Source organism: Gobius niger (genome assembly GCF_951799975.1).
Source record: "Gobius niger genome assembly, chromosome: 2".
Lineage (NCBI taxonomy): Eukaryota > Metazoa > Chordata > Actinopteri > Gobiiformes > Gobiidae > Gobius > Gobius niger.
Window position 1 is genome coordinate 15,149,968 of NC_136853.1, and position 72,089 is coordinate 15,222,056.

A 72,089-nucleotide genomic window follows, 5' to 3' on the forward strand; every position below is an offset into this window, starting at 1 on the left:
GTCCTCAAACTGACTATCACTTGGTCTATCAGATTGTGTTTGTTCCTGTGCAGGATGATGTATTCCACAGGTTTAGATGGAAGTAAATATGAGATCCTATAACGCAAACGATCCCGTAAAAAAAAAAGAGGAGGTGGGTGGTTCCATTAACAAACAAATTATGTCAAATTCATCTCAAAGTTTATGGCCCCCCGCTTCATCTCTTTGTCCCAGATGTCAAATCCAAACACCCACTCACACTGAATTGCATTAATTTTAGTGGGAATCACTAACAATATATCACATAACTTTCTTCGGGGAAGAAAAACACAAGTACAGTTCAATGGCATCTGAGGCTGATTTGTGACTCTGACATCTACATGTTTTGGCCTCATTTCAAACAAAAACTGCTTGCACATCCTCAGAATACTCGCCTGCTTTTGCCAGTCCACCATCAATAAAGCGCCTGTAACCCTTTGACCTGCAGAACACTTGAGACAGACACCAGGCCTATACTTGTCAAAAATAGATACGGTTTCTTATTTTTCTCTCTGTACCTCGCCGCGATCTCGACTCTAAATGCGGCTCGACATAGAAACCGATAAGGGCTACTGTTACCTAAAAAGAATCAGGCGTCTCTACAAGGGTCAAAACGAGAAAACATCCTTCAGGCAATGCAGATGAGAGCCGTCTTCCAGGACCTGACACTCATCCTGCCTGGAGTGATGCGAAAAGCTCTCGCTGTAGGCGTGGGAGTTTGAGTGCAAAATGATGTAGCCTAATGTTTTCTATACATTTCCACAAGTGGTTCAAGGTCAAATGTTACACTCTAATGGATGTTTGAGAATTTAATGATCATGGGTGAATGATTATTTCTTCGGCACGTCGAAGGATTCAGTAGGAAGGGGTTGCTCTATCCATAACAACAGAATGATTTTGTCAGGGAAAAAGGAATGATGTGTTGCATGTAATAGTGGTTAAGTGGCCAGCATCAATCAAGTAAATAAATGGTGCAGAGCCCATTAATAAATACCCACTGTGTAAACATGGTGAAGAGATTATATCATTGGCAGCAGCAAAGAGGCATTAGAAAGATCATCAGACATGGAGAATATGTTCAGAATAACGCAAAGTCCAGTTCAGAGTGGGGTATGGTTTACTGTCCATGGAAGGAGGGGAGAGAGGGGAAAGGGGCGTCATTAAGCAGCCTAACTGTGCAAGCGTACAGGCCGTTAGCCGGTCTGGATTTGCTGGCGCTGGACCTGCACCTTCTACCTGAGGGCAGCAGGTGGAACAGGTGATGGGCTGGATGATGCTGGTCCCACAGGATGTGGTGCACTCTCTTCACACAGCGCGTGTCATAGAAGGTACTGATCTCGGGGAGAGTCGCCCCGATGATTATCCCCACTGTTTTTACAACCCGCTGGAGTGTCTGCTGATGGGCCTTAGTGCAGCTGGAGCACCACACTAAGAAACACTGCTGAAGGCACAGTTGTAGAAGTTCACCATTAGCTGTTTTAGGATCCGGGCGCTCCTCAGAATTTGAAATGTGACGCCCTCTCTACCAGCTTGTTGCCCGATAGAGTGGAGGGTGATTGAGTCTCCTTTTGCGGGAGACCACAATGATCTCCTTGCTCTTCTTGATGTGCAAAAACAGGATATTGCTGACACATGAGGCTAGATGTTGCACTTCAGCCCGGTATTCCACCTCATTGTTGTTGTTGATGAGCCCGAGCACTGTGGCGTCGTCGGCAAATTTAAAAATGAAATTGGAAGGAAGAGAGGCAGAGCAGTCGTAGTGTGAATAGAGTACAGAGCAAGGGGCTAAGCACGCACCCCTGGGAAGCCCGCTATTGACGGAAAGGGTGGAGGCCATATGTTTGCCTACTCTAACACTCTGTCTTCGATTTGTCAAAAGGTCGACAATCCAATCACTTGACTGACTCTTCATGCGCTCTGGCGACGTGACGTTTACACATTATTCTATGAGAGCAGTCTAACCAAATGCCTTCAGTATGTACTGTGGACACAGATGCATAAAGATGGTCAAGGTACAAGTTCCCGCACTGACTTATTGCTTTCCAATGCCAGCAGTGGCTGAGTGTTTGTTCTGTAAATCAAAAGGCAGAAGACGTGTTGTTCATAGGCTGGCACCTGGCGCTGTCCATTGTGCTGATGCCATGTTTGCCTCGTGGCCCAGCGACATATGGGCTGTTCGCCAATTTGCTGAACTTAACTTGTGCCCAAAGTAGTTGAGGATGATGGTTAATGTCACAGACTGGACAGCCAAAAGGATGCCCTGTCCAGCAAAGAGGAATCTTATTCTGACGAGGCAAATTGGATAAACTTGCCTCGAGGTACTCTCTCCTCTGCCCCTCTCTCTCTGCCTGCTGCGAAGTAAAGCTTTCCTCTCCATTTACCGCTACAAAGTGCATTTCTCATCCGCTTTACTGTATTTAACCATGAGAGAAATGACCACCGCGAAACATCACGGAAGCGCTCGTGGGAGTGTGTGTTGCCACATTGACAGAGCTCTGGTCATGTGAAGTCCGCTAATACGTTAATCGAACAGCTGATTGTTGTCATGTTGCTGATGGTGCGATCTTTGGAGCGACAGCATGTGAATGCAGACTGAACTAACACTGAAGTACTTACAGCTGAAAGTAATTCAGCCTCAGCCTACAAAATGCTACATGCAGTGGGAACCAGATGTTTACATACAATTTAGACTCATTCACATTTTTTTTCTCACTGTCTGACATTAAACCAGAATTAACTTTTACTTTTTAAGGTCAATTAGAATTTTAAAAATTATTTCTATTTGCTAAATTCCAGAAGAATGAGATAGTATTTTTGACACTGTTTTAAATGACTTTTTACAAAGCCAAAGGTTTACACACATTTCATTAATATTTGGTAGAATTGCCTTTAAACTGCATAACTTGGGTCAAACGCTTCTGCATTTCCTTCCACAAGCTTCTCACAATAGTCGTCAGGAATTTTGGTCCATTCCTCCAAACAGAACTGGTATAACTGAGCCACATTTAGGTCACCTTGTGTGCACATGCCTTTTCAGCTCTGCCCATACATTTTGAACTGGATTGAGATCAGGACTTTGTGATGGTCACTTCAAAACATTGACTTTGTTTTCCTTAAGCCACTTTGTAACCAGTTTGGCAGTTTGCTTTGGGTCATTGTCCATTTGGAAGACTCATCTGCGCCCAAGCTTTAACTTCCTGGCTGATGTCTTGATATGTTGCTCCAATATTTCCACATCGTGTTTTTTCTTCATGATGTCATCTATTTTGCTTACTCTTGCAGCAAAACAGCCCCACAGCATGATGCTGCCACCCTCGTATTTCACAGTTGGGATGGTGTTCTCAGGCTTGCAAGATTTTTTCCTCTACGTAAACGTGACGATGGTCATTATGGACCAACAATTTCATTTTTTGGGGGTCAGACCACAGGGTATGTCTCCACATATTTAATCCATGTGTGCATTTGCAAACTCCAATCTGGCTTTGTGATGTTTCTTTTGGAGTAAGAGCTGTGGATAAAGGGCCTGTCACAATTGTCGCATGGGCACTCTGCGATAGTTTGTGGCCTCAAAAAAAGGTCGTGCGAACACTCTCTTTTGGCGGACAGGCATCTGCAGCAGGCCACTACAGAATAGTTTTTATTGCCATTGTTTGTAAACAGGTTCACGAACTAGGATTTTTTCTTGGTGAGACGTGCAACATTAAACATAAAAACAGATAACACAGAGTTTAGATAAAAAATAAGCTATACACTTATAAGGCTTTAGGGGCATGCATAAGATTATTAAAATATATAAGATATAAAAATAAGGTAGACGACAACAATTGACATAGAGCAATGGGATTGGATTTACATATGGTGTATAAAGTGATAAAGTGATATAAAGTGATACAGTGGGTCTAAGTGCGGACACACCACATAGTGCAATAGAGCAGATTACAGTCTGTACTGAGTAATTAGGTCTCTTTATCGTTCATGAGTCTGACGGCAGTGGGGAGCTTTGTCTTGATAGACCGTAGCCTCCTGCCTAAGGTGAGAGGGGTGAATAGTCCGTGTCCAGAGTGAGAAGGGTCAGCCGTGATCCGACCCACAAGCCTCCGTGTCCTGGAGGTGAACAGGACTTGGAGAGATGGGAGCTTGCAGCCCCTCTTACACCCTCTCAGCAGCACGCACAATGCGCTGCAGTTGGTGCTTGTCCCGGTCTGTAGAAACTTGATCAGTTTAACGGACTGGTGACTGGAGGTGCAGCAGTTCGTGTACAGGGAGGTGCAGCCCTGAGGAGTTCCAGTGTTTGTAGTCTGAGTGTCCGAGACGATCTTTCCCAGCCGCACGTGCTGTCTCCGGTCCGTCAGGAAGTCAGTGATCCACCTGCAGTTGGAGTCGGGCATGCTGAGCTGGTAGAGCTAGTCTCGTAGCTGTCCAGGGTGGATGGTGTTGAAGGCAGAGCTGAAGTCCACAAACTGGATCCTGGCATAGGTTCCTGGGGAGTCCAGATGCTCCAGGATGAAGTGGAGGGCCAGATTGACTGCATCGTCCATAGACCTGTCGTTCATGGTGGGTGTGATGATGGGGGGAGCAGGGGCGGATGGAGCGTCTTTGGAGGTGTGAGGGGCTGATGGGCATTCGTGGCGGAATGGTGAAAGATAAATCGTCTCAGACACGCAGATGAGAGACTGGTGAGCGCCACTATCTAGTTAGGTTCTGACGGGTCCCGCAATCAATGTCTGTGGCCCGTGAAACGCCCGCTCACCAGCCGCTCACCATTCACGTTCTTCTTCGCACCACTTATATTTGGACACTACCCAAATCAGCCGCATGCAGTCGCAGCCCGTAGTCTATTGTGACTGTGATTTCTCAAGTCTACTTTGTGATCTTTGCGGCCGATGGCAATTTCACTTTTGGCGCAGAGCAAATGGGGGACCAAATCTCTGCGGTCAACGTGCCAATTGTGACAGGCCCTTAAGGTCAAACTCTTACCAGTTTCAGCATCTTCACCAGGTCTTTTGCATTTGTTCTTGGGTTGATATTCACATTTCAGACGACAGCATGTTCATACAGATCTGAAATGAACATGCTGTGGTCTGATAATCACATTTCAGACGACAGCATGTTCATACAGATCTGAAATGAACATGCTGTGGTCTGATAATCACATTTCAGACCACAGCATGTTCATTTCCGACCTGTCATTTCCATCATTGTTAGAACCAGTGAAAGTGGCACCTTCGAGTGTCTGTAAATTGCACCCAAGGACGAACCTGACTTGTGCTTCCAAGGTCATGACATCATCATCTGGGCCTTCCCAAATTGTCTAAAGGTAAAGTAATCTTAGTGTATGTAAACTTCTGTCTTGTAAAAAGCAACAAAAAATGTATGTCTCTCATTCTTCTGGCATTTATCAAATATAAATCATTTTTGAAATTCTAAATGACCTAAAAAAAAAAATACTCTCCCAGCAGATCGGAAGGAAATGGGAAACTTAACAAGGATGATGAAGTATACCATGCCCTTCATAGACATTAACCAATTACTCTGGCAGGAAAGGTATTAGGCATAAAGAAAACCATATCACTGAGCAACAGATTTACCTGTTGTAAATGGGAGCTAAAAGGAACAAACTTTGACTCATTCATTGTCATTTTCATTCACAAAGTGTGCTGGGTCTACTAAAAAAAAGTAAAGCTCTGCAATAGACCTGGGGCACTTCAGCGCTGCTGTGTCATTGTGTTTACCCAAGGACAACAGTGCTCTGTGTGGCTCAACTGCAGCCAAACTTTAAATGAAAGTGAGATGAGAGCACTTCTGCCGTAACTGCCTTCTCTGTTGTTTGCTCTGTCAGATTGATTGTCAGACGTTATCATTTAGCTTAGGACATAAATGTAGTCTGTAAATATAGACCTCTCTTTGGGCATGAAGGTCCTCTGACAGTGACTGCTCAAGAAATAAATGTCCTAAACAATTTGTATGGTAGACAATTACGGTGACAGTAAGAGGAAGTTTCTTTTTGTAAATGCTCCATTTACCAACAGCCAGGTGGATGTTTTTCAACTGCACTCTGGTCACGCACATTTTCTAGTTGTATGGATGGAAATCAAACTAATATCAGAGGGATAAAAAGTGAAGTGGCTAGCAACAGGCAGTCCTAAAATTTCTCTGAAGCATTTTCTTCTAAAGGTTGTGCCATTTCTCTGAAGTAAAAACCACGCTGAGCTCAGTCCAAAAGTAATAACAATAACAGTTGACATTTTATTGACAGTTTGGATTAGAAAGTCCTTTTTCAATAAAGTCATCTTAATACAAACGGGAAAGCAAATTAGAAGGCCACGCACTAGCGCTAAAGAGCACAGTGAAAAATTAAAATAGCTTCGGGTGGAGCTTTATGAATTGCTGCAAAGAAAAACAGTTGGAGGTGGAAGAATTAACCCAGTGAAAGATTATGAAATCAATACACGCCTTCATAGAAGGACACAACACTAAGTCTTGGCAGCCTTTTCTCATGCTGCTATGTATGATCATTTGTTTTCTTTTTTTAATGTTCAGAGCTAAGAGAGACTTTTGATGTAAAAGTGGGTTTCATGATTGGCCTTTCATCAGTCGTAGATTCTGAGTAAATCAAACACTGTTGACGTGTGAGTAGAAATCCAAAGTTTCTTCAGGAGGTTGGAGGCTGAAAGGTCTTTGAGGTGGCTAGCATGGCTCGCACTTTGGCCATCAGATCCTGAAAAAAAGATGGGATACAAAACAATTAATTAAATGAACGGAACTCCATGCTACCATATCCGCACAAATAAACATTGTCCATAGTGGAAAATTAGGACAACCTTATAAAGAAGAAAAGAGCTATCCTAAGCGGCTCTGTGGAATTTCTTATTCTGACAACTTCATTTTAAAACTAAAGATTCAACAACATATTTATGAAGCAAAGCGCAGAGTCTGCTGTTTAGTAAGAATGGGGCAAATCAATTGGATAAAGTGGTACAATTCAGACAAGCGACCCCTTTAATGTGGAAGAGCTCCTGCTGGTCCCATTGGGAATCAAGTGTCCCGTCTACAGCATTGTGCATTTTCACAAGTCACATTCTGGGCTGAACTCTATTCTTTGGCCTTTTTCAGTGCAATGTGATTGGTTCTATCGGTCCCAAAGCAGCCTCTGGGCGGAACGTCCAACTGATAAGCTCACAAAAGCAAAGTGTGCTTAAACAGAATGAAATGGGTGTGTGAGCACTGCGTCTGAATGAGAGCAAATCTTCTGCCCATCTGGAAAGTGTTCTTTCTGGGGAAGGCAAAGATAAGCCGAGGTAAACACCATTACAAACTATTTAGGGTAGAGTCTTTCATTGTAATAGCCTCATCGCTGATTTAAAACAATTTTTGGAAGAAGAAATTATTAGTCTCATTTGTAGCACTTGGAATGCATCAATCACAGTCAAGATAATCAACGGCCCGGTAAATGTGTTTTTTTTCATCAATTGATAGCATCACAGTATGGAGAGCTACAGTATACAGAGCTTTAGTCTGAGGATACAATATTTACATCTCATACGAAGATGAATATTAATCATAAAGTTGAAACTACAGAGCAGCACTTTTTTGCTTCCTTCCTGGTTCAGGTAAGAAGTGTAGATTTTGCTGACCAGGGGGCGAATGCTTGCATAGCTGAATAGCAAATGCTCATTTGCATCTAGGGAGTGATTCATATTGGTGTGAACAAATAGCCCGGACCCTTGAGCTCTGACAGATGAGACAAATTAACAGTCTGAATCACAAAGGGAAGGGCCTGCCACATCACATCATTCATGAGGCATTTTCACCAAAGTCTTATGTGGCAGCTTGGTCTGCAACTAACCACTATTTTGGTAATCGATTAATCTACCGATTATTTTTTACGATTAATCGACTAATCGCTTGGCTGTGAAAGGTGCATAGAAATTGTATTTTTTTTTTAAATTTCGACCACATAAAGCTAAAGTGGCGCCGCTTGAGGACATGTTGACGGAGTAAACTGGAAGTGAACATTTGTAGGAGACTCTTTGACTCTCCAAGTGACAGCATATTCCTGCTCTTTCCCATTTTTTTCAGGCCAACTATTTGCTGTATGACTGAATTAGTGCTTTTGTAATGAATCTAGTGTTAGCTAGTAATTAATGTAGTAGTAATAATTGATACACTGGCCTCCCCAATACTGTGTTTTTAATCAGTGGCTCTCTGCAGTTGCTTTTAGGTTCAGGGCATCAAATTAATGATATTTCATCCTCCACAGGAGTCGTCTGTGTACAAACCGTTTGTCAGATCATAACATAACATTATGTGCTCCATGTGAGGCTTTACGTAGCTCTGTGGGAGAGAGAGAGATAAAGGCCACGATCCTCAACCCCCCACTTCACTGCTTGTTTACTACCTGCTTTAAAACATTGATTATGATATTCGCTTTGCAATGTTGTGCAGCTGAACAAAGAAAGTTTCAACCCTCACGTTCTGACAGTCTCCCACCTGTTTCAGAAGCTCCTGCTCTCTCACCTCGGTCTGTTGTTCTACACCACTACGCTACACCAGTGCCATTTATTGGCGGGTCTCTTATAATATAAATAAGAAACCATCATGCGGGCCAACCAAAATGACCTTGTGGGCCACATTTGGCCCTCAGGCCGAATGTCTGAGACCCCTAAGCTACTTTAAACAGGTAAGTGAGTTTTAGTTAGACTGACCTCTTCCTTCCTCATATTCATATCCCATCATATCATATTCCACGCGATGTTCTTTCTGCTCATTCCCATGATGTCCATGCATAGGTGAGCAGAAACATGTGTCCCACACCATGCACATTGTTTCTTTTTTTGCCCCGGGTGTGGTAGATGTACATGTAATGTTCAATTGCGAATAGAAAACCAATCCACTCGGACTTATGCCGGTGTGCAGCAGAGACTTCAGTTTGCAAGATTGTGCAAACCAATATATTGCGTACGTTGGAAAACTATTAAGGTATCACTTAATGTTACACTACCTTGATACATTGTACCCAACTAAATTTAGTACAATGTAATGTGCTTTGTAACAATGTGTAACAACTTGTACCTGGATGTACCATGGATAAGATACACAATGGAATAATATGTATTTGTAGTTTGTACGTACATAATGTACATGGGGTTGGAGTCACACTTTTTCCCACAACCAGACCGACTGTGCGGCCGGGAAGGGGGAGGGAGAAGGGTTATGGGGGAGTGGGGCATGAACAGCGGGCCGATCCATGCCACAGCAGGCGGCTTTAGCTCTTTCTCTCTCGAGACGTGAACATTGTTTAGCTCACGATGGGGTGAATAACGTTTTCACCTGTGAGAGGCTAAGGCTTAAGGAAGAACACAAGGCAGCGCGATGTAAACGAGGAAATGAATATGAGCGTCATCAGAGCAGTCACCCCCTCTTGCGACGCCCTCTCCCTGGTGGCGAAGGCGCAAAGTATTACTCCGCCAAATCCACCAGAAGCCTAAGCACCCCGTGCACCAAGTACAAGATCTGGCCATGTATCTTTCTGCCAATTATTAAATTCTTCTTCTAGGCTTTGCAAAACAGTGGATATAAATAAAATAAAATGTTTATTTTACACCTACCTAATATGAAGACCTCTGTAGAGCAAACAGTTGTGTATTTTGATTGCTTTCTATTATTAGCAGCGCTACATCAGAACTCTGCAGCTCTCCTATTTGTTTTCCTCATTAGGCCCGAGCCCCATCAGGCCTAGCAAAGGGCCTCTTAAAATCGTATACCAGCACTGCCTATTGGATGTCGGCCATTTTGGATGAAAGCCTGCAAAGCGGAATCTGCCATTAATTTTTTTTTGTTTTACACTTCACAAAATCTATAGCCTCCTAGGGTGTTTATCGGAACAAGCTTATTTTGGGGATAATCTTGAGAAGTGGAACTTCAAAAGTTAAAAATCAAATTCAAATGTATTTATGAATTTAATATAAAGTCAATCACACCCATGCCATATTTTTCAAGATGTTGCCGTAGCGATGACCAGAACGTCATAATTTATTCTGAAGGAAAAATGTTAAAATTGCACAATTCTTGCGCTTTTTCTATCTCCTCCCAGGGCATTTATATGAATGAGCAAAACCTGGTGAAAATGATCGAGAGAAGTGTGGAATCAAAATTACTTGAATAAACAAGTAAATACTGATATTTTAACATACTGAAATGTATTAATTTGCACAGAGGGATACAGATTCATACAAATGTTCCTCTGTATACGGTCAACTAGCATTGTTAAAAAAAACACCTTTTTACTTTGTCAGGCAGCGACAGGGCACAAAAAGAATCATTCAATCAAAAACTCAATCACTGCAATTTGCTGTAATAATACATTCCAAAATCCCCAAAATGAGACCCTTGAAAAAAAACAAAGCAAGCCAGTAATACCATAATTTAAGATTGAGAAGGCGAAATGCCCCCTTGCTTTGGGCAGGGCGGTCGGCGATGGCTGGATAAAGCTTTGTGGCTATATTTACCAGTACATTTGTCTTTTGACTAATGTTAAAATGGACAGGAAAATGATATCTCTACTGTGGCTGAAATATGTCACAGTCATTGTGACCTGCTACTTATACCGACTGTATCTCAGGAAGTACCAGATACATTTAAAGTCTATTTGGCCTTTCTCCAAACTTGAAAAAGGCAAACATTAGCCACTTTAATTATTTACAAAGCTAATTTACTGATGCGCTACTGCTTTGATTACACCTGTCTGAATCATAGCCTTTAAATGTTTAACCAGGATATTTAGAGAGCTGCTGTGTACCAGCGTGTTTTATTTTTCTTCTTTAAGATTTAATATATTTTAATTCAATATGTCAGCTTTCATAAAGATATTTCCCAATGGACCGCAAAACTTTACACTTTATGAGCAACAAATAAACACAATCTTAAACATTTCTTAGACAACACATAAAGTGCACCAAGGTTATGTCTGAAAGCTTCACTCAAGACTGTACTATATCTATCAAACACCAACAAATGGACATGGCATGTTGGATAAACAAACACCAACAGCCAATCTGGGAGAAGAGAGGGAAGCGTATAAGGCTCACAGGAAATACGAAACTTAAGTAGATGAGGTACAGCAGAAACATGTGTTTTTAGATACGCAAGCAAATCATAGTTTATCCACCAGCTCATGTTCCTCAGTGTTGGGAAAGAAATGCATTTATTGTGATGTGTTTTCAGAGCAGCAATTTAAAAATGCATATCTCAATCTCAAACACAGGCGTGGGAGGGAAATGGTTTGGTCGAGTATCAAGCTGTAGCATCCACAGGTTACAGTGGCCATTCAAACCACATTGAACTCCTTTAGCTTTAGTCCTTGTGTTTTTTTCGACTCAAAAGCAACGGTTTCAATTTAAAACGCTTCTACTTCACAGCTTTAGCTCCCAAATGTGTGTTCAACAGCCAAACTATTAACCTTCTACTCTAAACTGCTTCAGACATTTCTCACAATCACCCATGTGCACTGGGATGGATCAGTGCCCATACCATAGATTTTACAGGTATTGGCATCGCGAGAACCGAAACGATCACCGCACCAGTGCTTCGCCATTTTATTCACACCCCGTGGTATCAGTATCAGCAAGTATCAGTACTGGATCTGAATCAGAACGACACTAACACGCTCAATGCCCTTATGCAAAACAAAAACAGTGAAGCTCCAATGTTAACACTGTAATGGGTATGAGGCGGAAAAACGGACTGATATTTGTATTAGTTCAAATAAACTCATTATATAATATTTGGATAAGATTACATAAATAAAAAGACAGTCACTCTGCTGCTATCAGTTATTTTTGGGCACGGGGGAAAAAAGATTAAAAACTGAAAAGGCTGCATCAAACAAAACAACACAAACACGTGGAGGAAAACAAAGAAAGCTGTACTCATTTGAAGGAATTTGTGTCCTCTCTTCACATTTAAAAAAAGATCTTAAACATTTACCCAGCATTTAGATTTAAATGCGTAACGTGTATAATATATTTGATTAGTTCAGAAGTGGGCACAAATTAACTACTGACAGGAGCAGCGGGAAAACTGCATTCCCGCGCTTTCCAGAGCTTAATGAAAAGCCCAAAGGAATGGTCTGTCAAGTGCAATTTCCTGATTTTCAAAATGGACTGACAGGCTCAAACTTACCAATGGGGAGCCACATATATGTTTAAACGGACACTTTTCAAACAGAAGGCTGATGTATGCCTTGAATGTGTATTTTCCAAAAACGTATAACTATCATGTCAGATCACTGGGAGATTTCCATCCATCGTCACAAAAAACTGCCATTTGGAAGCTCTCGGGAAGAAACTCATAATCCCCCCCCCTCTCCAACGAACTTTACACTTTGAACAATGCAGTCACACAGGCACTGTTCCCCTGGCAACCGCCCGATTCGTCACTCCAGAGAATGCGTCTCCGCTGCTCTAGAGTCCAGTGGCGCCGTACTTTACTCAGCCGGTGCTTTGCATTGCACTCGGTGATCTATGGCCCTGACGCTGCTGCTGCTGCTCAGCCGGAGAAAAGAATTTCATGAAACTCTCTACATTGTGTTCTTGAGCTAATCTGAAGGCCACATGAGGTTTGGAGGTCTGTTGCGATTGACTCTTTGGGAAGTTGGCAGTTGATTACTTCTCAATAAAAAAAAAAATCCAATTCCATTTTTGCCCTCTCTTTTTAAAAGCTGGTGTATTTCATTAATTATATCTAGAGATGCACCAATCCAGCTTTTTTTTGCTTCTGATACCAATACTGGGGTTTGAGTATCTGCCAATATTTACCGATACCAAGAGACTTTGTATTGTATTGTCCTTAGTCTTGTGTTTTATGTGTTGGTGCAAAGATGAATTTCTACTTTGGTATTCAATTCATTCTTATTAGTGGCTTTCTCTGAGTGAAAAATGTAATAAACTCTTCTCTCAATTTTAAAAGGGACTAGACAGAGTTTAAAAATGTTTAAATTATGTATTTTCCTCCCCCTACAACATGCTCCCTAATGTGTAGAATGAGCCCACAACTGCCTCTAAAATCCTGCACTGTCGCTCAAAAAGTAGTTAATTCGGGTCCGCAGTGCCGTCATGCATGAGTTTAAAGGGATGTTTCAGGATTTTTGACATAGGGCCTCATTTCCTAGTTATCCAGAGTGTTGCTGATTTTTTTTTTTGTAATTCATGCAGTTCTTATATTTGAAGAGGTATGTGACTCTAGGCTTGTGCTAGGCTAGCGCATTTCTATGGTATCAGCTAGCCTGCATTAAAAGTCTGACGCGCTCCACAGTGCACCTGAGGAAAATCACTTATAACACCAGACTAACCATATAAATGTCTGTGTCGATAGAATAATTTTTGGAATATAACTGACCTTGCATCACATGAATGATCGCATTTTGAGGGACTATTTTCTAGCAGATCACTCCGCCGCTGCGTAGCTTATACAACCACAAAGCTGATGCTGCTCAAATATAAGGTATTTTAAATGCAAAATGGTTCAAATTACTCCATCGACACAGACATTTATATCACTATACTGGAGTTATAAGTGATTTGCTTCAGGTGCACTGTGGAGCGGGTCACACTGTTTTTAATGCAGGCTAGCTGACACCATAGAAATGCGCTAGCCTTGCATTAGCCTAGCACCACGAAACTCATCAAATATAAGAACTGCTTGAACTACAAAAAAAATATCTCCAGAAATCAGCAACACTCTGGACAACTAGGAAATAAAGCCCCTATGTCAAAAATCCTGAAAAATCCCTTTAATATAGAAGCTGCAATAACATGTAAGACCTGAGGTGCCAGTAGTGAGTATAAAATGACCAACTTGCATCTAGTCCCTTTGTGATCAATCAAGTCCTTTCATTGTCATGATGTTTCAGATCAATTATTAATTATATCTATAGGATAAACATTTAACAAGGATCACTGGACTTTTATACACTAAATATCCTGGGGTATATGACAGACTTTAGGCTACATTAATATAAACAACTCACATGAAGTGATCTGATCATTACAAGTATATTAGATCAGTTATTTCTTAAACTCAAATACAAACACTTGGCTTCAGCAGTGGTCGATTGTATTTTATTAGGCTACTTTAGGTATTTTTATCATAGTTTCTGACCCAGCCTTGATAAGTTTTCATCATTAGCATGCTCCCGCTAGCTTTAGCATACTATTGCTAACCGCGGCATTTTGCGCAGCGATCAAAAATACGTTTGCAGAAGTTAAAACTAACTCAGAGTGAATTCACCTGGGTCTTAGCTTTACAATGATACACAGCATCCCCATATTCACTTTACGTGAAGAAAACTGTGTTTTTAACGCGCTGAGAGCCAAAACTGGTATCGATATCGTATTTTTGCCAGCATCGGCTCCGATATCTAACACCAGTTTTGCATCGGTGCATCCCTAATAAGATCCTTAACTGCCTCGTCTCTTTTGAATTAACACTGCTCCTGAATGACCAAACCAAGTTCTTTAGACGCAAACTTTAAAAGGTAAACTGAGCGCTTTCCTCCAAAATAGGAGTGCGCTCAGAATTTTTAGTTAGTAGTATATTGCTTTTAGGGAGAGGAGCAAAGAAGAATACCTGAGTTATTTTGGACTGCACAGACGATACTATGGATGAGGACACAGCTTTGTCTTTCTCCTGAGAGCCGTCCCTGTCGAGAGAAGAGGGAGACAAAGTATAAGCAAGAGAACAACACAACAGAGCTAACTGCAGAGAGGCATGCAGTATTTATGAGGTTCAGAAATGCTCAAAGCCGGACAGGCATTGAAAACAACAGGCACGGGAGAGTCGAGAAGAAACAGAGGAAACATAAGAGAAGCCTGTAAAAGGTAAAAATCTATGCCCCCCCAAACAACTGTAGCCTTAAAATATAAACTGCATACACTCAAGTGGGGATATGAAAATTGCGGATACTAAAATAAAATAAAAAAACGGCCTTTTCGGGTTGTTCCACGGCTCATTTTCATTTAAAATGCATTTTCAAATCACCAACTTTTTGTAGTTCATCCTTGATCGTGGATCCAACTCTGCAAATCAACACTATTTGCAGAGGCGAGCGCAGAGTTTATAGTTGCCAGAAGAAAGACTTTAAAACTGTGTGTGTGTTGGCTCTGTGCTGCTAACTTGACATTTACAAAGGGATCGCTACAACACAGGCTCAGAGACGACTTCATTAAATCCAACAGGTGGCATTTCATTCATGACCATTACATGACCACAACTTCTTACCTTTTGGTTATGCTAAAATACCACACTGCCTAACGAAGATCGACCCACATTCGTCTTGTGTTGCTCTGAGACTAATTGCCTCCACCAAAGGAGAAGGCCGCGAGAGTGATAAACACACTTGAGGTAGTAGCATTAACGCTATTTGAAAGAACAAAACAAAACAGTAAATCCAAGTGGCGTAATATCGCTTCCATTTCGCGGCGATGAAAACCAAATTGACTTGATTTTCTTTCCCAAAATTGACACTATCCCTTGGTGGAAGTAACAAATAAACAGGACTGTTTGGTTTCCTCTTCTGTGGCTCTGAGATACATGACCGTCAGGAAACAAAGGGCTGCAAATGTGTCTGATTGCAGATTAGAATGCACAGCCCCTGATTGCATTAACCACAGCCCTCGAGCGCTAAATGGCTAATATTACAAGTTTGAACTGCCAAACTCACAGCAAAAGCTACTTAGTGCACACAGCATCAGAGTTCAGAAATATGATCATCCTCACTGGACGGATTACTTTTGAGTTTTTTTTTTTTTTGTCTAATGAAGAAACAGAAATGGTAATGAACCTCATCAAGAGGAGGGTTATTTAAAAATTGAAAATGCAAATCAAACTATTTGCAAAAACTAAAAATGACTAAAATCAGGTAAGTAAGAAGAGTTTTCTCTAAGTAATACTCTTGGGTGAGTTGATTAGCCCTTTCATCCATCCATCCATTTTCTTCCACTTGTCCGTTTCCGGGTCGTGGGGGCAGCTGTTGGAGCTGCCCAGATCACATTGCACCAGCCCCTTATGGCTCCTCCTGCAGGTGGTGGGTCCACAGAAGGACGGCCTCACAATTCAAACCGGGCCTGTTGGTCTCTCATAAGGGGCTTCTGAACCGCTCTTTGTCTGACCCGTCACCTCGGACCTGTTTGCCATGGGAGACACTACCAGGGGCACAAAGCCCCCCTCAACAGAGCCCCCAGGATCATTCGGGTGCTCAAACCTCTCCACCACGTTAAGGTGGCGGTTCCAGGAGGGGAGCCCTTACATATTAAAAACAATTTTTCATTTACACTTAGATATAAACTAATCTATGATACAAAGTATAAGATAATTGTCAGTTTTCATATTGGTTTGACCCATATTGTTTTTAAGGAAAGGCAGTGCAGCACAGTAAAAAGAACTGAACAGTATTTCAGTATTATTTTAAAAGAACACGTATTTTTAATGATTAGCGGAAATTTTTTTAAATAAGTGGCTGCACCTTAGAGTTTAGTGGGTACGTTTAGCAGAAATGAAGGCTCAAGGGGGACGCGAGACAAAAAGGTTGGGAACCACTGGTATTGAAAGAGAAAATGTACAATCCCGCCGTAAATTAAAAAAAAAAAGAAAATCGATCTGTTTTTGAGAGAAATGTATTTTGATCTTTTTGTGTGGGATGCTGGTACTCTATGTCTCATCAACCTCCGTCATTGTTTAGCCCCATATTTCGCAATGTGGGTCACGCTGATGAACAACAACCAGAAAAAGCGATTTGATTTTGGGGTTGCTTAGGCGGATGATGTTGTAGCTTATCAAACATTTAAGTAAGAAGTAGAAAAATAACATTTGCGTTGTTGATGTTTGTGATCAAAAGACGCGTTGCATCAATGTGTCATAAGTGCTCCGCGTCTGCATCACTACACCTTATCCTTCTACGTCACCAGTTTGCTGCAGCTTTTTTTTTTCTTTAATTGATCACAAACAACCTCTGCTCTCTCTACTCTGTGAACAGCAAATATTGAAACAGAGCATCTATGATTGATGTGCTTTTTTTTTGCCAGACTTCTCACTGTTCCTTGCGTTTTTTTTTCCAAAGCTCTAGAGTAGGCACTTGTGTAACTTCGCAGCAGCTCAGTAGTGGGATCAACTATGGCCTCACAACAACAAAGAAGGTCCAGGTTTTGAGTAACCGGCTCGGGCAGGACCCCTCTGTGTGGAGTTTGTGCGTTCCTTCGAGTCAGCGTAGTCTGGTTTCCTCTACCTCTAAAACATGCATGAGGTTTACCCATAGTGACTCAGGGCTCCGTCTGATCTCTGAATAAAGCACTTTAACCATCACGTTTGTACAGCCAAGCAAAGTATGAGGGATGTTTACCGAGACTGTGCAAAGCTGGAGGCGGGACTAGCAGCCGGTGACGCTCCTCTGGATGATGAGAAGGGCGACAGGGATGAACCAGCAGCCTGTACAAGTCCTGATAATGTCAACGAGCTCTGGGTTATTTCAGGCGGAGATCTGAGAAGGAAAAAAAAAAGATTTCATATTTCACTTGTCGACAATGGTCTGCAGTACCAACTTTAATATGTATTGTTAAGGTCTTATGAGTAACTCAGGAGACCAGAGCACAGGCTTTCGCGATGAAGAACAAATAAAAGCAGATCAAACACCTGAATTATTGTGGTCAAAATTCAACAACACCCTGTTTTTCAGAACGCCTTTTGGAGCGTGGACTTGTACCTTGTTGACATCTCCAAACACTGATTATGGAGATGAAATGCAAAAATCCTACGATCTTTTAACTCAGGGCCAATCAGTATTCTCTGAGGTCGAACAAACAGTGGGCGGTGTGTTTGGTGTTTACCTGGATCTGGAGTGTCCCCGGGGTGCTGCCGAGCTGCTGCTGCGATGAAAACGCTCACGGTCGTCGTACCTCCGCTCTGATGACGTCCCCCGCCGGCTTCTCCTCCCTGGGGAAAACGAGCGCGATCTGGACACAAACCGCACGGCACATGACAAAGAGTGAGATGATCAATTAAAGATAAAGGACAAAAAGTTGAAAAAGAAGAGTGGCGAAAGCATTGGAGGAATTTGATCAAACTGGTAAAGCAGGGCTGGGAAACAGATTTAATCAATCAATTACTTTATTAATTATTTTCCGAGGTGTTTTTAAATCAAGATTCAGTTCATGGAGCAAATTTTGAACACATCTTGTAGCATTAACATTTGAGAAAAGACCATTGCAGAAAATGTTTGTGGAGATCCTGCTCTTAACTACAGGTATAAAGTGCATATGACAGGTTTTAAAGACTTTTTTTTTTACAAGGAAAACATCAGTTGCAAGTTCATCATTTGCATAATTCTCATTTTATTTCAGTGAAGCAGCAAAAGTTTGACTCATTTCCCACTGACTTAACATGGTTGGCACGGTAACAGTTTAAAATTGTTCACCTTCTTCTATGTCCCTTCCTGTCAGTGTCCAATAAGGAAGTGAAACTATAAACGTCAGAAAAATGTAAAGAAAACTAAAGAAAGCCGGGCACAATCTTTAGCAAAATCTTAAATATAATCGTGTTAACTATGTTTTAGCAAAAAATTCATCTTATGTGTCACATTAGGGCTGCTCGATTATTGAAAAAATAATAATCACGATTATTTTTGTCATAATTGAAATCACGATTATTGAAACAATTATTTGTTGCATTTAAAAAAAACTCTTTATTTTATTTATATATTTATTAATCAAAAAACTATGCTGAATATTTTCTGCTTTCTGAACAGTCATAAAAGTACAAATGATTTCAAGTTTCACACCTGCTCCCTGCTGGCCAGCCCTCACACCTGCGCAAGTAAACTGAGCAGCGCGGCCTGATGACATCATCACACAGCACTGTTTGTTTTTATGTCAGGCAAAAGCATGAGCCATGGCTCGTGAAATGTGAAGGGAAAATAATCCCAGCGCCATGAAATAATGAAAATTATTCAGATTATGCTAATTTTGTAATCGTTTAGAGCAATAATCAAAATTGTAATAGAATTTAGATAAATTGCACAATAGCGTTGCTATTAATTTTTTTGAGAATGACTAGACTCGCAAATCTAAACTCAATAGCAAACCAAGGAAAAAGAAAAAATATATAATTTGTAGAGATGCACTGATCCAGCTTTTTTGCTACCAATACCGATACTGGGGTTTGAGTATCTGCTGATACCCGATATTTACCAAGACCACTTTCTTAAAAATGGCTTTCTCTGAGAAAATAACACAACATTTCATAAACAACTCACATGAAGTGATTTGATCATTCCAAATATGTTAGATCAGTAATTTCTTCTACAATTTCTTCTACATACACGGACGTCTGGTCTTTGTCCGTGCGCTCGGAGGCGTAATTATACGAGGAGCACAACGTCCGCGCAGTAACTCCTAAAGACTTCCCCCGCTCACTTCCGTCAATAACCTTTAGGAGTTACTGCGCGGACGTTGTGCTCTTCGTATCATTACGCCTCACAATATAGTACCCCTTTTTATCTGCTTATAAAATCGACATGTTACATTTCTGTGTAAATATACTTTGCATGAAAACACTTCACGTAACTTTATTTAAATAGGGAACACGTGGAAGAGCTTGGTAGCTTCTATCGTGAGCTTTTTTGGAGCTATATGACATGTGGGAGAGGCTGCGTATGTGCTCCGTTTGCGTGACAGAGCGCACGGACAAAGACCAGACGGGGATATATTAACTCGGCTAAGGTTAGGTAAGAACATATCTCACTATGTAAAAACGGTGGCCTATTCCTTTAAAGGGGGGGTATTATGCAAAATCGACTAAAAACAAACACCAACTCAGCGATTGAATTCTCTTGGTTCCTAGTTTTCCAATGATATGCAGCATGCCCATGTTCACTTAGATTTAGGTGGTAAAAGTTATGTTTTTAAGGCGTTGAGAGCCAAAACTGATATGATATGTGTAGCCGATACCTGATATCGTATTTTTTCAGTATCGGCTCCCATATCAGATACCAGTATCGGATCGATGCATCCCAAATTTTACCCACATTGGCCAATCCTTAGCCTTGCAATACTTCCACCCCCCCCATCTCCTAATCCCATGATGTACTTTGGAAACCTCTGAACTGAAAATTAAGATCAAATTAAAATGTAAAAGTAGTACATGTTCTACAAATGTGTGTGCACGAGTCGCAGCTTAATCTCCGGCACTAGATAATCCTATCAGTGATACTCCTTGACAGAACAGTAGGAGCAGCAGTTGTTAAAGGCATTAGACAGGTAATGTGACAGGCCGGGAACATAATGATTAATAACCCTCTGATTTATATCCCATCACCGCTGGAGCTCAGGCACACGGGGCTTCGATGAAGAAAATTAATAGAAAATAATTTGACGCTCTACTTCCCTCAAATTCACCGGCCCTATTTCTCCCTCACCCTTTCTTAAGGACATAAATATTCCCAGAAACAATGGAGCCAATCGATGGAGCAGGAATTAGCAGTGAAAAGGAACCACATTCAAAGCTAAAGGAAAAAAGGGACTACATTTCCAGTGTAATGGGTGCGATTCAACAAAATATGACTTTGTTTTGTCTTTCATTTGCATGCCGCTAATGTTTGTAGTTTCACCGTATTTTACCACCGTGCAGGCAGAAGGTGACATTAACTGATCTCGCAATATCTTTTATGGAGGAGAGAAAGGGAGGGCTATAAATTCATTTGCTAACCATTTATTTTCGTAAGAATTGGGTGATGCTACACTTAGTTGGAAATCATTGACCTTGTTGGAAATTAAATCAGAGATAAACATGCCTCTTCCAAACTCAATAACCATTGCGGTGTTCAGGGTTTGCTTAATTTACATTTTAAGATTATTCAACAGCTTGTGTCATTCGAGTTCAGCTCATCTAAAGTACGCAAATTTGTTATTTTAAAACAAAATAACAATAACGCATTTAAACAGGAGGCAAATCATCATGCAGATGAATTCAGTTTAAGACGATGCAGGCGAGAATGCTTCTGTGCAAGTTCACAGAGCTGGGTGCCAAAAGACATTCAAAGTACAGTCTTTTTGGATGAAGAGTTACTTTTATCTCATATATAGTGAATGAAATGAAATATAAACTGATGCAGTGTTTCATATTAATATTAAGAGAATATGAATGGCAAGTATTAATATTAGATTTTTTGGGTTAATTTGTGAGATTCCAAAAAAACATGTTAAAATGTTTTAGTCTAGATTGTTGCTATGGTGCTATTGCTCATAAAGAAAATGTAAAATATCAGATTCATTTTGTTAATGGCTGACCAACAATGATCTGGACGGGGCCTGTTGGGTGTGTATGGTCTGTTCTGCTGATGGAAAGCCAGTCCATCTCACCGCTGCTACGATCCTCTCATCATGAAGAAGACGTACAGGCCCAACTGACTGAAGGAGAGCTTCCTTCAGCAGGTTGTCAGGAAGCTGAACTCTCCCCCTCCCCTCCCTCTCCCACCACTGTTATTGATATTGCTACATATTAACCCTTGTATTTTCGCACCAAGAGTTAGAAAGTAGCGTCATATCGATTCTTTGAACGTGCTTTATATTCTATAGACTATAGGCCTTGAGCTCTAACCTGGATCGGTGGCCCCTCCTGTAGGCGCTGGGCAGAGAGTGTTTGGCCCGAGACTTCGATCTGGATCTAGACCTCGACCTGGACCTCTTCTTGTGTTTCTTCTTCTTCTTGTCTTTGTCTCTCCCTTTGTTGCGCTCCCTGTCTGTCCCTCTGGAGCGAGAGGAGGAAGCGGCAGCGAGGCTGTCCACGGGGGTTCTCTGATCTAACGAGTAGCCCGCTGATGACATGTCTGAGAGCGCGGAGAGAGCCTGCTGCATCTGGAGACAAACACAAAGAAGGTCAATCAACTCAGGCTTTATGAATGGGCACCGAGCAAACACGACAGTCATTGATTGAACTAAGAACGAAGGCTTGCTCTTCGACATAAGGAACAATGAGAGATTTCCCACATGGCACGCCGCTTTGTGGAGCCAGACAATGAATGCGAGCATCTATCCGCCTAATGAGGCCCAGGTCGCAAACAAGGTTGTCGAGGTACAAAGATTAAAATTGTATTGGTGGAATAGATGTATTCCCTAAAGACACATTGGACATTATAAATTATGCAGACCACATAGAGTGGGTTAACACAATTTATCGAAGCCGTAGGTTACATAGTATTTCTAATATTCTACGTTCTACAAGTTGCTGGCAGGGATTGGACAGTATTTTAAAGATGTACTGCAGCATTTTATCACTGTTGCAGCATATTGCATGAAAATGGTCTGATTTGCATAACAGCAAGACACACATTAACATGACATACTCCCCTTCATCTGTTCCTTTTCTTTCAGAGGTTGCCACAGATGGGAACTAACCACATATTCCTGCTGAGATACCGGATTTATGGATTTCTTTTTTTCTCAAGTGGAAACAGTGGTAATTCTGCTCCACACACACACAAAGTTATCAGTGAGTAAACGTAATGCTGGGCTCAGAATCATCTTGGTTTAATCTTATTTGATGTTGACAAAAATAGTCAAACGTTAATGTACCAGCTGCAGAAAAGCAGCTGCTGCAAAACATGTTAAACCCTTTTTTGTTTCAATTTAACATGTTTTATATTATGAAAGAGTAAAACAAGACAAGAGACAATGGTAACTAGAATGTTGAAGATAAGATGTTATACAGTAAGTGTAAAGCAGCCACATTTCATTATTTGATTACAGAATATTGTATTCTACATTACTATCATCATTAGGTAGAATATTATATTCTACCTAATGTTAGTGGCACAAAACACATCATTGCCAACTATATCAAATAAAAAAATGCAGAGGGTAATGAAAATGGTCCATCTGATAATTTTGGTTTGTCTATAATGTGTCTGAGTTTTGATAATGATTAATGATATATTTAAAAAAGCAGTAAACAAAGCAAGTAAAATAACGTCAAACAGCAAATCGAAAATTGTTTACCTGACACCCAAGCTCCTTAAAAGGGGCTATACAGAGTTTAAAAATGTTAAAAGTAAGTATATTCCTTCCCCTCCATGTTCCAACAATGTCCTAATGAGGCCAGACCTGTTCACTACAACTGCCTCTAAAATCCTGCACTGTCACTCAAAAAGGTGTTAATTTGGGTCCGAAGTGCCGTCATGCACGAGCTTAATATGGAAGCTGCAGCTACACATTTGACCTGAGGTGGCAGTAGTGAGCATAAAATGGCTAACTTGTTTTAAAGCTGCAACCATTTTAATTGGAAGCAGAATGTGTTTCATTTTTAAGAGAGAAAACTGATAAATGCATTTGACAATATGTCATAACGTAGCAAGGGAATGAGGAAACGGAATAAAATTATTTATTGTTGTCTTTTATTTGCACATCATTTGGAGTTTGGGTTGAAATGGAGATATGGGACATTTTCAGGTGAAATGTAGGAGCTAACAAATAAAAGGCTTATCCAGACTCCAGATGGAGAAAGTGTCTGCGCTCTTACACCTGCTCAGCCGAGATACCAAAGTTTGGATGGGGAGAAAAGTAAAGACGAAAAAGCCCAAAAGCGTATGGTCTATACAAATGTATTAAATACACTGCCTGATCCTCCCCCCCAAAAAAGGTCACACGCTCTAATACGTGGTAGGAGCGCATATTAGCGCACACAATGGCTGTGGCATTGTTTCAGTAAGCTTCTATAATATCCAGTGTTGCATTCATTTTACACCAAGAGATGTTGTATGGGAGAGTGTGATCACAAACAAAATCTTCTCTGGGACATCGACACTAGCAGCCAATGGTAAGTGGAGCTCCAACCATGACGTCACATCCACAAACTAATCCAAACTAACCCCAACCTCACCATAGCGCTAACCCTAGGGATAGTGACATTTACAAAAGGTATCTTCAAGCGTGAGCAGGAATCTGACCAATCAGGGAGTCGACATGCAAATTTGGCCTTTCCAATCCTGGGGGAAAAATTACAGCCAGGCGAGATCATAACAGTTAAAATCCAAGTGGCGCCTTTTTTTGAATTTGATTTTGGTCAGGGAGTGTATATTAGGCAGGATAACTTGTTCTCCACTGTGAGAGACAATCAAGAAGCACCATTTTTTTAAAATAATATCGGCTATCTACCGATCTAGCGCAGAGAAAAGTCAATGTCTTCGGGACCGAATGTGATAGAGACTTCCTGGAAAGAGCGATGTCAGGGCTTTAAAACAAGTCCTCCCACAACTCAGGGGAACAGAGAAACATCGCAATTAAAATTGGTTAGCGTAACGTGTTTACCTTAATATATATATTTATTTAGCTATTCACCTACTCATGTAGCCTTTCTTTGGTTTCGATCACTGTGCTGAACTCTGTGGAACTCAGATGCTCAAATAGAAAAAAGATGAATTGAATTGAATATATCCCTTTCGTAGTCCCTCTGGAAGTAATACAAGTGCTGATGGGATGATTGGGGGGTCTGTCATCTCCCCCTGGTGTCTCTGACCAGAAAACGACAATTGCAACTTCGCTGCCTACGGGTTGGAGGCCCCAATACACCCTAATGGAATCACGAAGAAGAAGCAAACAGGCTAACAATCGAAGCTAACTGCGGGCTAGTGCCGCCAGATGTACAATATCCCTCTCTCACGGACAATTCATGAGTAAAAAAGCGCAACATGCTATGACACCTGCAGTTGCGCTGGTCTCCAGAGGCATGAGTTACTTAGTTCTGCTTTAAATACAGGTTTCACTAAACCTCAGTCAATATGGACATGCTGCACCTTATTTTGAAGCACATAACCTGGAGAATCCAATCACATGACGTGGCTAGCAAACAGTATGCTAATGCCAATGCTGTCCCATGCTAAGCACAGCACCAATGATTGAATCACTTAAAGTAATAAATTCGGCTACTGCTGAAGTGGCCAAGTATCTATGTTTTTACAGGATTATAGGCCAGACATTTGGACAAATTGGTATAAAATAATGGTCACAAATATAGGCCAAACATATCGGCATTGGCCTTAGAAAAACCCATATCGATCGACCTCTAGTATTAACAACAGTCACTACCCAATCAGACAATGCATTATGGAACTTAAGTAATCCAAGCAACTTTGACAAAAAAAAACCTGTCTTATGATGAACCATAAATAATAACCTCAAAATCAAAGTGCAGCAGAAGTACTTTTTGGCTGCAGAGCTTATTCAGCAGGCTGTGTTTCCTCCTGAAAGCTCACACTCGGTGCTCCAACGCTGTCACATAAACATGATGAGCACGACAAGAAACAAGGCGCACCTACATAAAAAGATCAAGTCAGCTCGTTTAGCAAACTCCACAAAGACATGGCATCAGCAGTCACCTGTCTTCTAATCTCCAAAGGCCCATAGTACAACCAGAGCAGAAATTGTGAAACTTTACGCCAGCTTTCCAAAAAAATGCTGTACCGTCGTTATCAATTAAGCACTTTCAACAATTTCTGCGTTTAGTTTCTACAGTTGGTTCAGTGCAGTTTTAGAGGAGATGCATGCCACATAGCTGGAAACTTTGAAAAGCGCAGACATATTGCTTTCAAGTATAATAACTCCACACTGGTACAACTTCCTGACACAAGTTCTCAGATGGCCAGGGCAGAGCAGAAGTCACAGTGCCATCAGATTGACAGGAAAGGCACACAGTGACAGCAGCCACCTGTCCCAGCAGGGAAGAGGCCAGTGTACTGCAAATATGTGAGGCCCGCATGAGCCGCTGACATTAAACATCCATCAAATAGACAGGTCATCTACACTTCAAATAACTCACTGCACCTTATTTACACTAGAAAGAATATGTCCCTGCGTATCATGATAAAAGTCTGTGAACATTCAACTTTAGAAAGGATAATGTGGCCTTTTACTGAGCTCTGTTACGCCCAGAAGAGGCTTATTCTACAACAAAGCATATCAGTAAATTCCACGGACAATTTATTTAGTCACAACTAGGGATGAATTGATATCTCTTAGTACGAGTGCTTTGATTTGAGTACTTACCGATACCAAATACCGATACAAGTACAAGGCATTTTCACAGCAGATTGGTCAGTAATTACTTAATTTACTCATTTACATTTCCTTGAGTAAAGCAGGCTACACTTTTAAGAGAAGTTATATCAGCATTGAACAGATGCCATTTGATTTTTTAAACTTTTCATTCAAAATCCTTTTTAATTTTTATTGCACTATCCATCATAGACAGAACAGCCCATGTCCAAAAGCTTTTCAATGCCTGTGCTTTATTCATTTATCTATTTCTATTTAACAATAGTATAGAGATGGCTACTTATTATTGCAACTAAATGGTCTCTTTTCGCCTTTACTACAGCTCCGTGTAGATTTTCTCCTGTGTTTAAGGCAACTTAGCCAGTAGCCTACAGCATTTTGCTTGTTTTTTTTCTATATGGACATGCTGTATCTCTTTATCTTGCGTTTTCTGAGTTGAAATAAGCCCCTGGGCATAAAGGGGCTTAACACTCGCCAGATCTGCTAGCCGCTAGTTAGCAGCTAGTTTAGCAACATTAGCCTGTATCTTGTAAACACTGCAGACTCCACGCTGCAGCACCAGCCATATGTAGCTCTGGTAAAATTCAGCACAGACCTTGATTTAGGGAGTGTCGTCTGTAATCAAGTCAGCTCTATGTGGCATATTGCATTTATACCAACTGAATTGGGTGTTTGTTTTTTTTACGTATTTTGCATATTGCTTTGTTGCCAATATTAAGTTGTTTTAAGTTTTTCTTAACTTCCTTTTTGTCTTATATTTCAGACCCCCGGATATCAGGAAAACCGGTGCGAAGTAAAAGTAATTACCGTATTATCCGGACTAAAAGTCGCTCCGGCTAAAGCCAAAATCTGCGTATTAAATAACAAAACAACAGGCTGAATAGACGCACCGTAACACATCGATGGTTAGCTACATGGAGCATAAACAACGCACTAAATAGGTGTCTGGTTTGTTAACATCACATAAACAGTTCAGATAACTATAGCATAAAGAACACACCAAACTCTCGATCTCACTCCAAATCACTAAATCCATTGAAATCTTCATCCTCGGTGTCACTTCTGAACAATCGCCCTGGCAACTACCTGGGCACGGAGGCGTAACTGCACCGTTGACAAGCCTCTCCCAACAGCATGTTTTTCAAGCTCTCATTTGTGAACTAATTTCTCTGGCTGTGGCCATCTAGCTTTTAGCCCGTGATTAGCTTTGCTTTGTTTTCTTCTCTAAGAGTAACCTCCGCTTCTCGCTCACTCCAAACTTTCTTTCTGCTGCTCGATTAGCCTGCAGCGCCCTCTAGCAGCATGTGAAATTATATATTTGAATTTTAAAAAAAAGGAAGGAAAAAAATCACATATTAGTTGCTCTGGAGTATAAGAAAAACAATGACAAAAAAGTGTGACTTATAGTCCAGTAAATACGGTAATTATGGAGGTTCGACAAGTGGTAAGTGAGGCTTGTCCATACTGCCATAACACAACGACACAAATCAAGGGCATGTTGAAAGAGAACCCCTATGGCCTTAATTATTTCCACTTGATATTCAACAAAAAGCTTCATTTACCTCATACTGTGCAGCAGCGTCCAGCTCTGCTCTCTTGGCCTCGGGCTCTCCAGACCCTGGCCCTCTCAGAGTCTGGAGGAAGAGTGCAGCCTTCCTCTTCCTCTCGGCCTGAAGCTGCTTCTCCTTGGACTCCTTGGATGCCTGGGCCAGCTTCTCTCTGGCAGCTGCGGCCAGACGGTCCTCCAGCCTTTGTTTGGCTGTGGGCAGAGACAGAAGTGGGAAGCACAATAGAGAAGTGGTTAGAGGAATTAGACCACTGCCACCATTTTGGATTTGAACAGTTACTCTATATACAACACCCATTCTGATTTTGTCGATAAAAAGCAAGATTATTCAGGATAAATAACACTCAGGGCTCCTCTGTTCATGTGCATGATAATGATCCCAAACTTTGGCATATTTCGGAAAATTACATAATTTAAACACAATGTGATGCGATCTAAACCTTTGCCCAACAACAGTATAAATAAAGTTGCCTTGCCTAATGGGACTTCAGACCTCCCTTGAACGGCTTAAATGCCTGGCTGCAATGTTTTTTTTGTTTGTTCGTTCTTTTTAATCACTATGACCCATGTGACTACGCTGGGGTAGGTGAAATATTTTTAACCACGCTGGATTTTGTATATCAGCAAGAAATAGTGCAAGCCTTTATAAGCCTAAATAAATAAATAAATAAATAAATAAATCAATGGGGAAAAAATAAATAAATAAATAAAATATATATATAGTATTGCCCATCACTAGTTCAAAGACAATGCAGTCTCAAAAAAAAAGCATGAGAACACAGTTGGCATTCCTGTAACACTGCAGAATGTATATTACAGTCACAGAGTAAATATGCAGGTTGTAAAAGCTCGATGCTCGAACACTCATGTAGTTATTAGTGGAAAGTGCATTTAGTGTGTGGCTGTTTTCTAACCCATCAATACAGATTAGCGCTGGGCTGCCACTGATTCTGCAGCTATCTGATCAAGTTAGGCCGTCTGACTGACAGCCACTTTGCCGCACAGCAAAGCCAATTCACCGGGCTATTTATTAGGCTTCCTCAGCCTCCTTCTCTGGCCGTCTGTCAGCTGCGAGCAGAGCATTAGACTGTGCTGCTGGACCTAAGCGGATCTGTCAGCACCTCTGATGCACAGATGTAGCGCATTCGTCTTCAATAGTCTGGAGAAAGTGCTCTGCTCAAAAGATATTGAACTATTGCCTGTTAAAAGAAAATGTGTAGAAATGCTGCAATGAGCTCTTTAAAAGGCCATCCCATGTAAAAGGCATTTGGCTCAAATACAGGCAGGTGAATTGGCTCTTGGTGCCAAATAACCTGGCAGAAGCAGAAAATCAGAACAACTGTAGTGTTTTTAAGAATGTTTTTGATCATTTCAGTAGTAAAGCCAGAATCTTATGTTTAGTTTCTGTTTATTTATTTGAACAATATACATTAACCTCAGAAAGACTGTCACTTTCCTTCGTACTAGAGGCTAGACCTCACCCAGTGAATATACAACTCTGCTTGAACATATTACTTGCCCCCTGCCTCACTCGTTTTTCGACCGAATTTCTTCCCATTCTCAGAAAATGAAAGTCTTAGATAAGAGGACGTGACAGAGAAGCCCTATGAGCACTTTTGCACGTATGCCCAGATCAACATTCAAAGTGCCATGTACATCATCCAGGAAACAGAAGAAACACGGCTAAATCTGCGTGAGATGGAGCTGCCGCAATTACATTTGAGCTCTGGGGCTTATTACAATGCAGCAACACATACAAAGGAGCGACTGAACTCTGTTTGAATGCAAAAAAAAAAATCCAGATAACATGATGAATACGCACTGGGTGAAAAGGTATAGCGCCCCAACTCATTTTGCAAAGGTATTATTTTACTTGTCCCATTGGCAAGTCAATCTAAAAATCCACTACAATTAAGAGAAATTTGCACCAGGACTAGAATACAGCCAGTTCAACCAATCGCTTTGACTCTGACTGGCTAGAGCAAAAGCATATCCTTTAAATCTGGAATCTACTAGAGAGATGAAAATAATGTGCACTTTAATAACATTATTTATTCTACAAACACAACTAAGACCGATCTATTTAGACCACGTTTTACAGCACAAGCGAGACCAGCAAGAAGAGTGATCAAATGACAGATCAGGCCGCAAAATGTCAGATAGTCCACAACCTGAGGAACCTAACCTTTTATGCACTCGCATCTCCGGCAACAAGGACACCACTACTAAAGGCAACCGTCCAGCAAGGTCAGATGTTCCACTCAAACCGCATACGGAAACACATTACGGGCCAGTAAGTCAATGGTACTTACAGTGAAAATTACTAGTAATGACAGTGGTACTTATTGTGGTACTTACAGTGGTAATTACAGTGGTAATTCTAGGTACATGCTGTGGTACTAAAAGTGGCAATTACCAATAATTAGGGTTAGGATTAGGGTCAGGGAGACACAGAGTTACCACTGGTTTCTAGTGCTTACAGTGATGCATCTATGGTACTTATTGGTAATTCAAGGATACTACAGCAGCAATTCATAGGTAGTAAATGTGGTACTTCTACAGAAGTCATTTCTAGCATTAGGGAAAACAAGAAGTACAACCTTCATTGCTAAGAGTTACCACTGTATCTAGATTAGAAGTATCGCAGTACATACCTTGTAATTCTCACTATAGTATCCTTTAAGTACCACAATAAGTACCTAGAATTACCACTGTAATTACCACCATAAGTACCACTGTAAGTACCACTGTAATAACCTAGAATTACTTCTGTAATTACCATGCAAGCGCCACCGTACGCACCACTGTAACTACCACTGTAAGTCCCATGCACTTACCGGCCCGTAATGTAAAGTACTACCGTATGTTTTAGTATTCATGATGTTCACCTCTAGCCCCTAAAAAACGGATTAATGCCAGTTGAGAGATAGATCTTGTGACTGCTGACAATGTACAACACAGTGCTCGACTCGTAGACTGAAAACCGAGAATAGATTCGAACAGCTCTATGCAAAATGGACAGACGGGAAAAACAGTACCACATCTTTCAGTAGCTGTTGCCCGTTTGAACCTACCTTGTCTAGCCTCCAGCTCCTCCAAACTCAGCGAGGGCTTTTTTTCTTCTGGAACGACGACAGGAACCGCCTCCCTCACCACCACCTCGGGTTCTGGCATGACAACTTCCGAGCCTTCCTCAGTCTCCAACTAGACACACGTGCACAACAGTCTGGTAATGCAATTCGGAAATGTCTTCATTAAAGCGCCATCAGAGGTTAGAGTATCTCTTTGTGGAATGGCGCCAGAAATAATTGTGTGAGTGCACTTCAATTAGACCTTCTCTTCATCCGAGTCGTCGTCCAGTCGCACTCTGTTCTTCTCCAGTGGAAGCATGTCATTTTCCTTGGCTTTTATGGCGAAACTGATTGGCGCGAACGTGGCTGGAAAAGCACATAAATAAGGCTTTTAACATTGTGGTAAAAAGCGTAACAGCAGACTAGTAATTCACAACTTTTGAGTAGAAAAACATGATGAATTTGGCACCAGGCGAAGGAAATTTGATTTTTTTTAACTTTTTTTTTTGTCATAACTTATAAGAGGCTGTCAAAAATGTGGACAGCCTGTGTGGGCAAGACATGCAAACATGCATGCAGCTGGTGAGAATACAGAATACAGAACACAGACACTGAATAGAAATATAGCTCAGAATATAGCACAACATTATGAGAAACCCCAATCAGTAAAATACTGTCAAGCCTGTTTCACTTAAACACGTTGAACAGGATAAGTGGCCTTACTTATAAAGAACAAGGTGTTTACTCATGTGAGAGGGAGATTATTATTTATGAACCTCTTAACCCCTGCCTTAACCAAGCACATTTTGTCCATTTCAGCTTTACAAAATTTAAAAAGCTTCTCGACTGGAGTTGAAGACCTACAAAACTGATCTTTCCCTTGCGTCGTCACTGTGTGTTTTTCTTTGTATTTTTCTTTGTATTTTTGTGGCTTTTTCAATCACCTTTTTGTCGCCTGTTTTGCTGCTCTTTATATGCTTTTTTTGGCTGCGTTATCATATTTTGTGTCTCATTTTAGTTGCTCTTTTGATGCTTTTTTTCCAAGACCTAAAGATGGAAAAAATGTGCTCAGTTAAGTGGGTTAAGAGGGTAAATAATAATGCATCATCCTTCAGAGACTGAGATGAAGTTTACCCAGACCATTTATAAATGTGCAGCTTATTTCCAGGTATGATTGCCTCTCAATTTCATCATCTGATTGACGAGTCTTTCTACTCAAAAATAATTGAGCACAGGAAGACAAATTTGTATCATAAAAATGTAGAAGTATATACATGTCATCATAGAAGTACTGAATATCCTGTTCCACGAAGAGGATAAGTGCAGTATAAGAGGGGTCCTTCCCTCCCTCCCTCCCTCCCTCCCTTCCTCCCTTCCTCCCTTCCTTTAGATTTTCAGTTCATGTTTTAAAAAAAATACTGTACAAAATAAACACTTGAATTTCAGAACATGTTTCCATGAGGCTTAAACTTACAGAATCAGATTAGCATGTTTATTTACTCCCTGTACCAGCGTCGCTTATTGACAACCTGCACTAGGAGTGTAAACTTTGCATCTCGATATTCTACTTTTTATAGTCTGTTCTAATTTTTATTCTATTTTTTATTTATTCTTATTTTGTTATTGTTAGAATTCCGCCCCGTAAGATTTTTGCTTTTACTTGCACATAAGATACCTCTTTTTTTTTTTTTTTTACTACTTAACTGTTTGCACATTTCCTCTCTATTTTGCACACCCTGAGTGATCTTATTGAATGCCGAACAAGTGAATTTCTCCCTTGTGAGATCAATCTTATTCTATCTTATTTCTAATAGTGATGAGTTACATCTCCTAGATAAGTGCAGCCTTTGTGATAATAAAAAATTGCAATTGATTTGTCTGTAGTTACTGTTCATACATATATTTACATTTATAGTGGATATTTGAAGTCGTGAAAGTATGTCAGACAAAAAAACGGTCATGCATCAGTTTAACACGTTCAGAACATTCCTAGGCACATACGTTTTTCACAACTCCAACAATAAGTACAATAGATACGACCTGGCCGGCTCCGTGACTCATCCTGCCTTGAGCTATTACTATCCCCCTCTATTTCCTGCTGTCTGTGTTTTTAGAGTACCGTGAGCATTGTGGCAGCTAGACTCTTTCATCTCCGCAGGTTGCGTTCAAATCCGACACAACCACAGGAAACTTAAAACATAGATGGCAACACTGACTAACAAATCTTCACAGAAACATGAGCCTTCCACGCAGCAGCGACGGTACGCGTGCTCCCATATACGGCATCAACAGCTTTATTTACCCAAAGAATTTGCATCTCATTTCCAAAGAGTCTAAACTTAAAAGGCGGTTCTTTGCATTTCCAGCCAAAACACAATCCTCACCTTTGCTCAGCGTGGAATCCTGAAGTGACTTGTCCGATTGAAGCGCATCAATGGTGTCTCCTGCGTCGCTCTATACACAGGAAAGCAGAAAAAAATGGTTAAATTTTAAAAAAAGAACAGTAAAGAAATTATGCTAATCTTCCAGTACAAAAATCAACAAAACAACTGCATGGCAATGAAGTAGAGATGCAATTATCTCACACAGCGTCTAAAGTCTGCTGATAAAAGCATTAAGTGGCAGTATGCAGAGAGGGAGGTAAAATTAGACTATGCCGGTAACTACCAGAAAATTGTTATTGATGGGGAGGTTGTGAAAGCAGCCATCAAAGAAGAAATTATTTCCTGCCACTTCTGAGAACATACAATAAGAATGCGAAATGTTCCAGGTGCCACTAACTCAGAAACTAAGGGGAAGATAAAATAAAATTCTCACTGCACAGAGGAAGAAAAAAGGCTTTAGTACATGCGATATTAAAAACGACAGCAGCTAACATTTAAACAAAGAAGAGTTCTGGTGTGTTTCTAGTTGTGTTTCATCATGTGTAACATCAGCCAAGTAATCCTGACCAAGAATCTGTCTTAGATCTGGAGAAGTGGTACTATTCTTGACAAGTTGCTCAAGCAGTACAGTGGTAACATAAGCAGGGTTGGTCGATATTTCATAAACCTGTTGTTCAGGCCTTAAAGGGATATTTCAGGAATGTTGACATGTCCTAGTTTTCAAGATTGTTGTTGATTTCTGGAGATTTTTTTATTTTTTCTCAATTGCAGTCCTTATATTAAAAGAGTTTAGTGGTGCTAGGCTAGTGCTAGGCTAGCGCATGTCTATGGTATCTAGTAGCCTGCATTAGAAACAGTCTGACCCAAGCACAGTGCACCTGAGGCAAATCACTTAGAACACCAGACTACCCATATAAATGTCTGTGTTGACTGAATCATTTTTTAAACATAATCATTTTTTTGCTATTGTTACCGGATCTACAGTAGTTTGTTTACCTGCGGCCGACATTACTACACATGTAAATCACAAAGGAGCTTACTACAAATCAGATATGGCAACGTTTGGAGGACTACCCGATGATTTTGAAGAGGTTTTTAATGCAGGCTACTAGTTACCATAGACATGCGCTAGCCTAGCTCTAGCCTAGCACCACTAAACTCTATAAGGACTGCATGAATAACATAAAAAAAGTCCAGAAATCTACAACACTCTGGATGACTATTTGCATAGCCATAATAAAGTTGAACAGATAAACCTCCATTTTAAAATCCAGATTATTTTAATGTAATCTCTGCTCCAGCTAGAGTTTCAGACGTCATGGGGACATACTGTATTTGAATCCTGCTTCTGACAACTTGATGTCACTCCACATTGAACTTCTTCTGTTTCAGTAGTCATTATCGCAGCTCCGGAAACTATGACACTTAAAACGCACGGAGAATGAGATGCTGACTCAAGCCAATGTGTGAAGATTTCCATAACACTAGGAAAAGGCAGTAATTGTCACAGGAAATGCAAAATCTATGCAGGCTAAAAGTTCACACCAGCCAGCGCGATGCTGAAAAGGCACACACATAGCAGACAAAACCTTTAGAAAACAGTTTAGGAAAATGACATTCAATACACAGTCAAAAATAGGCCAACGCCAAACATAGCTCCTTGTGTTTAATGTGTTTAATTCAGTCAAAAATACTAAATCTGGGGTAATCTGACAGCAATGGAAATGAAAACATGCATAATCCTACAAAAGCCTGCAGTAGCATATGTATGTTAGCAGCAGACTTTCACCGAGAGAAAGAGGGATTTTTTCATTAGGAAAATATTGAGCAGGAAATCAATTTGTTCCCGAGTGGATCTGAAATAAAACCTAAATACATCAATTTGTTTCGGTATCATTGCTACATTTAGGGAATTTCAAACACAATTCGGTCTTGAAGCAAAACAAGTCCAGGATAGCAATAATAACATACAGTAGCATTTACCCATGAACTACTAGATTTCAGTTTCACCTTGAAGTAATCAGTCTCTTTGAAGGATTACAATTCCCATATCGTTTTCATTTAACATAAAATAATATCACTTTCTGGCAGTGGAAATATCTGCATTGCATTAGCCACAAAAGCTCCAATCACCAAGCGGGTTTTAGTGACAGAGAGTGTGAGCTGCAGTTGCTGCGGTTGGTGGTGGGTGCAGCCTGAGCCGGATCCTAATGGGCCATACTTCCCCACACACTGACAGCCTAATGGATTTGATTCGTCAGATGACAAATTGCTCTTTGTGGAACTTTTCCAATCATTTCTTACTCCTTCTCGCTCCCGGCGACAAAGCAGGCTCGACAAATTTTAAGCAAATGTATGAATATGTTTATTGAGTGTATGTTTGTGCCCACAAAAAGAGGACTTTTACGTTTCTTTGTCTTTTAATATTAGTCCTGTGACAAAGTTAAGAAAGAAGAATGCAGGATTTAGCAAAAAAAAAAAAACTTTATAAAAGTAAAATTTAGATGAAGTCATCATAGTGTATATATCAATATTGCAAAAACATTACATCAAATGTGTTTCTGTCTGAGAATGAGGTCAGCAGGTAACAGTTTATCATGCCATTTATGTATTTACCAAGTGTTAAGATCATTTACTAAATGCTTTCTTAACAAGGAATGCATTATGATCATTGTCAAAGCAAGTTTCCAACCACAAACAGCTGTGCTAATAAGCTAGCTTTGTTTTGACAAACATTTTAGCAAACTTGCCAGTCTCACAAAACACGACTGCTGATGGCCAAAAAGAGTTTAGTTAAATATGGTAAATATAGGTTTCTTTCTGGTTTTCAGCACTGTATATTCTCCCTCTTCCAATAAATGCGTAGCCACGTAGCTCCTTATCAAACTAGTCTCATTCTCTCCAATCTAGCGGTGGCCACAAATTTCTATGATCTTCATAAATATAGATATTAAAACTAGTTGGCTGAAATCAAAAAGAAATATCCTAATTTGAGTCAAACAAACTGTATGTGACCTTTCCAATCAAAATGCACTTGTCTGCACTGAAAGCCTGAAGGCAATTATAACGGAGTTAGTTTCAGATGTTATGTACAGTGAACACTTTTAGTGTGCATCTTAAGTACCTCTGGTTGGTCTTTCCCTTCTTTCTGCATGAAGTACTTCTTCTTGAACTCGTAATAGGTGTTGTACTGGTGCCAAGGCAGTAGAAAATCAAACCTGTGGAGGCAGTTGTTAAAGATGAGATGCGGAAGCTCATCAAGAACGTGTCAAAATATGATGGAACATCTGGTACGTGAAGGCAATGAGTCAGATACTGTAGGAGTTCCTTTAACATATGATATGGAAAAAAAATGACACTCACCGTGGATCATTCTTGGCTCGGACACTGGCTTCAAACTTTAGTCCATTTCTGGCAACATACTCAGCCAGTTTGTCAATGACAGGCTGTGTGTCAGGGGGAGGGGGGATGATCGCTGGCATTGCTGGGCTGGACAATGGAACTTCAGGTTTTGAACTAGGGAAAAAATAGAAAATGACAAGAAATCCAGCAAAGGTGAGCGCTTCAGGGTCCTGACAGTGTGCCAAACCAATGCTCTTTTAGGATCAGGCAGAGGTGGCAGATACCAAGAAGTATCGGCCGAAGGAGTAAAAGGAAAAATCACTTGCTGGAGTGAAAATAGAAGGCCGTCATATACAAGTAACAGCATGTGTGACGCAAAAAAAAAAAAAAGTTTAATTATTAATTCTAACATGGATTGTAAATGTCAGTGCACTGTTCAGCACCGGCGCCGTAAAGCCACTGTTGCACTATCAGGGATCGGTTCTGTGATGCTGCACACTAGGGCCGGGCAAGAACACTTGCATGATGCTTATATTAAACATCACAGCATATCATGATGTTATGCTTGCTTTTACTTACCAAGGTTCATGTAGACTAGCGGGAGGTGGAACAGTAGTGGGGATGTGCACTGGGGTCACTCCCGGTGGTGCTAAGGGTACATTCTGTGATGGGGCCGGTGTGGCGCTCAAATGAGGCAGCGCTGGCGTGGTGGTACCGGGAGGGGCCAGGGCAGCGCTCGGCACATTGGTGTAGTACGCAGTGGCATCAATACCTGGTGGAGGCGGGGCCAAGCAGAATGTACCATCTGGAAGCATGTAGTAGCCATAGTATACCGCTGTAGAAAACAAGTAAAAAGCCAGATATGATATGATAATCAAAGCTGATACAGAAACTATGATTAAGTATGATTAAGTCATATAAAGCAATAAAATCGGCCACTGCTGGAGTGGTCAAGTGTTTGTATTTTGGCTTATGAAATGCTGATCGGACAGATTTGTAATGCACAAGATCACTTTATGAGAGTTGTTAATATTGATGCAACCTAATAGCCTGTAATATACCCAAGGACAATTACTGTACAAAAATCCAGTGTTTAATGTTTTTCTATTAGTTTATTAATAGATATAATCAATATGTTAATCTCAAGAAAAGATGAAACTTTAATGTCACAATGGAGAAAAGCGCATCGTTCACTTATCCACTTATAAAGCTGGATCGTAGTGGTTAGTATAGGTTATTCAAGGGATTTTACAGCATAGTAACAGCAAAGCAGCAAAAGCCAAAATGCCATTCCATAATATTACAATATCATATGGGGTGAGTTTGAGTTTGTTTTGATAGGGCAGTAGCATGGACATAGGTGCAGGGTTGTTCAATGTTAGTGTTGGCAAGGCGGCTTTGAGCAGGGAAAGGTTTCACGAGGCAGAGCTTCAGAGTCAGAGGTGTGTGAGCTCCGCATCTTCCCATCACACTAACTTCTCGCCTTTTTGGTACAGCAATATCTAGTCTAGAAACTATCATTTAATTAGAGTTGTATATCAAAAAGTCACTACACAAAACATTTGGGTCAGGATTTATTTGAAAGATACCATTCCCACTGTAAAAAAAATAAACAAGGGCTAAAAATACCTGGTTAGTTTAGAGGAGATGCTAATTAGATTCCCAAAAATGATATTAACCTTGGAGTGCAAGTAGCCTGATTAAAGGCCAACACACACGCACAGAACACTTTCATTATCGTCTACGGGAGAGCACTAGATCACAAGCAGGTGACCAGCAGCAACTCGACCCAGCGCTTTGGGCTTCAGACGGTGCACACCATTCGAGCAGATTGCCACGACAACGGCACCAACACACTAATGGTGGCACACAAATATAGCCCATGACCACTCAGATATTGTGTTTATTTCTAACAGAGTCATATAGTTCACATTTTCAGGGGGATATGTATATAGAGCTACAAATATCAGTATCAGATATTTGTAGCCAATACCCGATATCGCATTTTTTCCAGCTCCAATATCCGACACCAGTATTGGATGCATCCCTAGTATTCACCTTATTCTGGACATTCCCATGGACGCCGCCATGAATTGTGCCTCCCATTTACTTCTATTAGTTTACATAGGACTGCAGATGTCAAGAGAAAGTTACTACACAGACACAAAGCCATTTTAAGGCCACCCAAAGCAAAGGGTGGAGAGAGCAATATGCGTGTAAGCTGCCGTTTGTAGCAGACGAGACACGGGCGAGCAATGAGAGGTCAGCTGTGTGGCAGCATTTTGTGTGTGCCATCGATAAATGGATCAGTTATTGAAATTGTGAAAAAAATCAAATTTCTTGGAGTAATAATTGATGATGAAATTCGATGGAAAGGTCACATAGAACATATTGGGAACAAGATATCAAGAAACATTTCTATAATGCAGAAGTCAAAGTACCTTTTAGATCATAAATCACTTCATATATTGTATTGTTCACTGGTATTACCCTATCTAAGCTATTGTGCTGAGATTTGGGGAAATAATTACGAAAGTTCACTGATTTCACTAACTCGTCTACAAAAAAGAGCCGTAAGAATTATCAACAAATCTGGTTATCTTGATCATACCAACATATTGTTCTTGGAATCAAAAGTCATTAAACTCACTGACCTTGTAGATTATCAAACAGCCCAAATAATGTTCAGAGTACAGCAGAATACTCTACCAAACAACATACAAACGCATTTTCTCACACAACAAAATGTGTACAGCCTCAGGAGTACTGATGACCATAAATTTACAATACAAACGTTCAAATCAACTATGAAAAGTTTTTGTGTTTCCATTACTGGTGCCAAATTATGGAATGATTTAAGCTCAGATCTAAAACTGTGCTCAAGCATGAATCAGTTTAAGAAGAAATATAAAGAAAACATTTTTTTGAAATATGAGACAACAGAACTTACAGATTATTAAGTGATTCGTCTCATGTATGTGCCTTGTTACTATTGCTACTTAGCAATTTTCTTTTGAGTTTTGAGTAACTATGTAGGAACAGGAAAATGATGATGTTATCAATATGTTTTTGAACTAGGGGGTGGGGTTAAATAAGTTTAACTTCTCCTCACTCCTTTTTGGACATGTGCATTTGTATTTGGCTTTTCAAGGGAACTGACAAGTTTGCTTTGTCTTTTTTTGATTTGTAACAGCCTTTACGTTTAAAATTTTGTAAAGGTGTTGTGTTGCTCACATGTTCAAAATAAAATAACGAACGAACGAACGATTACAATGACCTGGGGTAGATAATGAGGAATAAAAATAAAACTGTGTGCAAGCATTGTCTGACAAGCACACCTTACATATCCGGAAACACAACCACCATGAGCAGCCACCTCCAGTGTCATCACCTGGACAAGCTGTCAGACTTAGGACAAGCTAACCCAGTCAAAATCTCAGAGTATTGTCGGCCCCTTTCAGAAGAACTATAGCTTTAGAAAACAACCCATGCTGCAGGAACATTCAGTGGTTTTGAATAACTGCTTTTGTTACCTTATAACTAGTAGACCACATTACAAAGATTGTTCAGAGCACTTAACCTGTTAAATGCAGGAATGAATAAGTGTTGTATATGTCATTTGCACTCCTTTTGTGCTTCCATTACTGTGTAATAACTTAAGAAACTCAAAAGAAATTGTAGGGCAGTGGAAAGGAGATGGACGAAAGATAAAATAACCACAAATCAACAAATATTCTCAAAGCACAAAAAATATACAATATATGCAATAAGAAATTCACGCAAAAATCATTTCTAATCTAATCAATCATAAAAAAATATTCCCAAAATATTGTTCTCAACAATCGACAACCTATTTAACCTGGATTTTACAACTTTTACATAACAGCGGTTTAAAGTCACTGTATTGGCTCCATGAGTTCAGGATCCTTTAATGTTTTCCACGTGTCTTGGTCCTTCTTATCTTTCCGAACTGCTTTTACATTTGCATACAATTTTGTATAAAAAAATGTTATGCAAAGCACAAGAAAATAAGAATGTAAGCAGCTCAAATATAAAAATTTAGCTAAAAACTAAATCTTAATGAAGTAATTTCAAAGGTCTATAAAGTTAAGCGTCTTTTTTGCACTAGAACGTGTTTAGATACAATACAACAGCTGGTGTAATTCAGCTTTGAGTTATTTTTGCCTGTAAGCAATATTGGAAAAGAATGCATGACTGGAAAAATGTTAATGGTAAAAATAGCATGCATTATAAGAGGGGCTAACTGTACTGTTTGTGAAAAAATGCTATGTTATGTGGGTTTAAGATTAAGTTTAATGGTTTTGTATGGCCCAATATCACAACAGAAGTTGCCTCACAGGGCTGCACAGAACATGGGTGAGTGTGTGCAGTCATTTTTGGAATTGTTGAAATTATACACCTTGCCCAGGGACAACAGTTGAAAACGAGCTCTACAGCCAATACTGACACGGTTCTGGAGTGTTTATTGAGGTAGTTTTATTTCTCAGACCAGGCAACTCGACTTTACCTCCATCAGGCTTGAATGAATGAATAATGCACAAAACTGACGAGAAATGCACTTCATATGACCAATGCACACAACATTAGCAAAACCGAATTTGTCCAGAGGTGCCCACAGGTGATCTACTGGTGCTACCAGTGATCTACTGGTGCTACCAGTAGATCACACACACAAACCGGCTAGATCGCAGAATCCTATCAGTCCAAAACTACACCTACACCTACAAAAACATTATATAATTGATTGCATTTGGTCTTGGACTGACACACGGAACAACTACCTGATACATTCTGTTTTAACACTCAGTTTCTGTCCTTCAAGTAGAAACCCAGCTCTGCCTCAATAAGGCTACATTTAAATTCATTTTTGGGAATATTAATATATTTTGGGCAATATGAACCATCTTTGACATTTAGTCCAAGCATTAACAATATGCAGCTGATAAGTGATGACAGAATATAACACTGTGCCGCTTTGTCATAGTTTATCAAGTTACATAATGTCCTCTCTTCGTTTATTACGCAGTATAATACATTATAGAAATGCTATTGAAGAGGCATATTCAAAAGGCTTTCATTTTAAATTAATAATTTTGATAAAACCTCCATGTTGTGACCTTCCAAGAAATCTATAGGTAGATCTCCGGCCGGGCCTTGCCGACTTTGAATGTTGCATGCTCGCAAGCCAAAAAAGTGTAGGCACCCCTGGCCTAGACAGAGTGAAGCAATGTTGAATAGCTCAGACGCACTGAAGAAAAGAAAAGGGGCTAAAAGTAATGCTGAAGATAAGAGAAGTGGACGCATCAGAGCACATTACAGATGCAGCTCATTATGTTGTTTTGGTCAGCTAGGTTTGACAACACAGAGAATCATAATCAGCATTAGGTAGTGATGAGATCATCTGCAGTCACTTTACAAAGAGCACCACTTAGGTCAAAGGACAATTTCCATACGAGATGAATAAACATTGTTAATGGACACTTAAATACTCAAGGGTCACCAGCAAATGTGGCCCTTAGACCAATTTTTGTGAACCCTCAGGCTACTTGTTAACAAGGCACACATCTCGGGAAACATTTATGGTTCCAAGCCTAAATAAAGGTGCGGGGAATGGTTTCCAACTTGAACCGGAATGTTTGACTGCATTGACCACCAATCTGTGGCCCTCCACGATCCACATTTCAATATGAGATCATTGAGGAAAAAAGACCCCGGGTCTAAATTATACAAGTTTGGACATCCCGGTCTATATTATATAAAGCTGAGCTTACACTGTGTGATTTGCCACGATATTGTCACAAATTTGGATTTCAGCCTCTCCGTGCGTCTCTGTCAAACAGTGTACAGGGTGCTGCGCGATGCTCATGACGAATGTACAACAGAGACAATTTCACGGTCGCAGGGATGCCTAACATGTTTAATATTTGCTGCAAGCCGTGAGGTCCTAGTGCTGTGGCAGCGCTACTGAAGCTGGCTGAAAGCAGCAGTTTATTACAGTTAGATGCAGCTGCAGGCGCCTGGAGGAGGGAGACACGAGGCGGACAGAGCGTAGACAGGTGAATGAGGGCAACACTGCTGATAACGTCAGCGGCACGGTAGTACAGTGGTCAGTGTTTGTGATTCCCACCAGGGAGGGGCCTTTCTGTGTGGAGTTTGCATGTTCTCCCCATGTCTGCGTAGGTTTCCTCCGGGTACTCCGGTTCCCCCTACCACTAAAAACATGTACAAAAGGTAATCCACTCACTGCTCCTACAAGTCGCCCCTGCAGCATTTAGGATGGGTCAAATGCAGAGAATGAATTTCCCTACGGGGATTAAGAAAGTACACCTTAACGTCTTCCAGAACGTAACAAAGTTTTGCGGCTATCGATGCTAATTTAAGCTAGGATACTTGTCATTTGTCGATTAAGTAAGCTTGCAAAAGTTATTTCATGGATGTTTGTGTGTTTACACCGACGCGCTGTTTGACAGGGGAGTAGGACAGACCAATTGTGTATCCATAGTAACGCTGCTGCTCTGGTCATCCGCACTCTTAGAGTGTGAGGAGGTCTGTTGTTATCGCTCCATATATTGTGAGCACCTCCAGAGTACACTTCTCGTATGCAATTCAGTCGCACAGAGTGATTTAATTCAACATGTTCAAAATTGTCTCTAAAAATGCAGCTTAATATGAGTGGGAGTTGAATCGAGCATCTATAATGACTAGAATTTTCAAAGTTTCTCTGTTTTAAATAATATTTACATTTTCTTATATTATTATGTACTTTGTAATACATACATCGTATATCCTGCAAGTTGAAAATCTTTAAAAAGGTACCCACGTTCAGCACTATACTGCGTTGGTGCAGTAGGTGGCGCCGTCTCAATCACTTCCTCTGGCTTGGGCTCCTCAGCTGCAGTCCCATTTCTTTCCAGTTTAGCCTTCCGCACAAGTGCAGCAAGTGGGTGGTCAGGGTCGATCACTTGTAAAGGCTACAAAACAAGATTTTCATCAAAATCAGCTGCAAAATTATTTATATTGTCATGAATGTAGTTATTCTCCACTCTCTCAAAAAAAAAAGCTTTTTAATTTTGTTTAATCTTGACATTAAATTCCAACATTTTACACTGTCTTATAGGTTTCCTAAGGATGCGTCACTTGGGTGAGATAAACCTCTTAATATTGTTACTATAATTATTTAACACTTAAATGGCAAACCAAAAAACTCTGCTGAATCCTGCGCATAGTTGTTGCACTATCAAGAATATGGCCCCAGCGCTGTTTGTACCTCAGAGAACAACAGCACAGCAAAACTAAAGCTGGTCTGATTAACCTCCAAAAACACTAATGCAATATATGTGCAATTACTTAGAAATTACATTTACAATACAGATCTACGGCTCAGCAGAAACGCAAACTCTATTACTAACAGCTGCCCATCCATCCCACTAAAGTGCTTTTCTTCCTAAACTCAAAATGCAATTACTTTTAAATTAGACATAATAAAAGAAGCCATAACCATTTACCGCCTGACCTGAGGAATTAAGCTATGGAGCTCCTTTACCTTCATGAGCTCCTCCAGACGGGAAGGCTCTCTCTTGGGGGCAAACAGGCTGGGATGAAGATAGCCACCATCACCATCTACATCCGAGTCATCTGAATGGGAATCTACACACACGCCCACAACACAGGACATACCGTTTACTTACTGGAAAGAACATATCACAGATTTCTGGTGCAAAACATAATAGTTGAGCATGTTCTAAAATGTGTGATGTCAAAATTAATTAAATCAAGGGCAGGGGTCAATGTGTGTGTGTTTTTAATTATGCATTTTAATAATGCCACCACTTTTATAGATATTAAACTTAATGTACTTTTATGCTTCTTAAGCCTGAGAATTGACTCTGTGCATAACTTAAAATCACAACAACCAAGAAGTGACTTCCTGTTTCGATCCAGCACACCAAAATAAAAGCACCATCTTCTTCTTCTTCAGTTCAGCAGTTCATTAGTTCAACTTTCTTTCTGCCTAACTATTAACAGACAAAACACTTAAAATGTGTGTGTTTAATTATGCTCTTATAATGTTGCAAGTACTTGCTGAACTAATCAATAAGACGAGCTGTGTGCTTTTATTTTGGCGTGCTGGATGGAAACAGGAAGTCACTTCTTGGGCGATGTTTTACAAAAAGTGTCAAAGTTGAAGTTACGCACAGTCAGTTAGGGAGATATTAACCATGGTCAAACCAATACAACAATTAAAAGGCAAATTGTAACATAATTACACCGTTTCACCTCCAAAATGAGTTACATGAGGACAAACTATCTGAAGCACAAAGACCTGGAGTAAAGCTTGTGACAGTTTTTTGCCACTCACCCTCGGGCTGCTCGGGCTTATTGGCGGAGGGAAGGTTGTATCGACCTTCCTTCATGGCCCGCAGGATATGCTTGTAATAGGGGTTGAGGTAATGGTCAAACCGGAGGAAGTCAAACTGGGAGTTATTGGACTGCTTGGCTTTCAGCACAATCTCAAACTGCGCGCCCTGCTGACACACAAAGCTCGCCGTCCTCTCGATGATAGCATGGGTCTTGATGGTTGCAGGCTTGAAGAAAAACAAACAAAACAGTTAAAAGATTAATTGCAGTAATTTTTGTGAAAACGTTTATGGTTGAAAAATCACTCAAACTAGAAATGGCTTACTATTCATTCATTATAGTTCGCCTTGCACACTTTCAATTATGAATCATCATCATCGTCTTGAAAGTGCAATAATCTCTCAAAAGAACGCACATCTATTATCGCGATTATTATACTGGAAATAAGGGCTATTTATCTAAAGCTTGGTGTGCACAAAATCAAATAAAACTAAATTGAACAATAATCTATATCCCTCTTGACACATTTCTAACTTACCATATCTTTACAGGGATGAGTTTATAAGCACGTTTGGAACTTTCACAAGGCAAACAACAACATGGCCTTTATAATTAAACGCTCTTAGCATGAGCGCTAACTGCTGCACCATCGTGCCGCCGAAAAAGACCTGTTCACCACAACTGCCTCTAAAATCCTGCACTGTCACTCAAAAACGTGTTATTTCAGGTCTGAATTGCCGTCATGCTCAAGCTCAATATAGAAGGTGCAGTTACACATATGACCTGAGGTGGCAGTAGTGAGTATAAAATGGCGAACTTACATCTAGCCCCTTTAAGGAGAGTAACATCATTTCCGGGAGGCAGCAGTGAATAGCCGTAGGATAAGTCTAGATAGTGCGCTCACCAGTTCGACGTCCGGGGGGATCTCTAGTCCTGGGGGTGCAACAAATGGCTCCTCACTCTCCTCTGGTTCCGCTTCTTCTAGGGGACATCAACACAAGAGGTGGCATTCCATAGTGTTCAACAATAATCCAATGATTACATGTGAATCTCAGATCACTTTTCTTTTCTATTTTTTATTATTACTTAAAAAATAAATCAAAAAGCATATTATGCACTTCTTTCCAGTCAAGACAAGATTATAAAAAAAATATTTTCTGAATTCATTTAACTGCTATTAAATAGGATCTGAAATGGTATAATTGCATTGGACTGTTGCTTTATGTCATTACATTTAATCAGTGGCGTGCTGTCAAGGCCTGCAAAGCCTTCTCTGCTGGCCAAAACAATATATAAAACTGTATATAACAGTTTTATAATGTTATATACATTGTATATTGTCATCCAATCAGATGTTTGCCTTTTATTGCTGAGAGCAAGGACTCCATGGAATAAGCATCTGAAGGACTTCATTTTGAGGACACAGACGAAGGAGATTCTAACAGTACAGATTGGAGACCAGATTGGAGACCAGATTGGAGCGTTGCTTTCTGCTCCTCCCCACAGGCCAGGGGGCAAGGAGAGGCCGCCTTGGTATGTTTTACGTATCAGTGTACGAGTGTGTGAAGGACCCCTGAGCACAGCGCGCCACTGTATCTTATAGTACATTTTTCATTAGGAAGCATAAAAACCTTGGCTAAACTTTAGGCTTTTATTAGGCTTAACATATAGTTGAAGCAGGGATGTCGGCATTGGCTTGTTGTTAACAAAGCTACAACGTGGGCTGCATTTTAATTTGACGGGAAACAGAAAATAAATTAGGCTGCAATTAGCCTCCTGGCTTTTCTGTAATTCATTCAGCAATACTCTTTACTCAAATATAATCCACTAAATCGAGAAATAAAATGATAGAAATCAGACTGCACACACTGAACAGGCTTTAACATATCTCTACTTGTGTACATCGTCTATCACCAAAGTACATCTCAGACATGCTTGAGCCATTTGAGCCATTGCTGCTCCAACCTTAGGAAGGGGTCTCCTGCTGAGTCTGAGAGTCAACATTAAACACAACGAGGCAGCGTTTCAGTTTTATGCAGCTAAAATCTGGGACCGACTTCCAGAAAATGTGAGAGGCCTCAACTCTGACAATGTTCAAATCCAGACTGAAAACCGTTCTTAGCTGTGCATATGACACTGAAAGCATTTTATCTGCTCTCGTCACTTTTAACGTAATCAATTAATGATTATATCGATGTTTTCTGCATTAACGTGAACAGATTTTAATTTGATGCAACTGTGAAGCACTTTGAATTGCCTTGTATGGATAGTGTCTACTAATAAACTTGCCTTGCTGCAAACCTTTCATAATGTTTTATGAGGAGAAGCGAGAAACTAGGACAGTAATTGCATGAAATGGATTTCATTTACCAAATTAACACTTTATTGTTTTCTTTGTTTGTTTCGTTTTAGTTTTTGACTGTACTTCGACTATGATTCAAATGAGATAATATTAGTGGCTCAGAGGGGGCAGATTGCAATAGAGTTCGGGAAAATCCATCGTCAACATGGAAATCTGCCATGTTTGTGACTGTTAGCATATATTTTCCATAGACTAACATTAGCTAGAAACAGTACAAAAAGTGGAGAAAAAAGCTGGTGAACAACTCTGTTGGCTGTTGAGTCACTACTGGCAAATATATCCAAGTCACTGAAGTGTCAACGTGTTTTAATGTGAACAATATCTCCAGTATTTTACCTTTTCAATCTCCATTAGTTTATTATTGTAGCAAATCCCCTAATGCTGGGGAGTCCTGGCTCAGGAGGGGAACCTTTTGTACATATTTTTAGTGGTAGGGGAAACCGGAGTACCTGGACGAAATCTATGCAGACACGGGGAGAACATGCAAACTCCACACAGAAAGGCCCCGTCCAGGTGGGAATCAAACCCGGACCTTCTAGCTGTGAGGCACGAGCGCTAACCACTGTGTAATTCACTACTGTCTGATGACATTTTCCCAAATCTGCAAAGCACACCGGAAGAACACAAACTGAGGACAATAATTCCCTGATATAGAGGGTTCATTTAGGGTTTATTTAGTTGTAAGAAAATATTATAACACGTTTCTGGCGCTAGAATTAGTACATGTAATACCCTTGAAACGATCAAAAACACCAGTTTGTGTAGGACTATCAATGCTTCCTGAACAATTTCAACATACTTTAAAAAAAATACCGCAATAATACAGAAAACCGTGATAATTTTGGTCACAAGAACCGTGACAGCCCTAGATAATATCCAGGTGAGATATACATAGCCTTTATTTGTTATCATTTTGATTATTATGGCTCAGCTTGTAAAAACAAGCAAATTAGAAATCTCAGAAAATTGTAATATTATGAAAATGGACTGCAAGCCATCATCAAAATTATAATAAATAACAACTTGACATATGTCTCTTTGACTGCAATGAGTCTATAGCATATTAGTTTCACATTTCAAGTTGAATTACAGAAATAAATGAACTTTTGAATGATTGTGAAAAAGCAATTAAATACACACCAGCTTGCTTTTTGGCATCCTCCTCCTCGGTAGGCTGGGACGGGTCGTAGTAGTCCGCGGTATATTTGAAGGCCACTGCATTGAAAGTTCCTTCATCTGCCAAAGCCTCATTGAGACGTTTGTACTCCTCCTCTGCAAACAAATCAATTGGATAAGTTTAAAAATAAATAGTTATATAAACTAATTACTTACATTAAATATCGGTCTATAGTGGCCTTCATGGACTCAGAGTCCATTAAGTCCATAACCACCTAAAAAACCTTGCTAAAATAAAAAAAACAATGTCTAAACCAGACTTGGAGAGACTATAATTGCGTTTGTCTCCAGTCGGTTAAACTATTGTAACGGCCTGCTCACTGGCCTTTCTAATCGAGCTGTCAGAGCTGCAGTACATCCAGAACGCTGCGGCTCGAGTCCTGACAAGAACCTATGACCACATTAGTCCAGTGCTCCGGTCTCTGCACTGGCTTCCTGTCGCTCAGAGAAGAATAGACTTTGAAACAGCTCTTCATGGTCAGGCACCAAAGTACATCTCTTGCCCATATTTAAAATGGGTTACTTAAAATGTCCTTATTTTTTTAAAGAAAAGCACTGCTTTCCTCAATGAGGATGACATTAAAATAATCAGAAATACAGTCTAGATATTGCTAATGTTGTGAATGCCTATTCTAGCTGGAAACAGGTAATGAAACACCTATATGGGTGTGCAGAGGCACATTTTAACCATCGCTCCAGTGTTCTGATGGTACATTGTGTTAGCTAATCGTGCTAGAGGGTAATTGATGATTAGAAAACCCTTGCGCAATTATGCTAGCACTGCTGAAAGCTGCTGTCCTGATTAGAAAAGCTATAGAAGTGGTCTGGGTGACCCCAAACAATCGGCTACGCATATCGGTATCGGTATCAGACCCCAAAATTCCATATTGGTCAGGACCTAGCTTTTTGTACCAAAAACATACACAAAAATGGAATACTATAAATGCTATTAAATCTATAAATGTATTATATTAAGTCAAACGTGTTATGTTATTATGTTATACTTGCTATATGACAAAAATAGAATATCACAATTTGTGAAATTTAAACTGGTAATTTCGATTTTATCACAACTTTTTTTTAAATAATGACAAATATAACTTAAATTAGACACTGAAGAAGAAAAAGGTTGAATAAATATAAAAATGTATTCGACTTTGTGATAAGGAATAATATACTTGGAGCTAAAGCAAACTCACTATTAATTAAAGATACAATAAAACTCCAGACAATAGAAGTAAGTAAATGTTATGTTGCAAATGTTGCATCTTTTCTGAGAGGTCCCTCTCATGACGTCAAGCAGCTGTAATGTGAAGCTCTGACGCTGTTTGACCATTTCACAATGAGAGGCTTACTGAAGCGACAACATGGAAGGACTTTTAAACATGTGTAAAACTCAAACAGGAAGCAGTTTGTCACCGTTAGGCAACTTGACAATAAGAAACTGAGAGTCACAGTGTTTTAGGAGAACCTTCATATTTTCAAAGATATAGACAGTGCAGACAGAACACTGGGTTTCAAATATTTAAAAGGTCTGGATGGAGGAGCCTGGGCGTATATGAGCAGTGTAGAGGAGCGGCTCGCTGCCAAATGAGTAACTCGCATCAGCGTCTATATAGGGAAGGAATTATCGATACTACTACTCTTATCAATACTCCTTATCGATCCGGTACTTCAACAGTACTCTTATCGGTACTTTAAAAGGCCAAAAGAAAAAAAAAGATAGCCAATAGAAAGAGCGTCTACTGCATAGGCAATATAGTCCGGGCCAATATATATATATATTCATTATTACTCTACATTGGGACCCAATTTATTTTGAATTTGTGCATACATTTAAAATATGGGAGATAAAATACAAATATAGGCCAAAATGAAATTTTGTTTGATAATAATAATAATAATAATAAAGTAAATGAAGGATTAAGTAAGTGTTTCTTATTCACAGGCTGTTGGTTACATTTGGCTGTAGCTCGAAGACTGAGTGTAAATGAAAACTTAATGTAAAATAATGAACTAGAGCCACTGACTGTTTTCTCCACATTGTCACTCTCAGCTTGTGTCCAGTGGGTCGACACTGGCTCACGCTGATGTGCATGTGGGAGCGTGCACGCCTGAGAGTGTTCACGCCGGCGTGTGCGCCGTTTGTGGAAAAATAGACTCCACCTGAATCTCTTGGGTTTTGTGATTGAAGAGAAGTGCGAGTGACTCGTCTGTTCGCTCAACACGAATTCGTCACGTTTCATTTTTTACAGCGGGTTAGTGGTAGCAGCTCCGGGGGTTTCTGAGAATAAGTAAGTTTGAATATTTAACACATGGCTGCAGAGGGGAGACAAGGGGAGGCAGTGCCAGAGCGCTGGTCCAATACTGTGTGCTCCCGTGCGGGGTAGCGGGTATGAACAGATCCGATAGTGGAAAGAACCTTTTCGTGTGATTATTTGAGCGCGTGTGATTAACGCGGCAACACAGCGGCCCCATTTAGAAGACCGATAAGGCTGGACCTTATTGGTCCAGGTAGACCGGCACAAGTGGCCCCAGGCCTCTATGATACCGGGTTTCGGTACCCATCCCTAGTGTCCAACATCGCGTAGCAGAAAGTTTGTGGCCCTGGGTTGCCATCACTGACAGTAGCAGGAAAAGACTGTGCGGAAGTGCTTTTGATTGTGATAAAACGATCCCACAAAAATGACAGATCGTCAGCTCTGGAGATCGTAAGATGGTCTAATATCATCATATCGCCCATCGCCACATTATAAGTGTTATTATGGAATATAAACAATGAACAATAAACATTATGCCTTAGTATATTTGATTCCGTGTTTTTTCACCACAATGGAGGACTCTACAGCATTGGTACAGGTGTTATGTTAGGTCCCTTAAGTTTTCTTCTTTAGTAAATGTGTGAGGGCTACTAATTATAATGCAGACACAGTATATTGTTATTGCAAACCTTGTCTGGCCTCCTCCTCCAGCAGGTCCGTGTGAAGGGCCAGGTACCGCTCCTCATCACACAACGTCTCAATCCTGGCCTCTTCCTCGGACAGCTGATAGGACGTGTTCCATGACCCGCTGTCATACTCTGATAGGTCATGTAAGTGACCACGCCCATCGTATCTGTTGAATGAAAACATGCATTAGAGGAGAGCATGAGCCATTTGGCGTATGGGCCTAACTCCTGATCTTACACAATCATACATTTGAATAGAAACTAAAGAGTTGGAAGTAAAACCTCAATTTAAATAGTTTTAGAGGCTCTTTAGCCTAAGACTATGAAACTTAAGAAAATTACCAACTTTGTGGTTTTGTATGAAAAATACTGATCAAGTCTTACTGTAAAATAAAAGCAAAGTATCTCTCCTCTTACCTTATAGGGTTCAATCCCCCTGTAACACTCATGATTACGTCTATATCTGTAAATAAAGTTACATTCACACAAACCCGAGCACATAAATACCTATCCGTAAGAACCCAAATGGTCGACATTTTCCTGCGCTCGCTCCTCTATGGCATCTCTCTGTTGCAGTTTCTTCATGGCGACAAAGAAAGGGGGTGCTGTAGTTGGCATTCAGGGTTGGGAGGACCCCTTTGCCTACCTTGCTGGGGAGAAGACTGTTTTGTGATAGAGACACACACATAGATATGCTATACAAATAAAACACAAGCTGAGCCACAGATCGTTTTTTAAGATCCAATTTGGATACATATCAATGGTTTTATTGTTTCTTTTCTGTGGATTGTCTCAAAGACAGTAGGCTTCTCCTGCCCTTTGACATCATGCCAAGAAATGTGTTTGATAAAACAGACTTCTTTGTATGCAAAGGCAGCATTAATTATTCAGTTTACAACATGCAAAAATGCAAATCTCATCACAGACAATAGACCTTCAAATATCTGCTCAGTTTGGTAAATGTGTTGATATTCCATAAATACCAGAATAGCTCATTTGTGCATGTGTCAACAAGCACTGTAGCCACAATAGAGATAGGCGTTGTAACTTGAAGTTTACATATTTGCATGTCATATGAAAATCTTAAGATTTTAGTGTGGAACATCAAAAGACAGTTCATCAAGAAAAATACACATTCAAATCTGCTCTGTGCATTTCCAAGCTTCTGCAAAACAAACGTCAAGGCTCCCCTTGAATTGGCTAACGAGGACAAAGGTGGTTAGCATAGTGTTTTCAGTCTAAGTTTGTTCAACCGACCTATCAATCATGATGTTCTTGTCCCCCATCCACGGGATAAGATGTTTTCCTTGATCGTGGTAAAGAGCCCTTTCGTCATCTCGAAACAGTTTGCAGGCATAGCCAAAAACCAAGAGGTCGGCGTATTTGTCGCTGTCGCTTACATCCTTCTTCACCGGCTTGTTGTCACTCTTCGCCGCTCCTCGCCGATACATTGCCATCAAATGTACAAACCAAACCCTCCCTTAAAAGTGTGATTATATATATATAACAAAATATATCTTCGTTTGGGTAACACAGGTTCCGAAATGAGAGAAAATCTCTGCAGTATTCTCCAAAACAAAACTCTACATGTCGTCAGCCGCCATATTTGATACACAATACAAGGAGCCGCTGCTGTGGTGTATTGTTATGTAGCACTTTCGACTGAAAAGACGCCGCTCAAACATTTAAAAAATATATACTAATACACAATTTTGCAACTTAACTTTTAATAAATACATAATTTGAGTTCAATAAACTGTCAACTAAGTGGATTGTTCCTCTAATGAACATGTCAAATCTGTTGGCTGTGTCGAATCAGCGTATTCTCCAACGTAGCAGCTGGGCTGGATAGGCTGCTGCACATTGGGTTACATGTTTACAGCATGGGACTATTAGGTTATCGTATCTACAGCTACTACAACCATGAAAAAAAAGGAATTTAATTTCTACAAGATCCATATACTTCATGGGCATCAAAGGGAAGCTGCATGGATACTGCTAAATATATACATAAACAATATATACATAAACAAGGGCTAACTAATAGAAGACAAACGTTTTATTCCAATGACTAAACTTGCTCATCTGCAAAGAAATTTAATTAGGAAAATAGAAACATTTTTATTTTCTATGTTTATTTGTATAAATATTGTTCCTTATATGTTCGGCCAACCTGAGTTTATCATAGGCTATAGCTATTTTCGGCTACTTGCCTCAAGCTATTTATGGCATTAAAATGCTACTGTCAGCATTCTCGTTGCTTTGTCGCTCTATTACTTTAATGTGGTCCCAATTCATTCTATTTAGGCAACAGAAGCATATGGACAGGAAAAACAGCCAGAAAAAATCTAGGACACAGTACTGTCCAACAAGTAGCCTACTGAAGAACGCTTGAAGATTGACTTGGAGACTTAAGTGTAAATTGCTACAATCACAAATTGCCTTAAGCCTTTTCAGTGTCTCATATAGTGAGAAAAGAACAGAAGCCCTTCAGCTATGATCCATGGGATTAAGGTTTCAACTAGGTTATCATCTTGTGCTCTAATAGTCATACAAAAGAGTAAAATACCAGCATTGCAATGATGCCAAACATGGTTTGCACTTTGTAAATAACAGTGAATGTTTACAACCTGTAGAAGCACTAGTGAAGCTTTGTGAAATGTGCAGTGCCAGTGACTCAAACAACAACATTGAGGATCCTCAAATGCTCCGTCTTTGATTTGGCTGAATGCCTTCCTGAGAGGATTAAACTGTCATATTAGATAGATTTGCCTTTGCCCAGAAAATATAAATGTTCCCCTTCGAGACGGTGAGATTCATGACCTTCTCTGTAAAGAACCCATGTGACAGCAAGAATAAAGAATCTTAGCATACTTGGACTATGGCTAAGATCAGTCATGTAAACCGTTACATGGCTTTATTCTAATTTACCAATAGTTCAAAACACAGACAAATAAACTGCACACTAAAGCATCTTTTTTTCCATGTGCTAATGTTTCAGTCATGAGTGGAAAAACGACAGCTGTCACATGACCGTCCTCAAGTGGTTCCAGTTACTGCACCTTCTGAAAACTAAAAACTTTATTTTTTAGGCTGGCTGTAGACAAAAAAGAATTGGTATGGTTGGTGTTCATGTTACGTCCAAAACACAGTCAGGTGCAGCTTTATTTCTTGATTAGCATTCTTAAACAATTACCTTTGTTGCTGTCTGTGATTTCCAAGTTCTATTTAAAGCCATATACAAAAACAATCTGTGCACATTTCTAAAGATTTGTAAACATTCACTCAAACAGTTGACATTTCAAAGTGTTTCAGAAAGTTGGTGACAGACTTAAAAGGCTCCTGCAGAGGGAGACCTTCTGGATTTATACTTACAGAGTATCCAGGTCTCAACGGGGAACTTTATTTAATGCTTCTTTTTTTTTTTTTACAGAAGCTGATTGTGTATATGACTGTATCATGTGTAATCTGGCATAGCGTGTTTATGCATGTGTTCAATGTGTGTTCATTAACATGCTCTGTCCTGACCAAATAAACACATGGTGATTACTGTTTTTGTCATTTGAAATGCTGCTCATAAGATGTACTGCATCGGCTGACTGAGTTCCAGCTCCTATGGGGCATGTGACCACCTATTATTAGGCTCGTCCGAGATGAGCCAGACGGACACAGTTTTGACAGCCGCCTGCAGACGCACGCACGTTTAGATTTCTATCCGACTTGCTCTGAAGTCACGGGCACGTGGGGGACGAAAAGCTCATGAGACCCCAACGAGACCAGCCGTCTGGGTCAGCCGCTGCATTTCCCCAAGAGCAACTGCAGCGGCAACATGGCCCTGTGCATGATGGGAAAACGGCCACCTGTCAGCAGTCACGCACAGGTAATTAGACATGACGTACCCATTGCCCCCTGAGCTAACCGTGAAATATAGCCCCCCCTAATCCTTCTCTTCATCGCCATCCATTACAACAACTAATACGAACAAAACACCTGATCTGAGCTTTGTCTGCATCCGGATTGGCTGTAAATTGTCATTGTCTATCACAGGGCTGCGCGGTTGGTCAACTGATGCCGCAATGATGTGATTGAAAGATAAATAAACAAATAGCTTGGAATTTTATTGGGCTACTGAAGTTCCAATAGGCCGCAATGAAGTGATTGACTGAAAATTCGGTAGTATATGTGGTAGAATGATATAGAATGATAGGCTGAGGCCCTCGATTGACACGCCTATGAGTTGGTTAACGCATGCTGCAAATGTAAAGTCAACAAATTGGATTTTGTTTTTCATTGAATTCTGATAGGCCTTTGGCTACTGTAGGCCCTGGGCTGTAGGCCTCTGGCTCTAGCCCAGGCAAGCCCAGTGGATAAGGCGGCCCTGCATGAGTCTGCTGTGATCAGAAACATGCTGCTCTGACCCCCTCCTCTCTCCTCAGGGCAATACTTTATATCTGAACACATAAAATATGACTGAAACTTGTGCATTGCCCCCCAAAAATAGACCTCATGTTTGGTGCATTCAGAACAAACTCATGATTTAGAGGAAATATTTTATCTCACAATGATGTTGCTAGAGTAAAGGAAACAGAGCAGATAGAGTTAGATACATTTTTATTCAGGATACATTTGAAATGAACATGATATCTGAACGAGACGCTGCGTGGTCTGAGGCCGCTCTCGCTGTTCTCTGGATGTGGAGCGGCCGGCTCAAAACTTAGGACTTTTTTTATCCACTCTCGTTGCACCTGTCTACTCTCGGCGATCATCCAGGCGAGGCACAGCCGCATCTCGAACAAGCCAACTGTTTAATCACTTTATTCCGCCCCGCCCACTTTCCCTTCATTTTGCCACGGATCAGCACTTCCATTGTCTTGACAATTTCGGTAGAGCGTGAAATGTTCGCTGCTGAAATATGACAGTAGATTGATTTGTGTAAAAATGTCCAATGTTCATTTGCACTTGTTTCAACACAGCACTGTTTCTCTGGGAAGCCTGAAAACAGCTTTGTGTCTTTTGTTTTCATCAACTGGTCAAAACAATAAAGGCCTTTTAACCATTTATTTTCCATAAGTGCCTCAGTTTTTATCTTTTTAAAGTTATATCCTGATCCCTGCACAGAAGTGAAGAGCACCAAAGAAACATTTATACTATGTCACAATTGCACTCCTGCACGTTTCAGGTTTACTAAAGTAGTTTGTTATTGCTGCAACTATTGACGGGCCATGGTCTACAAATCATACAGTATGATCATACTGAACTGCTAACAGGCAACATTTGAATTATAATGTAATGTTTGTGGACCAGGTTCTGTGATGTGCACACAGTCCACAACTTCTGGGTGCATTACTAACCCATATTTATCAGTGATACATGCAGGGCTGACAAAAATGACATTTGAGGGATATTGTATGCAAATTGGGTATTTTTGTTTATTCAGACCCTGATTTACTGTATCTAATAAGAGTCTCTTTGATGTCGAGAAGAGTGACAGCAGTTGTTAACGGGACAAAATTAGTAAGGAAAGGAAAGAGCATGTCTAGACTATTGCATATAAACAACTGACAATAAGAGATAGGCCTACCCTCAAAACAGTCTTGACATTTTACTCGGAGACCTTTCAGAAAAGATACAGTGTGACTGCATTATGAAAGCAATATCTCCAGAAGATGCACAATTATATTCACAATCTTCGGAAAAGTTGGATGATAAGAATTGTGACTCTCAAAGGTCCACGAGACCACACAAACAAACTGTTTATAAAATTGCAGACCTTGAAATGTAATGAGCTGGTCAAATTTAAAATGCTACAAATTATGTGGAGAGTGAAAAATAAGTTGGTGACAATACACATCCAAAACAAATTCATGTTAATCACTGACGGCAACAACAGAAGAAAAGGAAATTTCTGGGTACCATATTCACACCTCACAAAAACAAAAAGGGTTTCTTGTAAATGGAATCAGTTTATGGTACTCTTTGGACATTGCTCAAAAATCATGTAACACGATCGTTCAATTCAATAAAATGTATTTAAAAGATGTACTTGGAAAATACGAATGCTTCACTGCCTTCGTATTTTGTCAAACATTGGTTTATTGATTATTAAGATGTAAAGTATTATTGTACCTTGATATAAACTGAACTCTGTTCAGAGCCAGCTCAGACTGTCTTCCTCATGCTCCTATTCAGCATTGAATATTATTATTTTCGTTGTTGTTGGTGTTATTATTGTGTCCTTAAATAACGCCATGGCAGAATAAAGAACTTCAACTGAACTGAACTGAACTGAACGATCCACAGAATGATAATCTTCTTCCTTTCTTCAAAGTGGTGTTTTATTATTTATTGTTGGTTGAGTCCACCATTGGCCAGTACAGCCTCTCATATCATACATACTACAACAGAAGTGAAAAGGAAAATATGATAAAATCATAAGGAAAACAGTCTTACAGTAGTCGTACAGGCTTTATTTACGTTAATAATGTAAATAATACATGCAAAATACTTGTTTTCATGGAATCAATGCAAGCTAGCTGTAAAAGAGAAAAGCTGAGAAAACTACGACCCGCTGTTGATGAAATGTGAGCAATAAACTTCAAAATCAACAAGCCCGGCTCCATGTGTGATCATTGTTACACGGTTGCTGTATGTAGATGGTGGCTTCATTGACTTTATACGTTCATATTTTTCTCCTTTTCACAGGATCGATCAGAGCTTTAGCTCGTAGCATTAGCTTTCTCTGTAGGAAATCGAGGTCCAAACACATTCCCGCACAGATCCTGCCACTGAAACAAGTTTTCTTGTCGCCAATTTTAATCCTGGGTGTTTAAGTAAAGAAACAGTGATGTGTGTCTTTGTAGAAGTCCCAGAGGTGCTGTATCTCCGGTTCATCCCCCATGACAGTTTACATCTGCAGCTGAGAATCTACGCCGCCCGTGGCTCTGCTCCAAAGTCAGTGTTGGAGAAAGCTCCGGGTTGGTCGACGCTCACGAATTTCTCCAAAAAGTTCAACAATTCCCAACTCTCGCTTCGGCCATATTTGAAGCACTGGACAAGCGTCAAAATCTTGCTACGCGTGAAAGCTTTAAAGAGGGGGTATTATGCTTTTTTCAGCCACATAGCACCAGTCTATAGCACACTACAATGATGACGAAACCTTCTGTTGGTCTGTAAATGCAGTAAATTAGAATAACTGCCTTGTATAAAATTGCTCTTTCAAAATGGCGTAGCAAATGACTTGAAATAGGCCTCTGTCTCTTTAAGAACCTCTGACCCTTTCCGACACGCCCCCTCCACACGCTGTCTGTGGCATCCATGGATCTATCATCACAACAACACTGCGCTCGTTGTCTCAACTGTATTGAAACTACGATCGGTGCATTTTTATTTTTATTGTTGGAAAGGAGCTACTGTTTATCACTTTGTGAACAATGGCCACACAGGATATTATTTGGAGACGAACCTTCCACACCGGACGCTTGGAAGAGGCTCTTGCCTGAAAAATAACTGCTGTTTGGAGGCTATCTCTTTGCATCTGCCATGCCCTATGGATCTCTAACTATACCCCCATGGACGACACCAGGATCTGCAGGAGCCCATACGATTCAAAGACGGACATTATCTGTGCAGGTGGACAGTGGTTTTTCGAGGTTACCCGTTAGCTTGTTATAATCGACTACAGCTCATTGTTGATGAAAAGTCTGCAATAAACCACAAATGTGTAAAGCCAGGCTCATTGTGTGATCATCGTAAAGGCTGCTTCAAGTAGTTGCCTGCTTTATTGACGTTATTTGTGCATAATATGCTGCCTGTTTTCAATGAATGTTGTGAAGGTGAAGGTTGTTAGCTTGTCGCGGCTAATAGTGCCTTAGCTCCAGGAGAAACCACTCGGCTACGACTCACTGTAGATGAAATGTGAGCAAAAAACTACGAAATCAACAAGCCAGGCTCAGTGTGTGATCATCATAAAGGCTGCTTCAAGCAGTTGCCTGTTTTAGTGACGTTTTCAATGCATAATATGCTGCTTGTATTCAGTGAATTTTCCCGTTAGCTTGTCGCGGCTAGCTTGTTAGCTCCGGGAGAAAGCCACTCGGCTATGACCCATTGTAGATGAAATGTGAGCAATAAACTTCCAAATCAACAAGCCAGGCCCCGTGTGTGATCATTGTTAAACGGTTCTTTATGTGTGTGGTGGTTTTATTTACTTTATGTGTGCATATCTCTCGTTTTCACGTGATGACTCGAGGTTTAGCTTAGCATGAGCTTTCTCCGGAGGCTCTGTGCATCATCAAGGCCCAGCGCAGAACCAGACACTGAAATAAGCGTTCTTGTCACCGGTTTTAATTCTGGGTGTTTCGGTAACAGAAACACTGATGTGTGTCTTTGTAAAAGTCTGCTGTGGCTCCGGTTCACAACACATGAAGCTAATCCTCCATGATGACTCTGTTTACATCTTAGGGCTAGACACTGCGGGGAGGGGGTTCTGCTGAGGAGCAGTGGTTGGTTACGCGGCTGGTGACGAAAGGTCGGAGGCGTATCCTGGAGGTCGGAGGCGTTTCCTGAAGGAATCAGGCGTTTTATCCCTAAAATGGCTGCCATCGGAGTTTTTACAGATTACTCGAAAATACGTGAATGTGCTAAGGCAACACTTCAGGCATGTTTTTAATGAGGGAATGACATCATAACATGATGTAAAGCTTGAAAAAGTCGATTTTGCATAATACCCCCCCTTTAAAACACAAGCCGCACAGGAGGCACTTTTGATGCTTTCGGCGCGTTTGGTGTGAACCCGCCATAATGGTGAAGCCGCTCATTACTGAGTTCACGTTTGGAGCCTTGAGGAGGGTGTTTTTGAGGTGTGGTCCTAAACCTTTGATCGGGATTGTATCAGTTCAGGCCGCACACTGCCAGAGAGGACAGGGGGGAATATATCTGACTTGTTCTAGGGTCGTCACAAGTAAAAGTGTGGAGAAAAGGGAACACTATGTGAGGGAAATACAATAAAAAAGAGAATTGTCTAAAAGTGTCTATATTTCATAAAAGTTTTACATTTTTATTCTGAAAGAAGGATGCAGAGATGGAGGGAGCTGCTGTTCCTTGGACAAAAAAACATGAAATTCACTGAAGAATTTGGATGTGTTAAAAGATTTTTGAGAGAAACAAATCCAACTTCCCCTCTCTGCTACGGCTTGAGAATAGGATAATTAAGTTAGCTTTGACACACGCAAACAACATGAATACCCAAAACATTCTTCACGAAGCAGCGCCGTTATCCCGGAGAGCGAGCGAGCGAGACTGTGGGTCAGAGAGCAGTGCAAACACAGCTGAGCAGACAGACAGTGGATGGATTTACTCTGAAGACTGCACTGAGGCCTGAGGGAAATGAATTACTGCAGCGCTCAGATGGGCTGGCTGTGTAACTGCGCTGTGGTCAACACTCATTCTTCATCACGACCTGAGCAGACGCTAATGGACGCACCCTGGCACTTTCTGAGCCATATTTCAAACTCTGGACACCAATGAGGATAATTTAGTCATTATTTTACAACCTAATCAACATAATGTACTTAATGTAGAGGCCTGTCAGCTGATGCAACCATCTGTACGGCTCAACTATAGGCTGACAAAAACAGCTATCGAAGCTAAGTTGCAATATGAAAAAATACAATCTTGACCGTTATGGATTGGATGTATCGTGGATGTATCTTTTGTCAATTGATTTTTCAACTACAGAAAGCACCGTTGATTTGGGTGCTCTTCCTTTGCGGCTCTTAGTTGAACTAAGTGCTTAACATTGTGAAAAACTATGTCAGTGTGTTCTTGACAATCATTTATCGAGTTGAATATCATATTTTAAGGCATTTTATATTCAATGGCGATTTAGCCTTGCTTTCTTTTGAGTGAGAATGCAATATCTCTAGTGAATGGGTTTTTTCGCATTGCCTTCCTCTGGCCTTGTCTTCTTGATTATACCGCCGTTCTGCCTTGCTTGTTTTGGGAGTGCCCCGTTATCCTTTTGAGAGATCTTGTTGCTGGTATGAGCTTGCACTAGTAACCGCAGAGAAATAAAGCAGGACGAAAAGAACATTCAATTGACTTTTTTTTTTTAAACTTAGCTCTATTCAATTTCTTAATGGTAGAAGTTTCCGATTGGCAAAAAAAAAAAAAAGGCCTTCATGTTTGAACTGTTAATGGCAAAGTGTGACTGCTGATTGATTTTGTGGTTACACACAGAGTTTTGAGTATTTTCAATCTATCTCTTTCGTAATTAATTTGTGTAAAGAGAGCCAATGCTACCCAGCGAACAAAATAGCAATTACAGTGATCATTAAAGTAATGTAAATAATGCATTCCTAATGGCAGACTGAAAATAAACTGTAAGGGGGAAGATGATTTTGGAGTTATGGTGATTTTAAAGGAACAGGCCACCATTTTTCCATACTGTGACATGTTCTTACTTGAGCTTAGACGAGTCGATACGTACCTGTCTGGTATTTGTGCGTGCTCGTGGAAGAGCGTGGTAGCTTCTAACTTCACCTGTTTGGAGCTATAGGAACACATTGGGAGAAGCTAACAACATCTTTGGCCGTTTTGCGTGACTGAGGGCACGCACAAATACCAGACAGGTACTTATCAACTTGTCTAAGCTCAGGTAAGAACATATCTCAGCATGTAAAGACAGTGGCCTGTTCCTTTAATAGTCCCACAAAACTAAATATCATGTTTTCATCTCAATAGGATACACCGGGATTCCCTAACTAAAACTCCAGTTTTACCATGTTCACGACTAGGGGACCCCACTGTAAAAACAAATTACTAATATAAATCATATCAGGTAAAAAAAAAAAAAAAGAAGGAAAAAAAAAAACATATTCAAAATCTGGTTTAGCAATGATTATTTCTTTTGTTACCTCAGTTCACTGACCTAATTTGTTTTAAATGAAATTTTCTTGAAATCATATTGGGACGAACAGCTTAGTGCTCAGTGCTTGGGGGGTATCCCGAGTTCTCCCCACATTGTCAATAAACAAAGAAGACATTTTTCACTTCGTATGTGTGTTAAAAACATTTGCTTGTTTACTTGCATAATGTGACTACAAATTCCCATAACCAACTCAACCCACACATGCCATTCGATTGACAGTGAGAAGCCTTATTATAACAACACCAAGTCTATTCGCACCACCGATCATTTTAAGCCAAAATTGCATCTTTTTTTCCTCTCTCTCCCTTTTGTTTTTAATTTTTTTACAAACACATAAGGTTTCAGAAAGGTGTATCCTCCACCAAATCCCAAACAACAAGCCTGCGTGTGGAAACTGTCGGCTAAAATGATTTATTGTCTTGCACCAAGCTCTATTATATTGTTTGTATAGAGCAGCAGCACAGCTTACACTGCCTGTGCACAGCTGTAGGGAATATTTAGCTGAAGATTTAATTTAACCACTTTGCCTCAACTTCCTGTGACAGGCATGGGAGCGGGCATAAAAGCCAAAGACTTTCATGGCTGTGATGCATTTTCCACAAGCTGATCACAGAATAAATGAGGTCGCTATTCAAGGCCAATGGACGGACTGTGAATTTCTCCACGCAAGCCAGTACACTAGCCCCTATCTCAGTTCTGGTGTTGCTGCAAATTACAGCTAAATGTCTCTGGATGGTTTATTATGGTCTGTCAAAAGACTTTTATGCAATGATGTTCTCAATTTGTGGCAGTAATTTGATGTTCCCCAAGACGTCTGCGACAAGGGACCGGCCTGTCTTTATTGTTTATCCATCAATCACACATACTTAGCACTAATTGGATTTTGAGTAATGCTGGCTTTGTTTTCTCTGACAAATGTTTAAACAAAGTTGACTTGGAATATTTGAATACCCACTTGAACTCCAAAGTCTTTCATTACATTAATTTCTACCATATGTCTTCAGTGTTTATACAGGCAGCAGCAGCAAGTCACGTTGAATGCTTTTTAATGCCATTTCAGTGCCCAACTACTACATGTTTAATGCCGCAAACGCAAAAAAAAAAGAAGAAAAAATCAGTTCATATTTCTTTTGTCAGCATTAGTGAACATTCTGTCAAATTTATGAATGAGAGGACACTCAAAAGGAAACAACATCAAACTATAGAGTTAATGATTGTGTACAATTTCAGCCAAAACTGCAGCTGAATGTGTTTTGGACCATCATTTCTCCAGTGTCTGCGTACATTGGAGTATGAATGAGACTGTGAATAGTCTGGTCTTGAGGTGTGGAACACAATGAGCTAAATAATGGAGCTGGCTTCAAAAACCCAGCCAAATTGCTAGCATGAACAAGCTTCAGCTAACCCGTGCTGATCGCCTCAGGCCATGCTGAGTTTTACAGTCTATGCGCGGGACCCGAAAAGCCACCTCTGTGCTAGTTGTTGTTGTTGTTAATCCGTTGTGTTGGATTTTCATGCCTGCGGCGGTAGGTTGTAAAGCCGGCAACAGTGTAGACATTTATTGTTGTTTATAGGGTCCTGGCGGCACCACCCTCCCTCTTCTCTTTTATCCATTTGATTAAGACTGCAACTGATTATGACAACTAACCAAAGCCTTGCAACACTTTGAGGCTTTCCTAGCAAAAACGTGTCGCATGCTCCGAAGTCTCTGAGCTGTTTCATTCTGCTTGAACACTGACCTCTTGTGGACAAACTTTATTATTGCGACTTCTCATAATCAAGACTGAAGCACCAACACAATCATGTGTGCAAGAAAAGTTTCAAACAGACGTGTGGCAGTTTTATTATTTGCAGCCTGATATTGAGGTTTGAATGATGAAATCAATCATAGGCTGAAAAACTAGAGTAATTTTCAGGTGACTGGGCGGGGCCTCAGTCACCTGCTGCTCAAAGGCAGGACATGCGCAATCTTTTTACTTCATTCAGTCAGAGCTCATTTTGGCACTGTTTGCTGTAGATGGAGCTCCTTACGTTTCCCTCGCCTGATCTTTGTATCTGTTCAAAAGCAGGACTTTGTAAAGAATAAGAAAATGCAAAATGTATTCTGGCCCACAGCCACTTTCGCTGGCAATGTGGGCCTAAACCTTGACACATGTGATGTAAGTGATCAAAACTAGAACAATCTTCAATCGTTTAAACTAAGCAGATGAACTATTCCAAAGACATATTCAAACAAACTACTATCCCATCACCTCCACTCTGCTACACCAGTGTTGTTCACGCTTTGTGATACAAACATGTCAGTTCTCATGTGAGCAGGTGTTATATGGAGTCCCTCCAGCTCTACTTTCCTCTGCTCTGTCTCCTACAGAATGAGAACTGATGGTTTGTGAGGTTAGCTGTATAGGACGCTTGGAGGCATCATAGAGACGGGCCAATAATGAGGCCATGATTGCACAATCCTTCTGCCCAGAGAGAACTGGAAGAGAAAACGGGGATTTGGAGATAGACCAGGGTCCAGGGAGGGAACTTTAGCAATCCCCAGACTTTTTCTGAACTAACGCATGTGCTCTTAACTGAAGGGACAATTTTTGGACTGCACTGAGGGAATTATTTGGTGATAAACAAATTTGCTGTGAGACAATGAGCATCCAGATTGTTTTTATTTTTTTTTAATGGAATTAAATGATGGTGAAGGTCTATTCACATTAGAATTGATCGATGTTGACCATATGGATTTGCATGAGACTACCGTTAAACTTACCTCAGGACCTCGGAGTGTGCAGACAGGGTTAAATTCAAGGGAATTTTTACCTTCCAAATTACTGACAGGGCAGATTCACATGGGCATATAACTCTGAGGTCGTCAGTAATTGTAACTTTTTACCTGCGGTCCCCAAGTAATTCTAATCCCCGTGCCAATAGGGTTTTAGAAGAGATTGCATTACACACATGGCTTTTCTACAGTTTTTTTTTTCCGGACTCCCATCTATAAACCCACCTCCAAATGACTATTATTATTACAATTAATTAATTTGGTAAAAAGCTTTTCAATGAAACTCAGAGATGGTTTTGTGTCTCAGGGCTCTTTGAATCACTGACATTAATCTCAGACGCCTGTGATGATTAGTTTTCAGGTTAAGCCCAGTAAAGGGAAAAACAAATGACAAAGGACGTTCCACATTATTAAGCAGACCAACATTTTCAAGCAATAAGGGAAAGAAAAAGGATCTCTCTGCTGATGAAAAGCGTGAAATAGTTGAATGCGTTGGTCTAGGTATGAAAACCTTCATGAAAGATTAAGCGTAATCATCGTACAGTTAAGAGATTTGTGGCTGATTCAGCTTCAGTCACTAATTTCACTAATTTTTCAAACAATCTTGCTCACTGATGAGTGTTGTGTAACCCTAGATGGTCAGATGGAAGAAGTAGTGAATGGCCACCATGTCCCAACAAGGCTGCGACGTCAGCAAAGAGGTGGCAGAGTCATGTTTTGGCCAGGAATAATGGGGAGAGAGCTGGTCAGTCCCTATAGGATCCCTAAAGGCGATAAAATGAAAAGTTTCCGACTGACCACTGTCTTCTATGATACAAAGAGCTGTGCTTTCCCTAACAAAATCACCTTCATGCATGACAATGCACTATGTCATGCTGTAAAGAATACCTCTGCATCACTGGCTGCTATGGGCATAAAAGGAGAGAAACTCATGATGTGGACCCCATCCTCCCCTGACCTCAACCCTATTGAGAACCTTTGGAGCCTCAACCAAAACAACTATAGGGGGATTTCGACAGGACCAGACCAGTTCAGTTTTACTTGAGACTGGTTCATTTAGGGAGGGGCAGCACCTGCAAGTTTGTGTTTCAAGTGACTTTAGGGTAATGGTCTGGGTCGTTATGGGAGTGGCCAAGGACATTTATATTCATGTGGCAACAACCACAGCCTGATATCACTGAGCTTTAGTCCTGCATCAAAACACCTTTGTATGTGCACAATTTGGCCATTAGGTGGGGGCAGAGCGCACATCGACAAAGAAACGCTTCTCAAATCTTTATAAATGTTGTTATTGCAGCTTACATTCAGGATAGTCAATAGTCCGGAATTTACGGTACCGATGTGTCACACAACCAGGTGTATGGAGACCCAAGGGGAGACGAGAAATTTTTTAGAACAAAAGTAAAGTGAATTTAATGTTTTAGCTTTATTGTGACCACAACACACAATTAAATACCAATAAATCTGAGTTGAGTTGATCATTCTATAAATTATTAGCTGTACCTGAGCTAAGGGGTCCTAGAAATGAAAGATGCAAGGGGTGTGTCATACAAGAAAGGTTGAGAACCATTACAATAACACTGCTTGAATATAGTACATATCAACATTTATGATGAACTACCCAACTATCCAACGAACAAACAATACAGTATGCCAGAATGATAATACTCTGCATGGTGGATGATTAATTTCCTAAATGTCGCTCATATCTGTTGCTTTGGCGCGGAGCACATTGCTATCTAACACATAGCATGGGAACTTCAGCAAACTTTGTTTATGTGACCACCTGTCCTATGATGAATGAATGTAATGAAATTAATGTAATATGTGGATTACAAATCTTCTTGATATGGAGGACCATTTATTCAGAATAACTAATGAGTCAAATTGCAGTGTACGGCATGACCTCACTAATACTTGTGATGCCATACGGACTTGACGTATTTCAAAGTGTCTCACCGCAATATGGCCATAGCAATATTTCGACATTAATTTGTCTCTTTTTGTGTTTGATTAGGACAAATTGCTTTGGGATGGATATTCACAGTTAATGAGTGAACTGCAGAGGTAGTGTAATCACTGGTGCCTACAGGGAGTGAATCCGTCAGCACTCGCTGGGCTCTGGGCACAAGCAGCACCTGAAATAATGTAAACCCTGAATCCCCCTTTCATTTTTCATAATGACACTGAGAAAACAAGACCAACAGCTGTGATTTATTAAGTATACTGTATGTCTAACATATGAGCAATGGGACAAGAATCAAGAAAAATGGTCAGAAGCAAAAAGAAAAAGAACAATTATCTTTTTTCTTTTCTTTCTTGCTTTTTTTATTTACATTTTTTTTCTTTCTTACCTTTTATTATCTAGAAAAGTCCCACTGAGATTAGGAATCCCTTTTTCAGAGTCCTTGCCCCAGAGGGGAACCTATTGCAGCATGTGCAGGGGGGCTTCAAGGAAAATGGTTGGGAACCACTGGTCTACTATATAGTGCGGAGTCGATATAGTGAATGAGGGGTTAAGGACAAGGGTAGACATTCGGACACAGCCATTGGTTCATGTTTTTGTCAGAAATCATAAGCTCAGAGAATGAAAAGCGGAGACTGGCAGAGGGCCACAGTAAGGGAAATGAATAAAGTCTACAATCAGATGACCCTGAGCACCACAGCCCCAGTACCACAGCGCCACAATTTGAGAACCTCTGACTTTGGCATTTATTCATTTAAGGATACTATAAAGACTACTACAGCTCTTGTTGCTGGTATGTTTTCAAAAATGCAGGCCTAGCTTAAAAAAAAAGTGATTCCAGTGTTGTCCAAAAATGCTCCACAAGTCACAGCTTCTTGGATTGTTCGATAGTTATACAAATCCCTACAAATGAAATCATGCGGGTTGTCCAGATGCAGAGGACAAATTTCGTTGTTGTATAATGACAAATAAAGCACCTTTACAACTTATTGTATCAGAGGCTGATCCATGGTTTCTTTGTTCCACCGGCGTAGATTCCCTGAAAGCAAACCACTTGTTAGCAGGGAGGCAGAGTGGAATTTTAACTTGTTTTGATGGCTTAATTATGTTTCATAAGTAGCTCAGACTCAGCATGCATACTGTATGGAAATTAACTCTTTTCCCCCGTACTGTTTGCCTAAGCAAGTAGAGTCAAATTAAATGTTTAATGATGCCCCACTTAAACTCATCTGCCGAACAATACAGCTTTTCCAGGTTTGATGGCATGATGTTGACTCAATGACAGTCAATTGACCAAACACTAAGAAGTAATACTTTATTCAGAGCAGATTTTTGTATTACAGCTGCCTTTCTGCAAAAATACCAATTGTTCCTTATTAAACAACAGAGAGAACAGCAGATGATGCAGATAAAGCCTGTAGCTTATGCTTTATTATTGAATAGTAAAGCACAGTGTGAAAAAGGGTGAAGAGCGGGAGAGACATTCACCAAATTGTCGAAGCCAAGACTCTATCCAAACCACAACGTTGAAGCCGGCGCATCCTTATGCACTAGGATATCAGGGCGAAAAATGTTTAATTTTACACTCCACCTCATTTTTTATTTGTCACATGTTTTTTTGCTTCATTAGTAAAAAGAACTCAGAAAGACTTGGGGGGTCATTTGCTCAGCCAGGTGCTAAATTTGTGTTATTTTGTGGGCGTGTGAGTTACTATAAGAAACTCCTTACTTTACTATGTGACTAATGTGATATGTAAGTGAGTTTACTGCATGAGCACAGTCTGCTGAGTCCTGACTGAGCGCCTTTGAGGGAATATTTAAAAAGATATGATGAATAAATGGAAGTTGTCCACAATCACTTTAACTAAAAAAAAAATGTTTTGAAATCAATCCTCTTGGCTTTAAAGAAATAGCTTGTACTGCAATTTCTGTCTGTGACCTTCAATTATTTAGTGCACGTGTTGGTGTGGGAAAATTAAAACATCCACACACTGGTTCCAGCATAATGTCAGCTGCTGTGTGTACGGAGTATGAGATGGAAACACGCAGGAAAGCAGCAAACATCGATCCAGCAGGAATAGCCTATACATGCCTGCACGGGCTCGCCCTTTGGAGACGCCCGGGGATGAGCGGCAGGTGAACAGCGAACATACGGCTCATGCCTCCTGTAGCCAGTCACGAATACGCCGTCGCCATTGTGCACGGACCTTGCGGGTTTCGAAAGGATTAAGGACTTTTAAAGGATGTGAGACAGACTCGTAGAGCCTTTTTAATGGACAGCAGCTGTGAACGGCAATGTCCCAGGTAACTGTCTTTATAACCCCGCACACCATCAAAACAACCCAATTATTATTTAATCCTTGTAAATGAGCCAGATACAAACATTTGTAGACGTTTAGAACACCACACTGGTTTGCAAATGGCATTATATTGTTCTGCGCAAAAGTTTACACCTGCTGCTCCAGTGTACTCATTTCTTGTGCAGTTTTACTTCACACAGTCGAGATAAATATGACAGCGCTCGCTAAACAAAATCATTAGCATTTTCCATGGCTCATATTTAGTGCATTGTGGCAGAATCGCCTTGTTTGGATATTCATGAGGACACATGAGCTAAGTTTGCTCTGCGGCTTTTGCCATTTCTTAAAAACGCAAATATCAAGTGCACTTGCTTTTTGCTCCACTTTAGTACACTCTACCATGTTTGTATATGTTAAAACGCTTAGTAATGAGGCAGCTGGTCGGTCCCTGAAGGTGTGTAAATGTAAATGATGCAAAAGATTTATGCCAGGGGTAAGCAACGTCAGGCCCGGGGGCCAAAGCCGGCCCTCTAGCACAGAACCTCTGGCCCTCAAGATGATTTTGAGAAACATTATTACACAAATCGGAGAGTATTTTTTAACACTATTAGAGTTAAATGGGAGGGAAAAAAAGGTAGAAATACTGTCAATACACCCAATGAGGTCATATGTTATACACACTGGCATTTGAAAGAAGTGCACTGGAAAAAAGAATAATCGTTTTATTGAATTAACAGATTAAATCAAGGTTTGAGTAGATTTGGTCTGGTCTTTGATGAGATAAAACATCTAGTAGTAATTATTCTCTTAATTCAGATACTGTGTTATTTCATGTGAAAATCAATTATTTGACTGATTTTAAGTGGGTCTTATTCTTGTTCCACTGGCGCTAGCATTTCTATCTTGGATTAGTTCAACCGACTTAAATTCAACATAGATGATTCAAGCAATTTTAAGTCATTTATCTCATTTAAGATGGTCATTTTTCCAGTGTTGTGTTTACTTTTACTAATAATCAGTGGCCCTCGGTCTGTTTACAATAAAGAAAATCGTCCCTCTGCCAAGAAAACTTGCCTACCCCTGATTTATACTATGGGCATAAATAAAAGGAGAGAAACTCATGATGTGGACCCCATCCTAGAGTCATTATTGAGAGTACACATGCACCCCCTCCTGTCACCATAACCCTTGTCTTCAGAAGCTTCAAATTTAGAATTAAATTCAAACTCATGCTGTACACATTTAAAGGAACAGGCCACCGTTTTTGCATACTGAGATACCTGTGCTTCGATGAGTTGATGCGTACCTGGTCTTTGTACATGCACTCAGTCATGCAAAAAGACCAACGATGTTGTTAGCATTTATCCTCTCCCCCTCTCCTCTATGGGGCCAAACAAGGGTGCGGTTAGAAGCGGCCAAACTCGTGAACGTTTCCCTCAGTAGTTACACATAAACTCAAACATGTCCATTTTCTAAGTGGATAAAAAGGGGTACTATATTGTAAGGCGTAATAATCTTAGCACTTCGACACCCGCTCAGTTGTATCCGTAGGCATAAAGACATAAATCTTGGGTGTTGATGCCATATTTTCGTCAGTCAACACCAGAGCAGCAGAGGCTCTTTGCTTTCGACTCAATCCATGGCATTGCTCCATATCTTTAGCATTGATTGATTATGGGGGTGATCATGCATTGGCTGGTCCCAAACTGTGGAACTCTGTCGCCTGGGTTACCCTCCATCATAAATATGCCACTTTTGAAGGTCAGGTAAACCAATATTGGCATCGTATTTGGTTTGTTTTTCCCATTGTTTTCGCTCGTGCTTCACAGCTAGAAAGTTCCAGGTTCGATCCCTGGTGGAGTTTGCTCATAGGCCAGGATGGATGAGTGTGTCCATCTGAGTGGTGGACGACGGATGGAAATTAGCCCATGGCGACAAGCCGGTGTGGCGTGTTCATTAACGCGCTGTCTCGACCAAATACACCAGTACATAAAATGAAAATAAGTAAATGCATAGTTGAGCATATTGATCAATAATTGTTAGTTGGATTTTCGTTTTTAATTGGTGTTTCTTTTATTTCCTGTGAACCCTCTCAGGATGCCCATATGTTTTACAAATGGCAGAGAAATGACTAAATATTTATACCTGGCCGTCCTCATGTAACCGACTTCGCTAACCCCATACTTTCTCTTAGCCCCAGTACTCCTTTGCACCACTGCGAAATCCCTCAACCCCAGCCAATTCAGAGCTGATGGCAAAATGTAAACAAGCTTCCTCTGCCAATGCCATCGAGCAATTGTTAGGAGAAAAGAGTCACAGGTTGGAAGCCCTGCTGTGTTTGTGGACCCCAGGTAATGGGTGGATAAATAAACCTGTAGCTAAATGGTATTGAATGTCTGAGACAGACATAGGTTTCAAGCAGAGAACAGCAATTACTGCTCATTTTGCATTTGCAGGATAAACACATTAGAGGCTCTGTTAGTCTGGTAATAAGTCTATAACATTTATATAAAGAATACATTAAAAGCAAGACAAAGAGCGTTTTTTAAGCATAAAAGAGAGGGATAGATGACATGGCACTCAATCCAAACTTGACCAAAAGGGTGTGCCGCTGTCTCTGACTCATTAGATGTGTTATCCTAATACCAGGTCATCTGGTTTAGAAGTTTGCATGGGGCTCTCAATTAGGACTTAAATGTATAAATCTATAAAGTTAAAGAGGGAATTCATCACAGCTCAACTGATAATCACACAAATTAGAGCATATAACAGACAGTCTCAGAACAT

The 72,089-nt window shown here is 40.4% G+C and overlaps 1 protein-coding gene across 3 annotated transcripts; it reads right to left on the reverse strand.

The window, feature by feature from the left end:
* Nucleotides 1-6,294: 6,294 nt before the first annotated feature.
* Nucleotides 6,295-52,948, reverse strand: sfswap (splicing factor SWAP). Of its 3 annotated transcripts, none has more exons than XM_079582582.1 (19): nt 52,594-52,948; nt 51,340-51,503; nt 48,354-48,485; nt 45,756-45,829; nt 44,853-45,078; nt 44,037-44,140; nt 43,314-43,464; nt 37,052-37,307; nt 36,494-36,646; nt 36,255-36,348; nt 33,131-33,200; nt 31,009-31,112; nt 30,750-30,879; nt 27,671-27,867; nt 21,661-21,917; nt 17,895-18,020; nt 17,411-17,548; nt 14,644-14,716; nt 6,295-6,736 (listed from the first exon to the last, which is right to left on the reverse strand). In XM_079582582.1, the coding sequence occupies exons 1-19, from the start codon at nt 52,791-52,793 to the stop codon at nt 6,671-6,673; spliced, it is 2,715 nt and encodes a 904-aa protein (XP_079438708.1). In that variant the 5' UTR covers nt 52,794-52,948; the 3' UTR covers nt 6,295-6,670. The 3 variants fall into 3 exon arrangements, with proteins under 3 accessions (XP_079438708.1, XP_079438707.1, XP_079438709.1); XM_079582581.1 differs by having other exon boundaries at nt 45,756-45,832; XM_079582583.1 differs by having other exon boundaries at nt 45,756-45,832; nt 51,844-52,948.
* Between the last annotated feature and the right edge of the window lie 19,141 nt (nt 52,949-72,089).

Bases quoted from the DNA above. Each gene is read 5' to 3' on its own strand.
- sfswap (XM_079582581.1), bottom strand. From the start codon at position 52,793: ATGGCAATGTATCGGCGAGGAGCGGCGAAGAGTGACAACAAGCCGGTG. The intron at 43,465-44,036 runs GTAAAGGAGCTC...CTTGTTTTGTAG, and splicing joins GTCTGGAGGAGCTCATGAAG to CCTTTACAAGTGATCGACCC. The intron at 36,349-36,493 runs GTGAGTGTCATT...CTGCCTCCACAG, and splicing joins CGAGCCAAGAATGATCCACG to GTTTGATTTTCTACTGCCTT.